The 50,599-nt window shown below is 43.1% G+C and overlaps 2 protein-coding genes and 1 long non-coding RNA gene across 4 annotated transcripts in view; all 3 read right to left on the reverse strand.

Annotated features, from left to right (window-relative positions):
• mid1ip1b (MID1 interacting protein 1b) overlaps positions 1–1,121 on the reverse strand; it is a 7,299-nt gene extending 6,178 nt beyond the window's left edge. Inside the window, exons 1-2 of the transcript XR_014119633.1 lie at positions 966–1,121; positions 1–187 (exon numbers count right to left, since the gene is read on the reverse strand). The exon at positions 1–187 is cut by the window's left edge and continues 4,253 nt beyond it. The gene's annotated coding sequence lies outside the window, so the exon portion shown is untranslated. The remainder of the gene's footprint in view (positions 188–965) is intronic.
• A 7,928-nt stretch (positions 1,122–9,049) lies between these two features.
• On the reverse strand, positions 9,050–38,676 carry tspan7 (tetraspanin 7). 2 transcript variants are annotated; one of them, XM_027023385.3, is made up of 8 exons: positions 38,521–38,676; positions 15,947–16,135; positions 15,433–15,507; positions 15,141–15,236; positions 14,678–14,833; positions 13,870–13,953; positions 11,771–11,851; positions 9,050–10,790 (listed from the first exon to the last, which is right to left on the reverse strand). In XM_027023385.3, exons 1-7 carry the CDS (start codon positions 38,599–38,601, stop codon positions 11,783–11,785), a joined length of 750 nt encoding a protein of 249 aa, XP_026879186.1. In that variant the 5' UTR covers positions 38,602–38,676; the 3' UTR covers positions 9,050–10,790; positions 11,771–11,782. The 2 variants fall into 2 exon arrangements, with proteins under 2 accessions (XP_026879186.1, XP_026879185.1); XM_027023384.3 differs by having other exon boundaries at positions 9,050–10,793.
• On the reverse strand, positions 26,371–34,972 carry LOC145653251 (uncharacterized). Its single transcript, XR_014119641.1, has 2 exons — positions 33,089–34,972; positions 26,371–32,949 (listed from the first exon to the last, which is right to left on the reverse strand). It is a non-coding gene; the product is annotated as an uncharacterized LOC145653251 (long non-coding RNA).
• Positions 38,677–50,599: the final 11,923 nt, after the last annotated feature.

The raw sequence follows: 50,599 nt of genomic DNA on the forward strand, positions 1-50,599 counted from the left end.
GCATATGCGTCCAGTGAGAAAGGAAGAGAGGCGCTCTGGAAAGATTATGCAAAGGTCACCTGAGCGAGATGCTCTGATTATTTATGCGGATCACGCCCTCACTGTACGTCAACATATAACCAGGGCGTTCACTCCATCTGCCAGTCTGTTCCTCAAATGCCTCGGCCTGCAGTCAATCAATTCTGACCTGGAAAAAGACAAAATCAGGTTTAGGCCTGATGTTACACCAAGCAGATTAGCTATTTGCTTTGATGTCTTGCTTTCAAAGCTGAAATCAGTAGACTGTAAACCCTAAAGCAAGTGGTTTAGACAAATATTATAAAGTGATTATTATTATTATTTAGTGATGTTGTTGCAAGTACTGATTAACGTTTTCATTTCAAATGAAGTCAGGGGTCACATATTATACTTTTAGGACAGAAGTACATTTCTATGCATTTTGACCTACCAACTGTAAAATCAAAAGCCAGTTGGGCAGTAAAGACTGGGGATATAACTGATCAAACTGGCTGTACAGCCATATATCCTGCAGCTTCTTTTATGTGCACAACCAGAGAAGATTTGCTGCACTAACGGTATCGCCTGTACTGGGCTAGATGTCTATATAATATCTGTTTCAGTGGTTCTCAAATCTGGTGCTAAAACTCCACAACATTGCACAGTTTAGACCTGACTGAGCAGTTGTGATTCCTATGGTTGTAGCATAAGTGTTAGAGAACGGGTGTATAGAGGTATATCGCGTAATAGTCCATAAACAGAGCAACCTCTCCCAAAAACTAGAAAAGCAGTGGAAATGTAAATACCAAATCTAAAGAATTCAAAGTGGGTTAAATGAGTGTTTGGTTGAACATTCAAACACAGAAAATCTGCTCATCAGGAAGTATTTCCACAGTTACAAAATGCTAACCCAGTTGGCTAGCTATCGCCCTACAAACCCTTCTCTTTTAACGTTCTGGGTCCAGTACCTCATACTTCGCTGCTACGTTACAAAGATCCTACCTTTAGCATTTTATCTTCTCCTCAGGAAAATTAAACTATAGTTAAGTCCACGGAAAGGTTATCTGGTAGCTTGTACCAGAATAATAAACCATCTCCATCTCCTGAGGGTCCCTGGGAATCAAGGATGCGCTCGGGGAACGCAGATTTCACACAGTTGCTCGAGGGTCCAAACGGTGTGTGTGTGTGTGTGTGTGTATGTATATATATATATATATATATATATATATATATATATATATATGTATATATATATATATATATATATATATATATATATATATATATATATATATATATATATATATTGCGCTACTCACCTTAACAGGGGCTTTATACATTTTGCAAGCGACTGCGTTACACGAACGCAACTTCTCGTTACGAGAGGAAGAAACGTGGTTGGCATGTAGTGGCGCTATATTGTGTTGGCTCGAAAGTTGTGTCTGATGCTCAGTAGTAGGCATATTTGAATTACATCGCTGTGATAAATAAGACTTTCGATGTAAACCTAATCATCTCATAATAAAACACGCATATTAGCGACAAGAGAATCAAGGAAAAGAAAATATTACACAAATATCATCACAGGGTAATACCAAGTCATTTCAATTTCATGAATATCAGTCTGTCCAGTAAGAAAGCATAAGCGATTGTGATTTAGTTTTACCTGCTTTGGTGCACTGGAGAGGCAACAGCATGACAAACACCAAAAAGGGACTTGTTTTGCAGGTGGTGCCCACAGACAATTATTCTCTCTTTATCTTCCTGATTCTTTTCTACAGTACTGTAGTTTTGTGTTTTGTTAGTGTCCTTGTCAAAACTGGTATTGAGGTGGTAACTGCAGCCCATTCAGGCTGCACAGGTCCTCCAGGATGGCACATACATATGTGTCATTGCAAGGTTTGCTGCATCTCACATCACTGTCTCAAGAGCATGGAGGAGATACCATGGGCCATTATACCAGGAGACCTGGACATAGCCATAGAACGACATCATCTCAGCAGCAGGGCCAGAATCTGCTCCTTCGTGTGTGGAGGAACAGGAGGAACACTACCAGAGCCCCACAAAATGACCTCCAGTGGGCTACTGTGATTATTTCTGACTAAATTGTCACAAATAGACTCCAAGAAGGTGTTATTTTGAATCCGACCTTCAGTGGGTTGATGGCATTGGTTTCCACTGACCGTTACGTCATCTTGTTCTCAACAAAGTACACAGTTTATATCACTAAAGATTTACAACTTTCATTCATCAAGATCCAGTGTGTGATTTGGGTGTTTCCTTATTTTATTTTATTTTTGAGCAGTGTATTTAGGCTATAGTTTAAGTTGCTCTATCTAGACCTTTCATTAAAAAATACTATAAATTGTTTTCACATGAATAAAACAGAATTTTATGTAACTAGTTTAACTGTCCACTAATATGGATACCAAGCATTAAAAGAGTAAAACTTCATTTAAAAAATCTAAATGTCATCTATCAGTACGTCTGGAAACAGACTGGAGAATAACACAATGGATTCTTCACCCTGTGTATTCACCTCAGCATTCCATGAACAGGAGGTGGGAATCATTATTCTTGTATCTTCTCTTACTGCCACTGATATTCATTAATAGCAATTAAAAATAGTAATTTTTATAGATTTTTAAAAATATTTCATAATTAAAAAAAAAAAATGCAACTCTTAATTACAACAAATATCATTTTGTACAAATATACTATTATTCATTTACACAACTTAAGAAATCTATCATGTGCAGATGCTATGTTCTTCAATTTATACCTGTCATACCCTTCTCATCAACCAGGGTCGCAGTTCTAACAATCACATCTCACAATCACCCATCCGTTCACACTCATCGGTTTATTGAATGATTCCCTGCACCTGTTCCTCATCTCACAGTCCTATTTAAGTCCCACAGGTGCACATCTCCAGTGCTTCACATTTGAACCTCTATAGTCAATTGCGAAATCTGCCACACTAGTGTTTATGATGTTTGTTTGAACTGTTATTCTGCTGATGTTGCTTCAAGTGTCTAATTTCTCACTGTGTACACAGCAATGTCAAAAGTGTGAAAAAAGTGAAAACTACTTCTAATGATGCTAATCATGTTCATTAGAATTGGTTTGATACAATTTATTAACCTGATTAGGCCTTTTTCAGTAGCAACTTTGAATATACCTTAAAATGAACTATTATTAACTGTCCATAAGTATTGACAGCCTGTTTGGCCCATCGATCCAGCAGACTGGTGTTTATCAGAAGGCAGGGGGTTAACTCTGCACTGCAGAGTTTGATGTTTTTCAAACTCTAATACATGTCTTTCATCTTGTGTAACATGGAAAACCAGTTCCAGAGTGGATAATACAGGAGAACCAGGAAGATTGTTGGACATGTAGGATTCCTGTGGCAAAATCAGTAAACGCAATAATTCTGTAAAAACAGACGATTGTGTAGACTTTACAGTCTGCATAATGCGACTTCTGCTTCCAGCTGCACCCTCACTGTTATAGACACACGCTGTAGGACTATAAGAAACTTTGTTGGGTGTTGCACACCAAACTTTGTGCCAAAAAGGAAAAGACTGATGTAGGTCTTAACCACAGGAACAACAAGCAAACTTGCTGAACAATTTCACAGATGCATTGCTATAGGAATATGAGAAGATGAACAAAATCACAATCCACCAAAACCAGTGTATTTTAAAAGATCAGTGTTACATTTTACATTTCAGTGTTGCATATCATGGATGGGGTGTTTTCAAATAACTTTTCTTAAATACACAATGCTCTTGTGAGCAATCATTCTGCTGCTTTTTATAAACTCTGAACAGCTAGCAGGGTACTTTGTTGTAGATGGTAACAATAACGAGGTTACCATCTGTAGTGATGTTACTATCGGTAAGCAACAAGGCCATGACTCCAGGGACCACAAGAAGGAAAAAAAAACATATCAACATGTCAAATGACTCATTGAGAAGCAATTATAAAATTGATGAGCATGCCACATTCAGTGTAAGAGCAATAATAATAATGTAAGCTAATTATAATTCAAAGATATCATTATACTTTAAATAGGATAAGTAGGGTCATAAAAAATAAACACTGTCAAAAACTGTATTTCATTGCTGTTGCCCTGGGTACGGCCATCCATAGTCAGACGCATAACCTCTGGGTCTGAAAAAGCGTCCCACGTTAACATGATTAGTGCACAGGCAGTGCCTTACTGGAGTTATACGCTCCTGAAATGAGATGTCTGGTTAAACCCAACAGAGGAGTTCTCCAGTGCTAGCAGTAATACCAAATGTGGCGTTTGTTAATCTGAGGTTAATGTGAGCTAGATCAACTGTCAGCACACTTGAACCTGGTAATTGAGGTGCTCAGATTTTCTGATTAGATTCCTTAGAACATCTAGCAGTGCAGTGGAAGAGAAAGAAACAGCAAATAAAAAGCCTATAGACTGAGGGGTGGTGTTAGTAAGGGCCAGTGCAGATGTGATGTTAGGATGTGACTAGAGGTGTGTTTCTGTAACTGTTCTGTCATTTTTTAAAAACCGTTTCATTCAGTTGCACTCAGAAAGTCCATTACAGAGGCCATATCCTACATTTTTCTTTTATATAGTTCCTTGATGTCAAATTACATTTGTGTGGCTTTATGTTTCAAAAACAATCATAATTCATTTTTACCCAACCATTTTCCAACCTCTCTTTATCCCTTAGAATTAAACTGTCTGTTTCTGTTACTGCCTTTTGTGCTAACCATAAACTAGAAGTCTTTGAAAAGACTCTGAGTATAATTTTAAAAGACTAAAGTCTGACAACCTCTCATATCTAAAGTCATTGTGTCATTTACAGTTTTTAGTGACAGACTGACTCTGCAAAGACTGTGGATCTTCTAGGGTCATCATTTGCAAGACTGTAACTAGAGTACTTTTGAGATTACTTTCCATCCTGCTTCTTTTGGAAATTTACAATAAGAGAAACTTGAACAATGGAGAAGAAACTGAAGCAGCTTTTGGCCACAGCTGCCCTTGTGTGCAGTGGTTTGTTCTGGGAAAAAAAAACAAAAAAAAACAGCCAAAATCAAAAAGACAAGAACCAGGGCTTCTGAGGACTCGCAGGAGTCGTGTTTCATCTACCCACCGGAGAGAAGTATAGGTTTCTGCAGACCGTAGGTGTGAATGTGACGAAAGATGGGGCATGTCAAAAGGTTACTCCTATAGGCCAAAAAAGTGCCAAAAGGTTACTCCAATTGGCCGAAAAAGTGCCAAAAGGTTACTCCTATTGGCCGAAAAATGCTGTCTGTTACACAATGAGACAAAAAAGGTTACAGGTGTTGTGTTCAAGTCTAATTCCACAGCAGAATCTTTAGGTCAATCTAGGTCATTAAAAGATGCAAATATGTACCATCTGACTGGGAAAACAGTAGCATGCTAGCTAATACATTCGAGGAGCGATCAGCTGGCTGGCTAACTAGTAGGATGCTAACTAAAACAGTCCAGAGGGAATCGCAACTTGCAGCATTAAATATATCTTTGTAAGAACTTGCTTTGGGTAATCCACTCATTAGCTGCATAATAGCACAACACTTGGCAGAGAACTGGGTCGTCGATAGTCCCTGTAAGGATATGTCCAGAAATCACTAAGGAAGTTACATGTGTAATATTAAACAAATGATTTTATCAGAACATCTACATGAGAAAATGAGAGACTTAAAATAGCTATCTTGATCACCTTACACCAAATGTTCAAGATGATGGTACAGTGTCATAACTATGGCAAAACCCTCATGATTTCATTTTGACACTGGAAATTTATCTGTGACAGTGAAATCACTTGAAAAGTCGTTTGGTGTAAGGCCAACGTAAGGCGAATATAAGATAAATGAGCTCTGTTCTGACTGGCTGCCCTGTATTATGCCTCATTCACAAAGCCCTCAGATGAAAAACACCTAACCATACATTCACGCTAGCAGGTGACCAGTCACTGATGTTGTCCCAGGTTTGTCTGTGTGCTCAAGTCTTTTTGTGTTTTGAAATGTACACTGTTCAGGTCACAACAAATGTACAGTAAATACATCTTAAAATAGCTAGCTAGCTAGTTTGAACACACAAATCAATATGATTTGACTCATAGCTAGACAAGTTAGCTACCCTATTGAGCTATTGAACTAAATTCAGAGAGTCTAGGCTGTGGTTGGTCTGTGTAATTTGCTGTAACCAATCATTTAGAACTGTGCCATTGCATCATAATTAAATAATCGCCCCTCTCTCTTAGGAAATGATTGGTCGACTGTCACTCTGTCAACCGCTAGCGTAAACAAAAAAGTGTAAGGGGGTGGGGCTAAACTACTGCGAGAGCAGACGGTGATTGTTCTTGTGACATCAGAGAAACCGTTATTTCGAAACAAGCTGTTTTTGCATCTTAGATTCCACACACAGAATCTGTACGGCCTGGTGGAGTGAATGGTGTGTTTGAAGCTTTAACAGTATTTGCATATTACTTCAAAATTCTTTATTTCAGTAAAGCAAGGGACATTCAGTTTCCTGTGATTGGTGCCCTTTGATATTCCGTGTACGTTTCTCTCTCAGCTCGTTTGATCTGCATGTAGAAAAGCACAAAGGTTAGAATTAGGTCCTGAACACAAGTCGCTGATTAATAAACAGTCTTGGGGAGCCCCGTTTGTAGCCTCGGTTCGCTTCAGACTTTGTGGGGTGAGGCTTCACGCGGAGCAGAGCACTCATAAATATTTATGTGACAACACATCAATCCGCAATCATTCATCGCTCAACAATCAGAACGGAGCTTATTGATTCAACAGCGAGGAGGGCAGCAGTCGGCGCCAGGAAAGGGGGCTGGCTCGGGGCCAGCACGTTTATACCAGCGGCTTCACGCTGCGTTTGGATTATGCTCATTTGGTTCTTTGACTAAAGGTTCCACCGTAGTGACCTATAACGCAGTGTTTATATGCTACACCTATTGATAACATGCAGTTTCTTGTCATAGTATAAATTCATGAATCTGTGCAATTCTGTACAACGCCGCACTGCGTAAAGTATGTTAAAGGGTAGAGTAATGACCCATCACTTAGCGCGACTTCGTAGATCGATGACTTAAAACAGAACACAAACTTTATCCAGTTGGACAGTTCTGATAACTCGGATCTTATTGTTCGCTTTTCCTTCCTGTTGTTATTTTCCCTATAAAATTTGACCTGTTTGAAATAGCCTAATAGATACTGAAGCAGATGGATTTGATGAATATGACATTAAACTGAACTGGTTTCTTAAGTTTTTTAACATACAGGCTATAGGGGTAGATCATTTCGGTTGGTTTGTTCAGGAGATAGGACCATTTCGCGACGAAGGATTTCATAGCCAGCTGGCTAACAGCCAAAGGACGCTAAATGTTCCCATTACCTTTCCTCGTTTTAAGCAGGTCAGTAACATTAATCTCCGGGCCATTTATTTCCACACTCCCATTCGGACTTTCGCTCAACACCCTCGTATTTCGGTTCATTTGCTTTCTGTGGGGTCCGACGCTCGGAGGCATCTGAAGGATATCTAGATCAGGCATTCATCAGACAATTCTTGAAGCAAAAAAAAAAAAGCCTTGTAAATGACGCATAAACATTATTGCAAGCATCAAGCCTTATCTTGTCCACCTTAGCAGCATACGCTTGCCTGCACCGGGAGAAGATTATTGCAGTGCACTAAGTTTATATTGTTGGATTTTATGAACGTGAATGCAAAAGTTTTTTAGCTTTTTAGTTTTGTTTTTTTAAACAGCCTTTACTTTCTTTAAATACAAAGGCAAATTTTGACGGTACTGCGTATGCCAAGCTCCGTGGGCTACAAAGAGTTATGTTGATCCTAGGCATTATGCAAATGAGTCTTATTAAAATTGCAAATATTTGCAAATAATAAGGGAGGTGGAATGATGAATGCGTGCTCGCTGAAGAGACAAAAATGTTCTTCCTACTAACACGTCGCTAAAAGGCTCTCCGATTTCTTCGTCACGAATGATGGGAGATGTAATTTGTCCCCCGTATTTAACAGCGTGAGCGTCGGGTGTCTCGAATCCGTCTCGAGCGAGCGGGTCCTCCGGCGGTCTGCTGATCTGCGGTAATTTGCTTTAACAGGATTAGTGTCCATGGAGCGAGCGCTGTCTCGCGCGCAGCCGCGGACGCCTTGTCTCGCGCGGGGCCAGGCCAGGCTCTTGGGGGGGGTGAACGTCAATTTGACAGCCAAAACAACACGGGATGGAGAAGACAAGGCCAGGATTAAATCAGGCTTGTCTGGCGAAGTCCTTCCGTTTGGACGATGGGACAAACGATATAGGCCTACGGGCCTAACGAATGGGCTGCAAGTAGGCAATGTCCACGGGAAGCTAAGGGTTTCCTGATTGCAAATCTATCTCTCTCTCTCTCTAATATATATATATATATATATATATATATATATATATATATATATATATATACACACACACACACACACACACACTATACGTGTAATGGAAACAACTGTGGCCGAGGAAACGTACGAACGTTAACGTTTGCCGGTCTGTCCGTGGTCACCTACATCGGCTGCGCGGCTTTGCGAGAGACCTCGCCGTGAGTTCCGTTTTTCGACAGGATCGTGTGGCCATCTAGCGGTCAGAAGCAGAACGACAACACAAGTTTACGCAGGAGTCCTCGCGAAATTTTATGATCGTCCTTAAAGACGACGACATTCAAAATCGAGTTATATTTTGCATGTATAGTTAATAGTTATATACTATATGTATAGTTAATTCTTTTCTGTAATAAAGAGTTAATAACCTCTCCCAAGGACTTATAATTTGCTATTTAAATGAAGTTAGAAAAGAACACTGAAAAAAAGACTGAAGGACAGGGCCTACTTTATACATACAAATATATGTAATAGACCGGTAACACAGCCAAAACCTAATGTATTAGCTGTAGTTGCTAAAAGCTTGGGGCAATCATGGATCGCAACTACATTACTCATTTACTGCTATGATACAGAAAAGACCAACATTGAGGCATCATGAACGATGAAATGACCATTTTATTAACAGAGATCACAGTTGTTTACAATATCAACATACATTTTGTTGGCATGCCAGCTGGTGATGCGTTTTAAAAAGTTTAGGTTTTATTATACAAAGTAGTATTATTGATTCGCTTGTCTTCAGATTGTGTGGTTGATCTAGCATATTCACAGACTATGGTTTTATTGACTAAGTAATACTGAATAATCCATCAACACTAGGAAAATCTGTAAGACTTAAAACAGTTAAAACATAAACAAGTATTCATATTATGGCAATAATATCCTTTAAAAGAAAAGAAAAGAAAAAAAAACCACACAAATTTAAACATGGCGCCAGCAGCCTGGATTAGCTTTAACTCACGTCACGGTTCAGTCCAAGCGGAAAGTGAGTCATAGATGCAGTGATTTCCACCATATGCCTTAAAACCCTCCCAGAGCCGCACTCCCACGGCCTACGCAAACTGCCACCTCTATACCTGCCCGAGCTCCAGCACTGGAGTCGGGGGTGTCCGGATTTCATCCATCCGGACCGTGGCGAGGGGAAAACGTTTGAGCCAGTGCCTCGCACTGCAGCCTGGGAAATGGAGACGACTTAAGTAGCAAAAGCCGCTACAATATGTAGGGGGTTTATTCCATTACTGGTTTTCTTGAATTTATCTGGGGTTTTCTCTATATAATCGTTTTCGGGCTAGCTAGGTTTTTATATATATTGATGGAGGATAGGTTTTTGGCCTGTTTTCAGGCAAAAGTGACAATGTTTGATTTGTTTTTACCACCTAGATTGTCTCAGTGGCAATGACTTTTCACAAAATGCGTTTGTGTCACGGGCTTGGGGACATTTTTAAAAGGTAACGTAGCTTGTTTTTTTTTTTTAAAAAGTCACACCTAGGTGCATGTAAAAATTATGTCGTCACCAACCATAAAATCACAAGAATTATCTTATTGTCGCGGAATTCAAGAGTAAAAATCCGCCCAGCTCCAACCATATGCGTTCACGCCCTAAAAACGGAGTGTTTTTAAATAACTCGGTCAGCTACAGCGCTGCAGTCGGCTGTGGCGCGAGCTGTGGCAGGACCCGGGAGTGGTGGAAACCAGCGATCTCGGACCACGAGCGCCCGAGGCCACGCGGCGCGGAGCTTTAATGGTGGCACGCGGTACGCCCCTCCACCAGAGACTTCACTACAGCGAACGTACGGCAACAGCGACGACAACAACAACGAAAAAGTCATTATTATTGGTTTGTTTTTCTTTTGGGGAAGAAAAATAAAAACGTATCAGACAATGAACTATACCTACAACGCAATTAAGTCAGTTGAGTTTTGGTTAATTGATAAAAATGCAGGTTGAATTTTTTTTTTTAATGATGTAGTGTAACTGGATCAGCATGCATGTTTTTACACAGAGCTGAGAGAAAGAGGAAAAGTGTGTGTGTGTGTGTGTGTGTGTGTGTGTGTGTGTGTGTGTGTATAGAATAAAGTTAAGGGTTTTAAAAGAAGATCCACAAAATGCACAATTAGGAATGATACACTATAAAATAGTGGAGAGAGAGAGAGAGAGAGAGACAGAGAGAGCGCAAGCAAAGAAAGGTGAAAAAAGGCAGTCATGAGAGAGAGGGAAAGAGAGAGAGAGAGAGAGAACAGGGGAGAGAAAGATGGAAAGAAAAGAAGAATGGAGTGTGCTAATTTCTAGGGAGTTCTCCCCAGGTCTCTGAACTGACGTATGCCCACTTCAAGCCTCCCTGCTGGAAAACAATAAAAAGGTTTAGATTAGAAAGTGTGTGTGCGTCTCGCTGACATTGTGCATGTGTCTTCCCAGTGATGCTTGTAGGTCACACACAATCTCATATTTCACTATGACAGTAAGGAATTTCTCTCTCTCTCCCTCCCTCCCTCTACCTCTCCCTCTCTCAACAGCTGTCCTTTCCAGGGTCTAACACTAACAGAGACTAACACTGATTCTAAACATACAAGTGTGTGTGTGTGCGCGCACGCTTGAGATTACAGAGACAACCAGCCATAATGAAGAAGGCTTAATTGAGAAGCAGCTTCGTTTAGAATCCCTAGCGGCACCGTCACATGCTGCAGTTATACCTGCCACTGGGAATGTGTGTGTCTGTGAGGATCAGAGTATCAGGGTGTGTGAGTGTGTTGGTTTGTTTGATTGCAAAAGTGCATGTCTATGACACAGGCTCCCCTACGTAACACTGCAGTCTATGCCAAGGACTCATACAAATGCAGAGAAGCCAACCTGGGAATACCCTCCTCCACACACACACACACACACACACACACACACACAGAACCTTGTCCACTCTTTAATAATTAATCAGCAACCTCTGTGCATGTGTGCATTAGTGTGTGTGTATGCGTGTGCGTGTTCTTGCATGTATGCATGTATATATGGTGCATTGTTTTTGCCCATGTCTTTTTCTTTTTATCTCCCTTCAGTGCTCTCTCTCTCCCTCCCTCCCTCCCTCTCTCTCTCTCTCTCCCTCTCCCCTCTCATGCCCTCTTGCCCACACATAGAATATTATTTCAATGCATTGCAGCATACTGCCCTCACCTTTCAGAATACATTTAGAGTGAGTGTGAGTGTGTGTGTGTGTGTGTGTGTGTGTGTGTAGAAAGAGTCTGCATGTCAGGGTGTGTACATCTAGGCATGCATGTTTTTGTGCTTTCGTGAATGTACAGTACAAGTCCATGCATGTGTGCTACTGACCTGCACCCACTGTTAGACCATCTCATACTGGTTAGCAGTGATAAACCGTGAAAGACAACATGCCAACAGCATCCCGATGAGCTGTGAAGGAAACACACACACACACACACACACACACACGCCACCGTCAGCCATGGTGATCACTATAACTCCTTCGTAGCTTATTTCAGTAACATCCTTTATCAGGTTCATCAGGTCATAACCCCTCCCCCGAGCTCCTCAGTACTGCAGAGGCTTATTGCTTCCAGCTCTGACACACCCACTTTCAGTCATCCAATAGGCTGCGAGCCTGCTGTGATGAATGCGGGTCGCTCGAGTAGGGACAGCGGTAACCTGCACAGGGCCGTGTGAGGCACTGCTATCGATGCAGACCAGACACGCTAGTGTGTGATTAATCGTGCAGAGAGGGGGGGGGGGAGGTTGAAGGCCTGGACAGCATGCGGTAAGCTCCCATTTCCCCCCTCCCACACGTGTGAGTACACACACACACACACACACACACACACACACACACACACACACACACACACACACACACACACACTCTTGAGGTTTAGATGCATTAGAGTGGCCACTTATCTAAGAGGTGTCATTGATCATGGTCATCCCTCTGATACCAGATAGCATTTACAGTTCAATTAACACTTGGGGGGGGGTGGCATGGGGGTGGGGTGATATATGTGTGTGTGTGTGTGTGTGTGTCAGGGGTGGGGAGGGTGGGGGGGGGCACGACTGTGGTCAGGGGTTACTGGCATACTCTCCAGACCCATTAGTACTGACGTGGGGGGTCAGTGTGTCATGAGGCCAGTGTGGGGGCTTGTGGGGTGGTTAATGAGGCATATCAACCACATGGAGAACAGAGGTAAAGAAGAGCGAAAGAGAGAGAGAAAGAGAGAGCGCACACAAAAACGAGGGATGAATTCTGGTCTGCTAATCTGTGATCTGCATAAGAGTCCTATAGCACAGCAGTGTGTGTGTGTAGCAGCACTGTGACAGTGAAGCTGATCGTGTGTGAAGTGGAGGCGTTTCCAGCAAACCCCAGCTGTGCCACACAGCATGCAAAACATGCACGCTCCTGCGCTGTTTTGGGTGTGTGTTGTATGCATGTGGTATGTGTGTGTGTTTACTAAATGAAGGCTGGGAGAAACAGACAGCGCTGGTGATAAACACAGACAGTCCAAATAGTAGTGGTAATAATAAAAATAAAAATAATAATAATAATAATATTAAGAAGAAGAAGAAGAAGGAGGAGGAGGAGGAGGAGACTGGCTTCAAACAAAAGCTTCAAATGATCAGCCTGACTGAGCATGCTCAATGGCTACTGCCAGCAATGTCCCACCAATAGATGTCACCTCTATGAGGCCCAACAATGCTGATAGGCTCCTTTTGGGACCTGATTTGCATAGTGTGAGGGGAAAAGTGAGTGCCATTCTCTGATTGGTCAGTATGGGCGCGTTTATCGCCATGCAAGAGTGGTTCTCCTGAAGTGGGCTCTTCATCGCTGAAAATCTGAATTACCATATGCACGTATTAATGGCAGGCCAGGTATGGCAGCTGTATGACTGAAGCAGTGCAGGGCTGTGCTGCACTTAACAGGGCATAATTACAGTCATGAATTAGCATGGGGGAAGTCTGGTCTTAATCTAATTCGATTCAGTGTTCAGGTCAAATCCATCAGTTCAGGATCAGTTCGGAAGATTAATTCAGTTCACAGGTCAAGTTAAGTAAATGAGTAAAAACAATGCAAAAAATGCATCATCATCTTATGCTGTGTGAGTTGAAATGACATTCATGGAGGAGCTGTTCTGAGGGCAGCAGACTAGCTCTGAGTCTGGGGCCTGGGGTCAACTCAGTTGGTAGGAGCTGAACTGAGAGCAGTAGGATAGCTCTGAGTCTGGGGCCTGGGGTCAACTGAGTTGGGAGGTGCTGATCTGAAAGCGGTAGGCTAGCACTGAGTCTGGGGTTTAAGACCTGCATGTGAGGTAAAATCCACCAATCTGAAATAAAACTGACCAGTCTGCCCAGTGGATCCTATAGAATCATATAATGGAACACACACACACACACACACACACACACACACACACACACAGTCATACCTGTGAGAAGGCAATTCCAAATGTCACCCCGGCGATGATGCCCATGTTAGTCTCAATAAAGGAAGTCACCAGCTCATAACATCCCTATAAAAAAAGGAATAAGTGAGGCAGGATGTGTGTGTGATTCTATATGTGGGTGTGTGCGCACATGTGTATTTGTTTGTGTGCATACATTCATGTATGCATGTGTTTGTGTGTTGGTACACTTTGCTAGGGGCTATGGTAACGTTGTATGGTGTGTGTGTGTGCGCGTGTGCATGTGTGTTACCTGCTGGTCCACTTTGCTAGGGGCTATGTTAGCGTTGCACAAGTGTGAGTGTGTGTGTGTGTGTGTTATCTGTTGGTACACTTTTCTAGATGCTATGTTTACATTGTGTGTGTGTGTGTGTGTGTGTGTGTGTGTGTGTGTGTGTGTGTGTGCGTGTTACCTGCTGGTACATTTTGCTAGGGGTTATGGTAGCATCGCGCTGATGTGTGCGAGTGTGTTACTGCCGTCAACAAATATTCAAATTTTAATTATATAATCAAATTGTGTTTTTGATTTCTGTTTTTTTAACCAGACATTCAACTCCCTGGCTGTCGGCCTCGCAGTTTAGGGCAACACTGCGCATGTGTGTGTGTGTGTGTGTGTGTGTGTGTGTGTGCCTGTGTTTGTTACCTGCTGGTAAACTTTGCTAGGGGCCATGGTACAGTCGCACGCATGTGTGTGTGTGTGTGTGAGAGAGATACTTGATGGTATACTTTGCTAGGGGCTATGGTAGCATTGTGCAAGTGTGTGTGTGTGTGTGGGTGTGTATGTGTGTATTACCTGCTGGTACACTTTGCTAGGGGCTATGGTAGCGTTGCGCAGGTCTGAGGAATGGCAGTCAGAGATGTTGGCACAGCAGCTGGGTGGAATTCCACTAGCTGGGAAATACACACTGGAGAACCAGCTAGTGTAGTTAAGCACACCACAGCAACGAAGCTATAGGCAAGGAAATAGCAGATTAGACAGAGAGGCTGACAAAAAGAGAGTGTGAAAGAAACAGAGGAAGATTAACTCTTCCTCTAAGAGAGAGGGAGAATGACAGCCCTAGAGAGAGACCTACAAGTTGGGAACAAAGTACTCTAACATGATATTAAAGTGAAAAAACATTGATTTATATAGAAAGTATGAAAAAATAACACCAAGAGTGGTTTATAAATAATGAGTCCAGGACAGAGTGTGGAGCTGGAGGGTATGGCTGGTGTGGTTATAGGGCACCGTGTTCTAGAAAAGCACGTTTACTTACACTCCTTTGGACATTATCCACCGCCAGGCTCCTCTCATCCTGGGCATTGTAATTCTGCACAGCCTCTTTGTAGGTCCTCAGAAAGGTGCCCTTAATCTGGAGGAACACACACACACACACACACACACACACACACACACACACGATTCAGCATCATATATGTCACCCCTACCAGGTTGAAAACAATGGGGTCCCAACTGAGGCATGGAAGTTACCAGTATGTTCGTGTGTGTGTGTGTGTGTGTGTGTGTGTGTGTGTGTGTTTGGGTGCATGCGTGTGTGCATTTTTCACCTCGTGACGGAAAACAAAGCCAGAGATGCCAGCAACCAGCTCTGCCAGGAACACCAGTGAGAGGAACATTGCATACTGGGAAAGGGGAGATATGGAGGGGGAGAAGAGAAGGGAAGAGGGGGAAAGAGAGAGAGAGAGAGAGAGAGAGAGCAAATAAGAAATTATTTAATGAGAGATAGTATAGGGAGAACAACTGGCAGCGAGTGGACAGGATACGGAGAGGATATTTTAGAGACACGGGTCTCTAGTTACAGGCATGCAAGTCCAGTTCTGCAGACCTACCAACCTAGAGAGCGTAGTTCCAGCACTGATGAAATGTAATCAGGGCCTGCAGTGTCATCCAAAAATATGAGATCCAGCAACGTTGGCGCTAATCTACGAAGGCAGAAGATCTCTAGGACCAGAGTACGGAATACCTGTTCTAGTGTCGGTCTGTTTCAAACAGGCCTGCGATAACATTCCCCATTTCCTGTCTCCTTACGCTCAACTCACTCACTCACACTCTCTCTCTCACCAGTTTGAGCATCCATGGACTCCCTCTGCAGGTGGCGAAACATCCGAACAGGCCGAACACGATGATGGTGGTGCCCGTGCCGATGAGCACGTACGGCGCGTTGGTGGAGTTCTCAGCAATCAGGGAGATATACGGACCCAGCATAAACTTCCCCCATAGTCCCACTGCCAGGAGGATCGCCCCCGTAATCTACCCGGGGGCAGAGAGAGAGAGAGAGAGAGAGAGAAAGAAGAAAAAGCACAATACATTTTCATTTATATTTGTTAATTCTGAAGCCACTTTTATCTAAAGCAACTTACAACAGAAGCAAAATACCATAAAAGTAAAAATACAATACAGGAAGAAATGAAAGAAAAAAAAAGAATATTGCGATTTGTATAGTCTTGCTGCCACCTAGTGGCCAATACTGACAAGCGCTCACCTTGCGCTTACAGAAGTCTGATGGAGGAAAAAATAAACATCAAATAAAATAAAGTCCATACATTTTAACATTGCTGAATACATTTTAAAACTGTTGACGTTACATTTCCTTCAACAGTTTTAACTCAATATTTAAATTGCACTCGGACCTTAAATAAAGTTTGATGATTCAACTTAGGCCTTTTTTTATTTTTAGACTTTTAGACTAAAAATAATGATGAACAGTAATGATGAACAACTCGCTCATTCATCTTTTTAAAACGTGCCGTGACAGCATTGTATCTTTCTTGTTGACAAATCACACACTGCACCTTTAAATCATTTCTCAACTGTTAAAACACATTTCACGAAACCTAAACATCGTCACCTTTTTAGCACAGCATAAGTATGTTAGCACATTCTCACTGCGTTCCTTCTCACACACCTTTTCAAAACAGCTGACAGATCTCACAGAAAACATGGTTTAAAAAAACACCTAAAAGAACTCAGGTGGTGACACCTGGAAAAAAAAAAACCCGGATCTAATTAATAAAAATCTCTTCCGTTCCGAGGTGAAGCTACGTTACTTGCAAGTCTGCACCAAGGAGACTGCAAACGTGTATTTATCAGGAAAGGGGGAGCAGGTCTCTTGGGAAGTTTGTCGTGATGAGGAGCCGTCTGAAGTCTCCCTCACTGGACTGGATTTGCAAAGGGCTTTTCAAACTGGATCTTGCAAAAGGCCCCAGTGCGATGGGGTTGGTTTTGTCCAGTAGAATAGGCGGACCGAATGGAGGGATGGGGCAGTCAATGGGGCAGTCAATCACGGAGCAGACGCACACTGCAAATGCGTAGCTCAGATCTGTGCATTCGGTTTGCTTTTTTTTCTGGTTGCTGTTTAGTGATTTGCAGGATTTATTAACTTGATTATTGTGTATTGTTTGATGTAATTGTGATTACTTTATTTTTAGACGTGCTTCGCCAGTGTTGACTTTGAATTTAGAGCAGCGTGCAAACCGAACGTCATTTTGCAGACTAGTAGAGGGTATGGTAACTGTTATGGAACTATGCAAATTAAAATCAGCTCTACAAGGAAAGACAGAGAGAAAGTGAGAGTAGGAGAGCGAGCGAGAGGAGGAGATAAAAGGTGTGTGTACGTGGGGGCAGCGGCTAGCCGAGCTACTTCAGAGCAGCACTGCTCACCATTATTCATTACATTACTGTGTGTGTGTGTGTGTGTGTGTGTGTGTGTGTGTGTGTGTGTGTGTGTGTGTGTGTGTGTACTTACACCGCAGGGCATGGCAAGTCATTGCAAAGTCCCTCTATAGGAAATACTTCTTGCAGGCCCAGGGTGATTCCATCCCACCGCATCCATTTCAATTTTAGTTTTTCTAACATGAAGCGCATAAACCTTCAGCAGTTACGCAGACCACCCGATGCTATATGTAGGCAACAGAAACCTTGCAAAGCAGAAAATGACCAGCAGATGGCGATATAATCGTACACATGCACTAAGACTTTACGCAGAGGACGAGGGAAAACAGCACAAAGCCTGCAACATTCATCACTCTTTTAGAGCACAGGGAGGTTGGGCAGGCGGTTCACCCTCCCCTTTTCTGATTCAGTTTTCCAGTTTAATTACTTCTATTTGTGTGGAAAATTAAAAACAAGATTTGTGAGTCGCTGCTGTCAAAAACACACACGCGTCTGTGTAACATTTGTAACTGCTGACTGAAAATGTTGGCGGAGGAGAGCACTTGAACTGGAAGTCCCTGCAGAGATCATTTAAACGTCTGAGGGAGAGCAGCAAATCTGGGCTAAATGGATTCGGGGCACTGTCACACATGGTGGAAATTGCCCTGTTGCAGCTGATCTGAGACCTGTTCTGCCATTTTATGCTCTAATTGGCACATGGTGAAGGTTCGGCATGCATGAGCTGGTCCCAGAGCGGGTTGAATGTATTTATTTTTTAGTGCTTCGTTATTTGAATATCTAGATCTAAGGCTTGCTCTCTGAGTGGCAGGAGAATAATTCTGGAATGAATCAGAAACAAAAAAGAAAACGAACAAGTATTGCATGCAGCTTCTGTTTCAGTACCACAGTGGTCTATTTAGGATGAGGAACTGTTCTGATAAAGCAACCATTCAGATCCGACGGAAGTGTAGTGCAATCCAGATAGCTCAGCGAAAACCAGTACGATTCCACGAACACCCAGCGTACATGTCACTCGGTGATCTGACGTACTGTGTAGGTCATACCGCAACGAAGCGGTATATGAACCATCATTCCAGGAGGTGGTAAGCCTAGCCGAAGTTCGTGCCATGTATTCCCCCTGCGGAGGGATTATGCGTGGGCATGGCGCCCCTGGCTCGTGTCCAGTGAGCTAAATCTGGGTTAAGCTGAAGGTGGCCCCTGACTTAACTTGCTGACACACACATCCGGCAGGCTGATGCACTGTCACTGCCAAAACGACACGCATAGATGCGAAGTTTGTCATCGGCAGATTCTAAAGCGCTGATAGGATAGTTTGTGTGTGCGTGCGGGCGTGTACGTGCACGCACCTCACATAGCAGGAACAACTTGAGCTCTATATGGCCGACACAAATTATTCAGCACCTCTGGACAACCTCTTACACACACACATGCACCCACACACTCATTTTTTCTCTTCATTTTTTTGTCTAACACACTCATCCATCTTCTTTTTCATGCTCACCCACCCTTCTCACTCTCTCTGCTTCCTTGTCTATTTCCATTTTGTTACACACACACACAGACACACACACACCTATACTCCTATTTTCCTCTCTGCTGGGGAGAATAAACACCTGGTAGGTGGCTCCTTCTGGAGCTATTTATTTGTTTGGTGGTCATTGTTGTTTACTGTACAAAGTATAATGATTTTTGATTCTGGTACACAGATGTACAATTGACCCGTTACCCTGCGTGGCCCAGACGAGAAGTGCTGGTCTCTCTGGTTCTGTCCCTTACACGTGCACGCACGCACGCACACACACTCTCACACACTCCCCTTCTCTCTCCCCTTCTCTCCCTTTTCATGTTGTGGCTTCTATTACAGGGACTCAGTCTGCCACCCCTTAGCGACCTGTCTTTCTCAGGGATGTGCTAATTAATGTGCGAAAAAAGAAGCGTGCGCGCGCATGTATCCGTGAACGTGAGCGAGAGAGAGAGAGAGAGAGAGAGATAGATAGATAGATGGAAAGACAGCAAGGAATGAGTCAGACGTTCAGAAAGCAAAAACTGCCAACACTTCAGAAGAAGAGGGGCATGATGAGAGCAGGAGACTGAAAACAGAGCAGAAGCATCTGAAAAATGCAAGAATGTCTAAACAAATGTGCATGAAACAGCTACATTAGTAGAAGTACCGCCTCCAGAAAGAGGAAGCCAAATGACATAACAAGAGTTATATCAAAAGTGCCCACAGGGACACAGAAAAAGAAAAATGACAGAAATAGTAAAAGAGGATGAGTGGATAAAAGAACTGAACTGCATGGTACACAGGTGTGTGAGTGTGTTTCCTACAACAAAGCATATCTACTAATGACAGGAAAAGCATGAATGATTCAGTGTTGCGTCTGGTGTACACATCCTTCTTTCCATCTGCTCTCTTTATGAGATTCTCAGCAGGGCTCCATCCAAAATGAAGCCCCAGTAAAAGAGGAAACAGAGGAAGCACCGACAAAATCTGTCACTGGTGAATCTCGTCCTGCGCCTGTTGTTCTAGAAAGTCCTCATGGCAGGAGCAAGTGTTGTGCTTTGAATTCCTCTGCACTTACCTGTCTCCTAGATACACAGAGCCACTGTATCTGAAAGGAGTTTAAATATCCACTGTCATTAAGATAATTATCAGCATAAAATACCTTTGGTCAACTGTGACCGCTAACCACATAGCCAGCGGCGTCTTGCTAAGAGTCTTTTGAAGGAAAGACGACGTGTGTGGTGCACACATGCTATCAGGTATGGGAACCATTGCAATCAGACACAGTAGTCAATTTCAAAGCAAAATCTTCGGGTAAACAGAACTTGAGGCGCTGAATACCAAGACGAAGGCTAGGGACACGCTGACCTGACTATTGACTGCCGTGCGGAATCGGGGCCATCGGAGGGCGTCAGTGACTGACTGCAGCCTGTCTTCAGTGCAGTGTGTTGTGCACTGTTGGCTCTAGCTGGTTCTCCGCAGCTCAATTTCGAGTTACTGTGACTGTTGAATTGGCATCAGCGGCCATGAGAGAGTTTTCTGATCGACTGCGCAGTCAGAAAGCGAGGTAATATAGACAAACCGTGTAAGAGGCTTTTGGGTGCATTGTGGTCTGATCACCCGGGGCAGCGTGCTAGGCCATTCTATTTTGCTACACGGAAAGTAGTTTTGTTGTGTTAACTATCTAGAGAACCGGTGGAACATTTGCTATTGCCTTGAAGTTACTGTATGCAATTTTATGAAAGGAACTGCAGCTTGGAAACAGAGGTTTCCTTTTGAGAAGAGGAAATAAACACTAGAGCCTTGCACATGCAGAAGTGCATGTCCTTCATCAGCTGTGGTCAGTTTGGCTTACTTGAGTGTAAATACACACAGGCGACGCTGGGCGACGGTGAGCTGATGGAAAGCGATCACCGTCCACTTGCAGCTGCCATCAGTTTTTCAGTGTCAGTTCAGTGTGTCGACAGCCAATTAAGTTAAAGGGCCATTTGAATGCAGTTGACATTTAGATAGAAAAGAAACTCTTGCATCTTGCAGTATGAGTTCTCCCATCTTGAAAGCATGATTTGTTTCTACTCGAGGTTAAAAAAAATCAAATCACAAATGAAAAATAATTCCAGTGTGCTGGAGCAGGAAAATGGAGAATCCATTCAACTGGATTTCAAGAACCCTTCTAGAATTCTGATTCCAGAATGTGGGATTTGAGGTGGAAATGGGCTCAGATTTCTAGAGCCCCCAGGTCAGGCTGTAAAGCACTGATTTCTTTTCCCACCAGGTCTCTTCAAAGGGGAGGATTTTCCCGGTGCTCAGAGTTCAGATCTCCCGTCGGTGTAACGGTGTTTGATGGGAGATGAAAGATAAAGCAAAAAGGTTGAACAGAGCCCACCACAGTCGACACCCCTGCCTGCCAGATGAAAGTAGCCCAGGGCCTGATTTGGAGCTCAGACATTTGATTTCTGATGGGCGTCTGTCTGTCTACCTCTCTTACGCTCCATGTCTGTCTGTCTTTCTGTCTCCCTGTGTCTGCTCCTCTCTCTCTCTTTCTCTTGCCCTCATTTTCTCTCTTTCTTTTTCCCCCTCCATGAGAACCACAGTGGCATGCATGCATGAACGGTCTGCTGCTTACCGAGCCATTAAGCGAGATTGCGGTTTCGACGCACCCCCTTTGAAGGCCCTGCCGCATTTATCTTTGACGAGTCAGCTACGCCTACAGTGTTTTGAACAATTTGGAGCTTGGGTATTTAAAAAAAAATAAAAATCAATTATGCCTCTTGTCGGCAGGGACAACGTTACATGACAGCAGCAGGCACAGGCGTCATGGCAACTCAGGCATTAACGACATCTGAATTCCAGCATTTTTCTCTCGAAGGCATGAGGGAGGTTTACAGACTGCAGTGGGTTTCTTGGCCCTTGTTTTGCATGGCCCTTGATGCAGACTAGAGCAGAGAAAGAATACCTCAATCTCCAACTGTGTTACCAGTCAACAGGACAATGGACACCAGTCACAGGACAATATTCACTAAACCTCAGACAAGTGCTCTTCAACGGCAGACCAAAAACTGATTGTCATTCATTTATGTATTTAAAATTCCAGCTGTCAACATTCAGCCCCTTCAGATTTTCCACCCACCCTTTATCCAGGAGTCATGGATCCAGGATGACAATGTAATGTAGTTTTACAAAAGTCCATATTAAAAAAAGTCTTGAGGATACCAGGCATGGCACATTGGTACATCTTCAAGTACATGACAGAGCTCATGGAAAACCCCAACTAGCCATGATAGAGCAAAGAAAACCAGGATGAACAGACCATGGGAGGCCAGACTGTATTGGCTCCAGTCCTGTGGAAAAGCTGCTCTGTGGTTTAGCATCCCAACACTCCAGCTCTAGGCCTGTCGCCATTCTGGTGTTTGTTTCACTGTGTTTGTCTTGCCATTATGCCATTATCGTTCCCATTCCATTTTGTATGCCTGATTCTTTGCTGTTGTGCATCATCGTCTTTGTTCCCTCGTGTATTATTTCTGCTTTTTTTCCTAGTCAGTAGGGCCTTGCGTGTACGGTGCATACTGCGTAAAGCAGAACTTGGGGAAGTGCTCACTGACCTCACCCGGCGCGGTGACTGTCTACGCCCAGACCAGTTCATCTCTTCGGCTATTCGGCGGTGCAAGAGAAAGTCACATCCTTCAGGGAATGCAGCAAACTCATTCCCAACCGGCTCCCTTGAGCCCACGGAATTAGGACACACGGGTCTCACTCCTGAAGAAGACGGTCCAGGGTGTGTTTTTACTGTGGAGGTTTCTTCAATGTAGAAAAGAAGGATGGACCACTGCAACCTTGCTTACATCACCGAGGACTCGGTGAAGTTGCAGAGAAGATGCCCTACCCCCCTGCGTCTAGTGCCGGCCAGACCGGCAGGGGATGTGTGCAGGTTTCTCCGCTGGACCGAGCATGCTCTTGTTCACTAGCTCTCCTGGCTCACTCTGTTCCAGCACCGTGGACAGCCTCTGGTTTATTTGGCCATTCAAGATTGTGAAACCTGTCAATCGGGTGACCGACCATCTGCAACTTCACCCTTAGTTTAAGGTCCCGCCTTCCTTTCGCACCTCCCTCCTCAGGCTTGTAGTGAACGCTAGCTGCCATCATGGAGAGTACACTGCAGACTGTATCGTTAAAAGGCTCAAAAGGCTCAGGTTTGAATTTCCTAGGAATAAACACCAGTGACAAAATCAAGAGGGTGGCTCGCTGCTTTCACCATAAATATTATGTGAAGCATATGGACCCATGTTGGTCCTCATCTGTTCTTAATCTTCATTTTGTCATGGAGGGGGGCAGGCTCCACATCATGAAAATGCCATGCGAAATCCAATCGGACATATCCAGAGACCCGATTTTAAACCGAAGCCGAAGCTGCGTGCAAATGTGGAAAAGTCACATTTTGTGTGGCTTTTTGCCATTCAGGCTCCACAAAATCTTGTCTGCTCAAAATGGACATGCCAAAAACGTTTAAACAAAGCTGGCAGAGCTAACAGAGCAGCCCAGCACTGAACCCTGTGGGCTGTGGGTCACCAGGACCCAGCACAGTTCCCATACAATCCACTCTCCACTACAATCACAACTGCTTTCAAGTTCCAGTGTGGTGGTATCAGGAGAACACGCGTGTCCCTAATACTATTACAAAGAAGTTGTTTATACCAAGTTTAGCTAAACTCTTCAGACCTTAGTCTGGGAAGACAGGCAGTATGGCACAACAGTTCTTTTCATGTACTTCCTGAAATGCTGCCTGTTGTTTTCCTAGTTCACTGTGCTATGACTGACAAAGTATTCATTAGAAAATTATATTGCTTTGTTCAGTTTGCATAGAATGACTTTATGTTTAGATATTTTTAGTGTTTTAAAAGGTTTAGCACATTTTGGGCCTGACATGAACTCTCTGTGCCAAGCTTTATGGTTTTAAGAGAGTTTAAAATGACATCCCTACAAAAATGTCAGTACCGAAGAACAATGAGGGTCTCTATAAACATAATTTTGAAAGCAATGACTTGGAACTCCATAACAAGATACCCCAACAAGCAGCAAGCACGGTATTAACGGATAAAAAGAACTTGTAAATGCACGTGCATGATGTTTGGTCCGATCCACGACTGCAGAACCGGCAGAAAGGAATGAGCACAGTTTTCTTGCCTAGAACAGCTCCATTCTTGACACCCCGGATCAGCATGTGAGCATTCCAGATCAGTATACACAGCTGTGTGTGTGTGTGTGTGTGTGTGTGTGTGTGTGTGTGTTTGACACAGAAGGAGTCCATCCATTCCATCAACATTCGAAAGCCATTGGTTGGATCTGTACAGTAAAGATCCTTCTCCCCACTTTAGAGTTCATCCTGCAGTCACATCATCAACAAGGATGACAGAACCAGTTGCCCTTGGCAACCAAACATGGTCCATGCTGTTTTTCAAAACGGTGGTAGTAATCTTAGGATTACGTGGCTTTGTTTTGTAGCAGGCCTGGGTGCTGTTCTTGAGGTTCCCGGTGATTCGGACCTGGTGAGGAATCTCCGTGGTCTGGCTGGTGTGTTCTTCATTATGCCTTTGAGAAGCTTTAGCTGCATTTGGGGCAACACTCTTGACCTTTTCAACAGCTGTTTGTGATTAACAGTCACTATCCACTACCAATGACTTCCATGGGCTATCAGGTTCCTGCTTCCTATAGAACTGACTAAGTATCTGATTTTGGCGCACTGCAATGTTGGGTTAAGTCGGACTTCTTGTGATTTTCCAGCATTATGATGCTTTTCTTGCTTCAGTGGCAGTGACACTACTATGGTCCCTAAGTGGAGATAACGTTAACTGATTTGGTAAACACCACATCTGGAATTATTGCCTGAGCTCCAAAGGGTAGTGCGTTCAGCAGAGCGCATCACTCACATGGAACTTCCTGACCTGCAGACCATCTACTACAAGCGGTGCCAGACCAAGGCCAGGAAAATTGTGAAGGACCCCACCCATCCCAACAATAGACTCTTCTCTCTGTTGAGGTCAGGGAGGCGCTTTCGCTCCCTGAAGACCAAGACAGAGAGGCTGAAGAGGAGCTTCTTCCCACAGGCCATTCGGGCCCTGAATCAGGGAAACTGATAAACTGTGGGGACCACCACCACCATGTAACATAACTGTATATCTGTACATCTGTATATATAGATTTATACTCAATTACCTTGTTACACAACAACTGTAGATATGTTATTATACAAAATGGATCTGTACATTCTGTAGATTGTGTACATATATACCCAACCATATACATTGTACATTGTGTATATAATCATAATATACATATATTGTACATACATTGTTAATATATTTTGTACAAACATAGAATATATATATTTATCTTGCATATATATTTCACATATAGAGAATATCTATATTTTTCTCTATGCACCCCTGTTTTCTTTTCCTCAGTTTGGACAGAGCACTCTCCACCATTTCACTGCGAGTTATACTGTGTATGACTATGTATGTGACGAATAAACCGAACTTGAAACTTGAAACTTGAGCTTAACTCTCTTGTGCATGAACGATGCAGCAAAACACACAGCTGACCGAGAAACAAAGGAGCACTCGACAATCTGGGGAAAATTACATACTGTAGTGCTATGTGCGTGTGTGTGTGTGTGTGTGTGTGTGTGTGTGTGTGTGACATCGCTCACTGCTGCTGTGTCATATCTGGCCCAACATGAGCCCAGCATCTAGACAACATGGCAAGAACAAACTTATCCTGCACAGCAGTCAAGTAATTGGCAGACTCATTATATCCCACCCCCATATCACACACTAACCGGACCGGCCTATACATGTACACACACACACACACACACACACACACACACACACACACACACACATAATGAGCATAAGCTCGTTGCCTCCAATTAACATGTTTCACTGATGAAACTATTCTGCTAAAAGTAAAGCCAGACTCATTAGAACTTAGGCAGGAGAAGTGAAAAAAGGAAAGAATCTAAAAAAAACAAGATACATCACAAACTGGCGAGGGACACCTGCTTGTGAGGGGAGGGTGTCTCCAGGACCAGCAGCTTGTCGTTGAGGAGTGGATGCGGAGAGGGGCGTGAAAGAAGAGAAAGAGGGAGGAGCCGAAAGAGACAGAGGGAGTGAGAGAGCAAGAGGGAACAGCAAGAGAAAAAAGACAAAGCGAGGACAGAAGGAGACAGAAGGACAGAAAATCCTTCCCATTTCAAACGCTCTGCCCTGATCAAAGCCATAGTTCCTTTGGAGTACTGTGTGTGTGTGTGTGTGTGTGTGTGTGTGTGTGTGTGTGTGTGTGTGTGTGTGTGTGTGTGTGTGTGTGTGTGTGTGTGTGTGTCAAACTAAAGCTCTGATGAGGTGGACCGCACTCATCATAAATTCTACACCTAACAAGATTGGATCAAACCAGATAGGTACAGTATGTTACTGCAGACCAAATAAATTGCCTGTTATTCCTGCTGATGCTTCTTCTGGCCACTGTGGATTTGCATTGTGGGTGGGTTCCAGAAAAAGTGCTGATATCTCCTGGCTCATCCATGTCTCCTTCAGATCCTCTCAGCGATTAAACTTCACTCACACTGTATTTATTAGGCCACTAAATCCTGGCCGTGTCTTTGTTTAAGCCCAAAGAGGGAGAACCTGGCACGGTCCCCGGAAGCTTTGAACGTGAGCGGCATTACCAGAGCACTGTGCGCGGCAGGATGGGGGGGAGGGGCGGTTTCCAACAGGCGGGAGCAAAACCGCTGATGAAAGAGCGGAGCTCGAACAAACCCACCAGCTGCGTCTGTTCCCCTTAAACCATCAGTGCTGCGTCTCGCAGCCCTCTGATCCACGGCGAATGCACGGCCCGACCACGGAAAAAGCCAGTATCCATGGCAACAGTAATCCACCGAACCTCTGGTGTAACCTCGATCCAGCGGCGGGCATGACAGTGTGCAGGCGTGTCTGAACGTGTTCTAAATCTTCCCACGTTATTGGGTAGCTCGAATCGTGACGGTTTGTGGTATGTGTTCTGATAAACAGACCAACAACAATCTGGGTGGGTGCCGAATTCTAGAGTTGGAGATGATTCTCGATTCTCTGGCTTGCGTCTTCAGACTTGTCAAGTCATAGTGAGTCATTATGACACTGCCGGTCCACATCTCTCTCTGCGACTGCTGGATCAACCCTCCTGAGGTTTATGACTACCTGGTGACAGACTGCCTGCCCAAATTGATGTTTTAGGGTCTTGTTCATAGGGGACACCCACCCCCACGACCCCAGACACATAGGAACCGATATCACACTTACAAGAAAGCGCAAACCACCACACGTACACACATACAGACATATACCACCACAGGTACACACATACAGACATATACCACCACACATACACACATGAAACCACAACAAAGCAGCCCACTTCCTCTGCTTTCATGAGCCGTTTCTCTCTTTACGTTGTAGACCTCAGCGCCCCATCATGTGGCATGTGCCATGTGCCATGCTGCCTTCGCACTTCTATGACCAAGCTAATGTGAACACACACACACTCAACAAATGCACAGAGCAGTGTTCAGCCTCTAGGGGGCCCAGACCATAAACACACACACACACAGCCAGAGGCCCAAATCTAGCAGCATTCGACAGAGGCTTTGTGTGCTGATCAAACACCACTTCCTTTCCCAGGCTCCTGCTCCAGACCCCAATACGATTTCAGCAGAAACAAACGTTCAACTAAACCATCCTCTCTGCTTTTACAGAAGTGAACGGGCATGCTGACCAATAATCATACACTCATATAACCAATCCTCGTGCGCTTCAACGTGCTGTTGGGCAGATCGTGCTGACTCATGGTTTGGCGGCGAGGACAGAGCTGGCAGATTTCACCGTGAGTCAGTAGAACAGGTCTGTCCAAACATTTTCATCTTCTGCACGTACCAAGAGCCACTCAGAGCATTTCTAATCATTTTTTTTTTATAAAACCACTATAACTGCAAGACTCCGTGAACGCTGGTTTGATCTGGGGTTGCTGACAGGGAGGTATAACAAATCACATAAGCCCAGTGAGCCCAGCCAACCTGGAGATAATCTCCGGGACTACTCCTGCCTTTAGCATGCACTCCCTTCTTTCTCTCACTCTATTTATACACATCATGCTCCATATTTCTGTATTTTGGGGGGCTTTTTTTTACGGGCTTTGCTTGCTGTGACCTTCCAGCAGAGGAACTCAGATAGTGTAAGACGATCGTCTAGACGCGTCCAGCCCGCACAGCACGGCTGTCGTCCGGGCCCCGCGCAGGATGCAGAGGAGCACCCATCTGCCGTGACTACCACCGGCGAAGTTCGTCCGCCCTCGCGGTGGGAATTTAACGTAGATTTCGTCTCTGGTGGCAAGGATCGCACATTCGGGTGAGTGACTGAGCCCCAATCCTCGGCTCTCGGCCCGCCCGACTGTCGCGTCGCATGTTAAAGCTTTTAACATCTCCACTGAGCCCCGAGCGATGCACTTCACCCGCCTGCGAGCAGCTCGCCTGCCTCGTGCATAATGGCTGTGTGCGACAGTCTTCCTCAGGCAGCAGGCAGCCACACATCCAGCAGGCATGATAAAGACATCCCGAGTCTGGGTGGAGGGAATGGTGGGAGAGGATGATGCGCTCCGACTGTGAGTGGTGCCACAGAAAGAGAGTATGGAATATGGGAAGGAGAGAGAGAGAAAGAGAGATCGAGAGAGAGAGAGAGAGATGATGGCGGTAAAAGGATGTGTGGTATATGAGAACCAGTGTCTTGTTTTCCACGGCTGGTCCTGTTCTCCGAGCTAAGACACTGGAGGGGAACTGTCGATCCTGATCGCGGTGGAAACGGCCTGTCTCACTGCACAGCGAGCCAACTGGCTGGGAAATAGGACCTGTACCTCGCAAATAAGACGCGCGAGGCAACACGAACCGCAAAGTCACCTCAAGGTATCTGGTCTGATCCAGAAATAAAAGCAGGGAGAAATTACATCTGCTTCGACTAGACAGGCTGGCTGCCATGACGACCACAGACAGACAGACAGACAGACAGACAGACAGACAGACAGGCAGATAGATGAACAGAGAGATAAACAGAGAGCTGCTATCATGAGTGTTGACGCAAGAGCTGTGGGAAAATAACAGACACAAAAGATGTAAGAACTCCTTTTTGGTGGGGGGGGGGGTGACTCTTTTTTTTCTCAGCAAAGACGTGTTAAGAGAAACAGATGTAGCCCACACAATAATGACACTGTCATCTGGGATACTGCATAAGGGCACATAAAGGAAAGAAGGCTCTGGCTCTACTATGGTGCCAATCAGCCAAAGACGAAGAAATGACAGGCGACCCATCCATCCAGGACTTTTCCCACAGTAAAACACTGCTTAACTGGGCTAAGAACCATAATGTCGGTGATAACGGTGTTGGAAGGCTCCTCCATTACTTTTAGTGTTCCATTAGTCAACGCTCCAGGCAGCAGCTTGCAGTGATAAGCTCCAGACCCACAGACGGCAGCTCACGACGGCAACCGTGGGTGCTTCCACAGGGTCACTGTATAGCACGCTAAAGTTCCTTTTCCCCCTTCTCGCAAACACCTGACTCAGTTCATTTGGTGCTGGTTTGTGGGAACATTAATTGTGCAGTGCTATTATTATCCAACACTATAAGCATAACCACCCAATACTGGAACTGCCTGTCCCTGCTTTATTGAATTCTGCATCCTTATCACTCCCAATATTGAATAATTTTACTCTCATCCTCTCGAAAACAGAAATGAGACTCCGGCTCTCCTTTGCACATTACCGAACGATGCTTGAAGATGGAATGAGCTGGAAAAAGGCTGATTCTGTACTGAACAGCCCAAGATGCCCCAACGAGCCATGTCTCTTTGATGGACTGGCTCTGTTACAATGAAAGAAAGCTACAACGGCTACCATCATGGATATTATTTGACGAAGAAAAAACTTGTCGGAGGGTGTCTACAAAACATTACTGTTTACTACACAACTAAATTTACTACAAAACAGGAGGTTAAGGCAGATGGCCACTGTTACACTTAAAATACACTTTAAAAACCGCACCTGCTTCTCTGTAAAAAACAAACAAACAAATGAACAAAAAAAACCCAAACCGGTAGAAAAACCGAACGCACCGGCATCTGCAACACGTTCGCATTTACTCATGAATCATATCACGATAGCTAAATAGTTTTGTTGTTGTTATTGTTTTTACTCGTTGTAGAGCCACTGTCATGAGTGTTGATGTATGAGCTGTGAAAAAAAAATAACACAGGCCATCGGAACCCTAACGCTGTGTACTACTCTCGACGCATTTCATTTATGCTCAAAGCTGTTGTCCACCGACACAAGGTGAACGCAAACATTTAGCGCTTCGCCGCCATCTCACAGCTAATAATAACCTGGTTTTAATTATCGTCCCCGCGTAAGCTGCTCGAGGCGTGGGCCGAGGACAGTGTTAGCGCCGGAGATGTGACGGGACTCATGGAGTACGGGGACACTGTCTCTGGTCTTCTCTGACCTTTTCACTCCCAAGAGGTAAAATGGGAATATGCTAATAAGACACAGTATTTTCCACTGTGTCCATGGCAGCCATTTTGAAATGTGGTCAAGCATGTTATATATGATATATATATATAGGTTATAGCACGAACTACAGTGTAAATGTCTTTCCGTCTTCTACCATACAAACACAAGGTTAGCCATTAGTCATTTTTTAAACATATGTGGCTGCTTTAAAACCTAAATGTAAAATGCTAAATTTACAGCAGTTTACAAAAACTGTGTTTTTCATTCATTTCTTTGTTTTTCTTGTGGACCTCAACAGCTGTTCCACATGATTTCAGCTGGTTTTCACAGACTGGGTCCCGGCCACAGGTCAGGCCAGAAGCCTGTAGTGCTGGGTGGGTGATTTTTAGAGAGGTTTGGCAACAGAGCATGAGGCGATGAACCAGACAAGTTCACTGCCTAAAGCCCCGCTATCATCAGTCCACACCTCACATAACTGACCCTAGTGACTCAACACTTCCAGATATACATTCGCTCAACAAAGCTTTCAGCCAACCATACGAACTCACCTTTCACACACACACACACACACACACACACACACACACACATACACACAAAAAAACAAAAAAAACCCAATATGACACATTAACATCTAAGAAGCCAGAAAAAGACCTTCCGCTGCTAAATCTTAAAAATGAGCAGTTCAGAGACACATCGAGGGAAGAAAGCATTTTAGAAAGTACATTTAACCTGCTTGGTACCATCTGCCATTTGTTTTGAAGCTTCACCTAAAGTAATGCTTAGTTTCACATGAGTAATGGTAAATGATTTGGAAATATTCAGTTTTGGCAGGTTATGCGCTTACTATATTTCACAGGATCTATAATACTAAGAAGTACCTGCCTTTTTGGTAGTCAGGTGTGAATAGTAACTTACATTAGTTGGAGATTTTGAGACAGATGTGGATAATATAAGTCTGAATAAATCCAGAGTGTTGGGCGAACCATCTGTATAACTGTCCAGCAGCAAAGATCACTCATTCTCCTGTGACAGGATTATAGGGTTCTGAACTAACACATAGACACAATACTGAAGGTCCAAAAGGCTGAAAGTGGAAGGCAGCAAGCTGAGGAGACGTTCTGTCTCGGGTTCCTGAGAGAACTCTGCAGGGCAGAACCGCGTTACCGGACGGAACAACAGGCTCACAGGTGCCCTGCCACCAGCAACAGTAGCACCACCACAACAACTGCTTTGTAAAAGTGACGCCACCTGAGCTACCACTGCCCAAATATAACAAAACACACATATTTAGGTTTAATGTGATTTTTTTAGTTCTGAGGTCAAGGATGGACTCCAATTTTGATATTTTTATGTTTAAAAAAAACCCATTGATTCTGCTGAGCTCCTCAGGTTTAGAACATGAAAATACCTATTTTATTTAGAAACAAAAAATAGCATGTGCATAACAACAGCTTTTAAAAATAGTAATTACTTTCTAAACAATACAAAACCCAGGAGTGCTTCATATAAATCCTTATATAGCATGAGTCTCCAAAACAGTTTACAGTTGAAAAAAAAACTGTACAGTTGTACAGTTTTACATTTCTTCTCAAAAGTTAATATCTTCGATTATTTGTACTGCATCAACAAACGTAAATGCATGTGGCATATGTCTGTACAGAACTATTTCTGTCTTCTCCGGTTTCTGTTTTTATTTGATGACTGCAGCCCACAAATGCACGAGAATGCAGAGAAAACGGGAATAACGAGAAGCTACAAAATGCCACCACACACACACACACACACACACACACACACACACACACACACACACAGATATATTAAAAACCACTGCCTCACTCCTCTCATGGCCTTCATAATTGCTCCACCAGTGCGTGCGGGGCTTTGATCATCTGCGTCTAATGAACAATCCGCCTGCCTGGAGTGTTTCTTGTCACGGCACTGAGGAAAACCGCGCTGGCTTGGGAACAGGCCTGTGGCACCATCGCTTTCCTAATGCTCCTACGGAACGCCATGCACCACACTTGGTTTTCCCACACCTGTGGTACCAGGGTGGTTCTTAAGTCTTCCTCTGTGTAAAGGTAGACGAGTAGATGAGTCACCCCAGCGCACAAGCAGGACGACATGCCCTCAGCCAAGAACAGGGAGCAAAGCCGAAACCTGTCACGTCACGCTCGCTTCATGTCTCTGTTTCTGTTTCACAGGCCGTGTTTTGCAAGGCAAAACCACGCTGGAGTCTACCGCATGCCAGGTGGTCAGACAGAGGAGGAGAAAGAGAAACACTTGTACTGCTGACAACCAGACCTAGAAAAAAAAAACCCATCATAACATTGTCACTAGATCTCATGTAAATCTTACGAGTCCCATGCAAACCCTAATTTGGGAAGTGTGATTATAAACCCAAACAGATCATGTGGTGCCATACTTTAGGGGAGTCCCATACCGACGATGAAGTTTGCCAAGTCTCTTCTTGAGCAACGCGTCGGACGCGGGGATGGTCTACCCCTTGTGGAATTCCGGGTTCAAACGAGGGTGGCCTGCCAAGGGCCACTGCTTTCATCCACGGTTTCAATAACATGGTTAGATCTGAAATCCGAGCCGATGTTCTAACATTAACTTAGAGACATTCTGCCCGCGTAGCTGAGGCTAACATATAGGCAGCTGTCTATACTAACCTAATGGCTACACACTCTCCCATGAAGAGCTCCCATGGTGTAATACAACGTGTTTTTATTCATTTAATTTTAGGTTCCATATCTGTGTATTCGCCTGGTCACCTGTATGCCTGCAATCAAATGTGGGGTTTTTTGCACTTAAAAAAAAAAGGAGGTTTGGTCCTAAAAACTGAATAAAAATGTGTGAAATAGAAACAAAAATAAATAAACCATTTCCAAAATCACTTAGCAACTCGTTGCTTTTGTCCTTCGTTTGTTTTTTGGGGGGTTTATGGGAAATAAATATCTCTAGCGTGCATTAACAGATGGCAGCTAGCATGACCCTGTTAATCTGGATTATGCGGATCATCCAGACACTTCTCTTTACCAGCTGGATCAGTACAGATGGGTACAATATGACCTGTTAGTTTCGGGTTATTTAAGTATATGTGTAGTTTTCGTTCCTGGACTTAACTAAATGAGCATGCGGAGTAATGGATCCATATCAGAATACTTCTCTCTCTAGTCCACATTCCTAGATGTATGGGCTGAGCTTGCTCTCTCTCTCTCTCTCTCTCTCTCTCTCTCTCTCTCTCTCTCTCTCTCTCTCTCTCTCTCTCTCTCTCTCTCTCTCTCTCTCTCTCTCTCTCAATTCACCCATTGTCTACTGTGGGACATTCAAAGTGAGAGAGCGTGCTCTGTGAGGGTAGCGGAATCGCATGTGCCCCACAGATACACACGCTCAGTTGTGTGGCTTTCTCACAGGCCCCGGGGCGGGAACAGGAGAGGTATGGCGACAGAGCAGTGCTGAGCCTTTCTCTTCTCTCCCACCCAGTCTGTTAGTCTCATCCTCCACACTCCTCTCTCTGTGTCTCCTTCACTCTCTCCCGTTTTTCCATCGCCCCTTCCCCCTTCATCCCTCCAATCTCTCTCTCCTCCTCTCCCTCGCTCCCTGCACCAAGCTTTCTTGGCGCTTTGTATTATGATAATTGCGTTCGCGTTGCCGCTCATGGTAACCCCCCCGCCCCCCACCCCAGCAGGTGCCGGGACGTCGTGAGGTGGTGGTGGTGGTGGGATGAGTGGAGCGACAGACACTGGACAGCATTATGTGAGCCGGCCTGCCCTCTCCCTCTCTGACCACGGCCCGCTTATTTACGCCCCGCTGAGGGAGCGGCGGAGGAGACGCAGGGCAAGAGAGAAAGAGTGGGATGGAAAAGGGAGAACGAAGACGAGACGGAGCGTGAGCGTGCAAGAGAGAGAGAGAGAATCAGGGAGGGGCTGTACAAGAGGGAGGGAGGGAAAGAGCTCCATTTAGGCACGTCTAATGGCATAAACCCAGCCATACACAACCCCTGACAGGAAGTTCATGTTTAAGCCATTACAAAGCTGAGTGCATTCGAATTATTTATTTCCTGTGCAGAAATATGGCCAGGAGACATTTGTCAAGAGAGCCTATTTGCTATTACTTTCAGGCTGGTAAACGAGACGTTCCATGTGGCGTACGGCCAGGCTTAAACAAACCTTGCTGTACTGCAGGGGTTAATTTGCTCTGAGTCATTAGCAGATAGTGGCCCTCTCTCTGAACGCTATCCACTGGGTAAACACCATTGCATACACACATGCAGGGGGAGTACTGACATTTAATGCCTGATTAAATACACATCCAGCCATGCAACCCATCTTCATCAGTTGCATCCATCCATCCATCCATCCATCCATCCATCCATCCATCCATCCATCCATCCATCCATCCATCCATCCATCCATCGACTTTGCGAAATGTTGAATCATTGCCCTGAATCTAACTGTTGTGTGAGATTTGTGCCCCTAGCCATAAGCAAATCACTTGTGCATTATTGAAAGGCATCAAGGCCCAGGTTTGTTGCAGGAGCAGGGACATATCACTACACCACACAGGGGAACATGGGGCTGGCACCAGAGAGAGGAGACACAGAATCTGGTCAGGATTAGAGACAGAGAGAGGGGAATGAATGAATGAAAGATAGAGAGAGAGAACTGGGTAAGGAGTGAGATGCTGACTTTAAACAGACTAGGCTATACCTCCACCTGGGCAGTCCAGTTCCAAGACACCGGGCTGTGATATTCATATGCGACCGAAGGCTTTGGTTAACATGATTAGGTGTCATGGCTAAGGTGATTAGGTGGGATAAATTAATGTTGGGCTGTGGCAGAGCAGAAGCTCTCCAGGGACCAGAGATGGACACCCAGCACTGAACTAATACAGAAAGAAAAAATAGTACAGGTGTAGAGGAAGGATCAACTGATTTTACTTGGTAATTACAACACTGGCATCATTAGTGACTGCAAAAAAAAGCAACCTAGTTGTCACTGTTTCGTGATGACTACGTTTAGTCATTAGTTAATATAAGCGCCAGCTGATTTAGTAGTTTGGCAATGAAAAACTGAAAGAACAGCCTAACGGAGATGGCATTCTCGCCGTATGGCAGACTCAGTTCCTGAGCGTCGCTCATTGTGCGGTAGAGAGAACCCTGTGGTGTGAAAGGTAGGGGACATCTGGTCTTACTGAGAATCAAGATATCAGTGCCAGTTCTCTATGGAGAATGTAACTGAGCTCTATGCACACTAAGTCAAGATAGATAGATAGATAGATAGATAGATAGATAGATAGATAGATAGATAGATAGATAGATAGATAGATAGATAGACAGACAGACAGACAGACAGACAGACAGACAGACAGACAGACAGACAGACAGACAGACAGATAGATAGATAGATAGATAGATAGATAGATAGATAGATAGATAGATAGATAGATAGATAGATAGATAAAGCATTGTCATCGCGTCTTTTGCACAGCCCACACAGCAAACATTCCTCTGCCAGTCAATGTAACTAGCACCCACAACACTTACAGTCCACAGTTAGAATAAAGCACTCAAAGTGAGGTACCTTATGGCATTCCTGTTACTCAAGCCTGCAGAGTCTGCTAATTCTGTCAGAAGCCTGCTCGGATTGCTGAAATCTTCAGCAAGATTTCAAAAATCTGTTTATGACCCTTTCCAGTGTAATGAGCATCTGTGACACTGTGAAACAGCTTTAGATCACACCATACTGTACTTGAAGAGAGTGCTACGGGGAAAGTCTGGTCAACCAAAGTTGTCTGTTTTGTAATATAGCAGGTTATGCCCAAATGCCAGTTATTTTCGCCTGACTCTGATTATTCTATTCTTTTTGAACATTATCCTAGATGTTCAACTGTTTTTTCATCAATAACCTGGACTGCATAAACCATTTGCTTTACTCCAGATAAGTCAGTGTGTAATTCTGCATTTGTTGTTCATTAAATACAGCTAAGAACAAGCCAAAGGCTTTCCGCCAGGATTTCCAATCCCCAGATGAGATTAAGGATTTCAAGGAAATTTCTCATCTAGAGAGACTAAGAATATCAAATTGTTATTTTAAGCCATTAGTAGTGAATTGGATCCAGCTGTGAAGCAATGCATCTTTCTACATGGAACCATCCAAACAGCCAATGAGGTCTCAGCACCACTGATTAACAATCTTGGCGGCGAAGATTTTTTAGTCTCAGATCCTGGACAGGAAAGTGCGCCTCCCATCTTTATTTTTAGTAAAGTTGCTGTCATCGGCTTTGATGTGAATGTTCAAGTGGCTAATGACGCACACCCTTCTGTTGCCACGCCAATGTAGACACATGCTACTTGGGGCTGGACATAACAAGTCCTGGGGAAAGAACTGCGTTTCTGATGACAATGCTTGATCTTATGCCATTTACTTGACCATAGTGGATCTTATAGTGTGAACGCTACAGTGGAAAAGAAATTGGTAAATGTGCAGTGATGCTGTGTGTTGTAAGGATACTGAAACTCATTTGGTGTATAAATGCTTGCATTAATTCTGCCAATATTTGCTATTATGAAAATCAGATCACTTTTTAGGAGTTTTTGCAGAAATTCAGATCATTTCAAAGGATTTGCAAGTTTCTCACAGCTGTAAATATAATTAGATTTCATTAAGAATTTTGTTAAGATCTTTAACTTTTGAAAAACATTACACTGAATAAAGTGCATTCTCTTAATGGAAATCCAATTTGTCTGCTGTACATTTATTTTGAAAACCCAAATTAAATTAATATAAATTTATATAAACTTAGGTGTGTTGCTTAAATGCATAAATAGTAGCCACAGATTTAGAAATGGTGTGTGTGATGTGCCTACAAGTGTCTCAAACAACTGTGTGTGTAGAAGCATGTGACTTGTCACCATATTGACTTGGTGTCTCCCACCATGGCACCTGGCCCGACACATTTTCCACTCCTGGTGAGTTCTTATGTCATGTAACATAACACATATGTGATCATTGCCCCCTAACTGCCCGTAGTGTGTCATTTACGCCCTCAGGGTCAAAGTCTAATTGATTGATCGTTTCATGGTAACATTCCCCCTCCAAATATTATCCTTCCAAGGATAAAGTGAAATACGAGCATTAGAATGATGAGCAATGTATTTCTTTGAAATCTTCAACGTGTCTGGCGTACATTAAGTGGGGTTTTTTTTGTCTTTAGATGAACGTACCCCCACCCCCGTAAATCAACCAGTTCAGATAAAAATGTGGCTGCCACCTTCGAATGAGTTTTCTGTTCCCGTTACTTTTGCCCAGATACCAAAGCGAATCAGGGGCGGGGCCGTGAAGAGTTTGCGGTTGTCAGTACCAGCCACTGTTCTCTGAATTAGGCTACCTGCGCAGAGTACTCTACTGCCTCCCGGGCAGACGCGAGGATGCTGTGGGGTGACACGCTTGCTCAGAACGCGAAGGTCATTGCAGTAACGTGTCGACCATCCGTCTGTACGACTTTAACGTACCAGTTATGCAGACCGTTTGTCATGAGAGATGGCGACAATGGGGTAAAATACAAATCGGCGGAAAAGGCTTTTTTGTGTGGAAGAAAACAACAACTGAAACGTACAAGAGCTTTCGATTGTTTCTTCTTAGGTTTTTTTTTTTTAACGAGAAAGCGTTTCCGATGTCCAGTGAAGGTTCTGCTAGTACGAGCACGTCCGTCTCTGCCATTAGGGACATGCACTTGTTTTCCAGCGGCGCAATCTTGAAACATAACGGTTATTTATTCTAATCCGATAAAAATCTGGCCAAAAATCACATCGCCCCGTTTCAAAAACATTTATCTTTGCGTTGTCTGTTAAATCAACTTTGTACTCACCCAAAACACGAAGGAATAGACAATCAGCAGGGTCTTGAGACAGGTTATTACGGGTTTGGTCTCCATTCTCCTTGATGCCATACTACGGTAAAGCGAAGCGCAGGGTTTTGGTTGGAGTTGCGTGGCTGCGATTCTCCACTGGGCTCCGTGCGCCAGCACTAACGCGGCATCTCCCGGCGCTGTCGCTCCAGCTGTGACAGCCAATCAGAGAGCGCGATGCAGTGCTAAGGCCCGCCTTTCCCCGTGACGCCGCCCTCCTGAGAATCACGTGACGATGACGGCGGCTGCTGCGCCAAGGGCGAGTGCAGGTACATTGACGGAAGTGAGCTAATTTCTCCAACGAGAAGGCGGACATAATGTTTAATAATTCTTTTTCGTTTTATTTTCTCAACCCAGTGTGATATGTGCCATAAGGAAGCCAGACTAGGTCGATAGCTGGTGGTAAACATATTGTATCTAGGTGACTTTCTATTAAAGAAGGTCTCGTTCTTAAAGAAGCAGGTGTCAGAAACTGCTAAAAAGCCGCAAAGCTCACAGACAAAAACTATGGACCCGTCTTTAGGCAGTTGAACAGAAACAAAAATATCGCAATATAATAAAAAATATATATTTGTGAAACCAAAGTGTATTTTTATCTTTCTCTCTCTCTCTCTCTCTCTAATTGAGAAACATCATCTTAAATATTAATGACGTTTTAAAAACATAAGGTAAACTAAACAAAAAAAGGCATATACTATTTCAGTCACTTTAAGATGATAGCGTTGTAAGGGACGGACTAACTTAAACCGTGTTTCTCTTTCGCTTCATCTCCTTGGCTCTCTCTGACTTAACCCAATGATGTCACAGCGCGGTGCAAAATAAATTCACAGTTCTGCGCCAAAATTAGCGCGCTTGTGTGCTATATTTGACGCCACAAATTTACAATCTATCGCGACCACAGCTGAGTAAGAGCGCTGCTCACGACATGCGCGGGGGCCTGTAATAAAGAAGCTAACGCTTCACCAGCCTTAGCGAATATGCCCAGGGCCAGTGCGTAAATGAACAGCACCAGCGCCCTGCGGGACTCGGCCTTGCTCCTCACCTCGGACAAAAGCCCCGGGCATATGAGCGCAAAGCCGCACAAAACTGAGGCACTTTGACCAAGTAGAGACGGAAAAACCGCACTGATACAGTGATGTCAGTCATGTCTTTCTGAAACTGAGCGCTGTATGTTTATAGTTTAAGTCCACCGGGTGTTTGACGAAATATTAAGGGAAACACTACAATGCCAATAGAGGTATTTGTCTTGTTGCGCTGTATACAGGTACGCTTTTAAAAGCAAGGTTAAAGTCGACACAAAATCCAAATGACTTGAATGTATTTTAGAATACAATACAGACACCTAATCGGAACAGTTCTGGATGCAGGTTTTAGGTATTAATGTCAAAGTTCATGCAGCCCAGCATTAGATTGGTACATATGGTTAATGTCCATTATTAACAACTTTAAAATGCTATACACTTGCATTCCGTAAACAGTTGGAAAGGCAATAACCAGTTGCTTTAGACATAAGTGTAGCTCACTCTACTTAAGTGCAGTGGTTAACAAAGGCTTTAGTTTTTTCTTGGTCTTTTTCTTGTTCATTTCACTTTGTGCAAATAATTAGTTTTCATTACTTTAACACGTCATAGAAGATGAAAGTCATAAAATTTCAATGGATTCAAAGAGCGCTATTACAATAAATGTGTTTTAATCTTATTTAATTAGAAGCATAATCCATGTTGTGCTGCATTGCACAAGTTTCAACATAACAAAAGAAGCTGTTTCTTTGACCGATAACTAATAAAGGCCTGTAAAATATACAAAACTGGAAAAAAAATAATTAAATTAAATAGCCTCCGCTTTATCTGTTAGAAATCTGTTAGAAATATCTGTTCTTATTGCGCCCTCTAGAGGCTGCAAAATATAATAACATTATGCTGCAAGGTTTCGTGTCTGCTGCATGCTTCGGATTCTGTCTGTTGCAACAGCTGCTCCAAATGTTTGCGAAGGAACTCATTGTTTATTTCTGTTTCTGATTCTGAAATCTGTTGATTTTCCTTTTTCTCACTTCTTTCAACTCTGTGTCGAAGACAGTGTGTGTGTGTGTGTGTGTGTGTGTGTGTGTGTGTGTGTGTGTGTGTGCTCGATGAGGATAGAGATTGACTCATCTCTTCTGTGGCAGAAAATTGTTACATGGCATCCGAGCACTTAACTTTTGCCAGAAATAGTAATGTCAGAAGTACTGTATGAACAGAAATGCATAAACAGAGGAAATAATGCAAACTGTATTCGAGGACATGAAAGGTAACAAATATATACATAACTGTGCATTTAGTCATATGACTTACAAAGGAATTTAACAAGGTATGGAGTTAACCTCTCATGGTGTATTTAATTTACAAAATGGCTGCTACAGCTGGGAGTGTTACACCAAAACCCCTTAAGTCAGCATCTTTGTCAGTCTACAGGAGCCTGAGCTGATAACGAAGGCCAGAGCTGCAAGACTGCAGCCTGAGAGAAATGACTTTTTGTTTTATGTCTATGCAAAAACAAACCTTACACATGCACTGGTACAATGCAAAATATGAATTACTTAAGTATGTCTGGTTTAGAATCTGTTTTAGAATTTTTATTCCCGGATCAAGCAGATGATATTACTCCAGTCCAACTCTCTCAGTCTTGAGTGGCTTAAGAAAAAACGTATAACGGTGAGATTACCGTTGCTCAGCCTGCAAAACAAATCAATACAGATTTCTATTATTACATATGTAGTTTGATATGTGATATGTATAGTTAGGAAGAGAAAAATAATAAAATCATTCAACCATTGAGAGAAACAGCTAATACAATGTCATCTCAAACACCCAAATCCAAACCAAGCAACATAATCCATAGAATCACTGTCTATATTATATGATGTGGAAAATGAATTATTTTAGTGTCTCTAGTTTACAGCGTGAGTGCTCCAGTTTGCAACCTCTTTTATTTAGATACTTTTGGACTTATTTGAACAAGAGAATTGGTTCATTCAGACAGCTGATTGATGGAGGCCTCAGGTGAAGGGTTCTTCCTCGTCATGTTGTTGATATACTTGATCTTTGATCTTTGCTGTGAACAAGGAACCTAAAAAACTGACTGGGCTCCATTGAGAGGCGCAGAAGGAACCGGATGAAAAGGTCTAGAGGTCCAGGTGTCTGTTTTTTACATTGTGAGGGTGTATCACCCTCAGTCTCTGGGGGGTTAGTTGTATGCTTCTCTAGAACACAGATGTTGCTGGATATATATTCCAAACTCCTCCCATATGATTTGCGTGCCCACTCCTGAATACACTCCCACCTCTCTCACATCCATGCCACACTGTCTCTGAAACGCCATCTTACCCAGGACCAGAATACTACACTCTCTAGCCATTTCAGCTTTTTAATGGTGGCTCATGTGTTTGGTCAGAAAGATCAGGAATGAATATTTGTGGGAACATTTGAGTGAGGGACTTGGGGATCTCTTCGCTCTCTGCATCAGCTAATTCCTTTTAGAGCAGTGGGTAAAACACACCAGATGACTAACTAACTTAACATTCTTCTAGAGCAGTGGCTAAAACACACCAGATGACTAAATAACTTCAGTTAACATTTCTTCTAGAACAATGGCTAAAATCTTATTGTTCCAAAAATCCAAAGGAAGGCAACTAATACAAACCATAAAAAAACAAACAAAGCTTTGTTTGCCTGTGAATCTTCTAGCCTTAACTCTTTTGGAGTTTTAGACATCAAACTTGTTTACATTTACCAGACACTTTTATCCAAAGCAACTTACAATTATGACTGAGTACAACTTGAGGGTTAAGAATCTTGCTCAGGGGCCCAACACTGGCAGGGCTGGAACCAGCAACCTTCCAAATGCAAATCAAGTACCTTAACCACTGAGCTACCGCTCTTGCTCACTAACTCTGGTCTGCTTGTAAAGCACAGCGTATAAAAAGAGAAAAGACTAGCAGAGCTTTATTTTTAGAGCGCTTTTGTATATGCCAATAGAATCTGTATGTAGGAGAAAACACATTTTTACAGTTTTTAGTGTAGATAGACATAAACCATGAATTCAGGCTAGTATGCCAGTTTCACATACAAAAAGGCCTGCTTTTTTGGCCAGACCGTCCCCTGAACCATGATAAGAGGGGTTCAGTATATCTGCTCTTGTAAAACTCTGTTTTTCTTCCATTCCATCTCTTTATTAATTTTTATCTTTTGTTGCCAAATATCCCTGTTTTTCTGACTCTTTCTCTAGTTCTGTCACACATATACACATTTTTTCAAATGAACAAATAGTGAAACTAAAATACTGCATCAGCATATCTAAGCTGAATGTAAAATAATTAAAAATATCATCAATCAACCTAATGTAAAATAAACACAGTGGGCCAAATACATAAAACCTACTGCCAGATTTACCATGACGTTAACAGCAGACAGTGCTGCGGTAACACGTGTCCTCATTCATAGATGCTGGTGTCATTTACGTGATTGATAGTATGATCATTCTACCATTTTTTGTCCTCATTTGCATTCGCAATTCATAAAAGAATACATCTACTGGCTAATCGGACTGGATCATAACTAATAATAAACTAAAGCCTAATTGGTCTTTTCTCTTGGTTTCAAAAAATACCACTGCTGATCTCACTAGAGACAGGGTGTTGATCAGTCGATTGATCAGTCGATTGATAAATAATGGCTCCTTACTTGATCTGAAAGTCAGGAAATGCTTGAATGCTTGGGCATTTGTAATGATTGCATTTATAATAAAATATTGCATTCCTTTGTTTGTTTGTTTGTTTGTGTGTATGTGTGTGTGTGTACACGCACAAGACACTGAATATTTCTTAATTTCTAGATGAAAAAGTCGGTGTACCTTACTGGGAGAAGAACACTAAAGTGGAATTATTTCATCCTGAGCCAGTTTTCTAAAACTGTCAGAGTTAAGGCCATAATTGACATAGCATTTTATGCCAGCTATTTGCACAAGTGTCAGAGGAAGCTGAGAATATGATGATGAATTATAACAATAATATAGAACAAATAATTCCAATCAAGTAATTTGATTAGAAAGGAGACATTCCATAAGTGCTGATAGAGCACAATAGTGAATTTAACTAACAGTTAATTGAACACATATTTGAAGCAGAGAGGCACGTGTTCAGTTAAAATTCCTGGTGCTATTATAATCTATCTTAGACTGTAACAAACTTTATTTTTCATTTGAAGGACTGTCGACAAACAACAAATTGTCAAGCAAACTTGTTTCACTGGCTGCACAATAAATGAAGACAGATAAATGTACATGATACAACATTTCTGGTCTGCAGTAACAGACATACACAAAGTAGTAAGCTAGTGTATAAGAAAATCTTAATGTGTTGTTGTAATTCTCTACGATGGAATCATGGTCATGCTGATATTTATCATAACAGCACACTCTCGTGTGATACTGCTTAATTAAAATGTCATTTACAGTATTACAGTTTAACAAACACATGGGCTAACTAAAATGACACTGTGAAATGAGCATGTTTGTTTCTCACAGCGGGATTTCTCTGCAGGCTTTTTGATTATTATATTACAGAGAAAGCAGTTGGTGCTCTGACTTAAGGTTAACGAACGAGGAGAATCAGTCACGTTTCTCTGTGTCCCCCTGGAGGAGCTTCCCTGTAAACTGGAGGCAGTTACATTCATCATATCAAGAGACTTCTATCATTTCTTACAGTAATAAGATGTTAGAGAATGTCACCAGTACATCCACTTGCTCTATAAAAAGTGTCTCGCATACGGGCAGGGATCTAGGACCCCGAGGGAATCTAGGTTTTAAGTTTGATTTTTGAGTGATTCCATTTGTGCTGGCAGACAGTAAAAGCTCCCAAAAGGTTTTGTCTTCTTGTAGGCAGAAATCCGTTGATCTGAGGTGTTAGGAGTGACACCTTTTAGATTATAGAGTGTGATTACTGTTGGAGAGCGTTTGGATGCATGTTGGAGGTTGATAAGAAGTTTAACTCCTCAGCACTGTAATGTTTGTGTCCACTTTAGCAGCCAGCCATATTCCATCAGTGTTACACAGACTGATTCCTTTTTGGCTGTAAAACATTCACATACATAAAAGGAAATGAGAAATGGGTTGTTTGTATAGAGCTTACTGACAGCATCATACATTGCCTTATTCCAGATCACTGAGTTATGTACAGTCATAGCCAAATGTTGAGACTGACACAAATTTTGGTTTTCACAAAGTTTCCTGCCTCAGTATTTTTTAGATCCTTTTGTCAGATGTTTATATGGTATAGTGAAGTACAATTATAAGCATTTCATAAATTATTTATGGCGTGCTGGATATCGGCTTCTGGGCAATTTCAACTGATGGCAACCCATTCGTGCCTAATCAGTGCTTGGAGCTGACCACAGTTTGAGTTTTTGTTTGTCCACCCTCTTTTTGAGAATTGACCACAGGTGTTTAATGGCCAGGGACCCAAAATTTTCAATGTTCAATGAATTGTTTCAGGATGCCTCACTGTTGGCATGACACAGGACTCACGGTAGCGATCACCTTTTCTTCTCCAGACAATCATTTGTCCGGGTGTCCCAAACAGTCTGAAGGGGGCTTCATCGGAGAAAATAACTTAACTGCAGTCCTCTGCAGCCCAGTCCCTATACTTCCTGCAGAACGTCAGTCTGTCCTTGATGTTTTCTTGGAGAGAAGTGGCTTCTTTGCTGCCCTTCTTAACACCAAGCCATCCTCCAAAAGCCTTCGCCTTCGCCTTGAAGTTCTTGATTTAGGTGGTATCTTACAAGCAGCAACATCTTTGCCCGTGAAGCCCTTTTGATGCAATGCAGTGATGACTGTGCATGTTTCTTTGGAGGTAACCATGGTTAACAGAAGAAAACTTCAAGCACCATAACACTTTTAAAGCAACCACTCTGCTCTTCTAATCAGCATGGCAAAGTGATATCAGCTGCCTTGTCCTCATTAAAACCTTCTCCTGAGCTAACGAGAAGATCACTGAAATTATGTTAGCAGGCCATTTCGTGGCAGGGCTGAAATGCAGTGGCTGGAATGTAGTAATTTTTGTCAAGTTCATTTTCATGGCAAAGAATGACTTTGCAATTAATTACAACTCATCTGATCACTCTTCACAATCTAGAGTTAATGCAAATTGTCACCATAATAACTGAAGCAGCAAACTTTGTGAAAACCAAAATTTGTGCTAGTCTCAAAACTTTTAGCCACGACTATAAGACTAAAAAAAATCCCCCCAAAACTATTAAAAATAAAATGTATATTTAATTGAATATACAATTCAGTATCTATTAGAGATCTGTAATAAGGATTAAATTTGTGATGAGCAGAAAACAAACCATTTGAAAAAAAAGCAGAGGGAGTAACTTAAACTGAGTTTTAGAGCAATGAGAAGAGAAGAGAGTTTCTGTTTTTGGTAACATTGTAACACTTGTTGTGCAAAGATGAGTTTAATAAGTTGGTGAATGTTTCGTTAAATTGCCTACAATAAGAAGTGTAATAGCCTCTAAGAAAGAAATCCCTAGGTTTTGTTCTAGTACGATAGCACAAACACAGCTGGATATTAAAATGCTACGTTTTGTTTGCGATTATTAGAAATAGCACTGGAGAGTCCTAAAAAGCTTCAAACCAAAAGGAGAAAGGCACTTCACATAATATGGAGGACTCTCAAAACATGGAGGCTCAGAATTGAATGCAAACTACACAGGGAGGCTGCACATCACAGAGGGAGGGAGCAGAAAGGTCAATCATGAACTCAAGGTGAGACAGATTGAGGCAGATTGAGACAGCAGCACAGGACTTGCTAGTCACAAGCAATGACATCTTTGAGCCCTTAATGGGACAAAACAAGTATGGACTAAGAGGTAGTTGGTACTGGAAAAACAGTCTGGATTGGGCTGTAGAAGAAGCAGATCAGGACGTCTGCTTGGTTTTCCGCTTCCATTAAGAGAGATGAATTTAATGAAGGACCAAAAGCTCGGTTTGATGGATCTTCTTAATTTTTTTGTTCACAGAAAAAACAGAGTTTATAGATACTGTTGGCTACACAGGCATGTTTACCTTTGATGGTAGAGATGAGTGTAAACTTCCTTTACATTTTAAAAACAGTAAGACTTTATATGATGTAACCGGGACAGCCTCTGTGGGTGTGTTGTTGACAAACCACATCAAAGGGGAATGTGTTCCCCTTTGCTTTTTTCTGAATAGTCTCTTCAACAGCAGAAGCCAATCAGATTCCTTTTGAGTGTGTTGACCAGGTAACAGGGTTACGAGGCTTCAGTGATTCTCAAAATTAAGAGAACTTCAGAAAAACAGTTACCAGAACTTGGCCAAAAGGATTGTCACACTCATTAAGTCATCAAGAAGCCTCTCTATCATTTGGCACATTCCAGTCTCCTGTTGGATTTGAGCTTCTTTTCTAGAGAGAATGGTAGCCGAAACAGAGAGTAGAGAGATCCCCAAGACTCTCAGCCTACACATCCTAATCTTGAATTATGAAAAATTTAAAACGTACCCTTATAATACAAGAGCTCATATTCTGGCACTAGATAAGATGGCTTTCAGCAGCTGGAGGAAGACAACCGAGTCATCTGTGAGCATGATCTGAGTAAGTGCGCAACGGAGGACAGGGAAGTGTCCGAGTTCTCAGGTGTGTACAGCCAAATCGTCAAACAGGACTTGCACTGGAAGAAAGTGTACCCTTTTTGGCATGTCGGTGGTCAGTCAGTGGTTTCTTGCTGTTTTATATATCTTTTTCTCCTTTGTGTCCAAGGAAACAAAAATGTTAGGACACAAACAGAAAACCACTAAGCAGTTGTGGTTTTACAGAGCAATCAAAGATAATAAGTCAGTAATTGACAGCAGTGGACAAATCCTGTTGGGGTAAAAATGGACCCCTGGACTCCTCCACTTCCTTCTGGGTCTCTCACATGAGTCCAGCCAGGTTCTGTTACAAAGATTACTCAGACAGAAAATTAGTGTTTCTCACAGGAGCCAAGCAACAGTGGAGTACCTTAAAGTGAAGATCAAGCAGAACCCCTAACCAAAGACATCAGTCTGTTCCACTGTCTAAGGGAACTCAGTAATGGTTCTTTAATGCAGGAAGTTCAGATCAGACGTACCTGGAAGGACTTGAGGGAGATAAGAGGCTCACAGAGGTCAGCTTCTCAACTGTCTAGTGGTCTGCTCTGGTTTTTGTGCTTCTAAAATCAGCAGAGGAGCTAAAGGAGTTTCACCTCAGGGAATATGTCCAGTCGTTAAAGCGCCCAGAAAAGCAGAGGGAGTAACATTTAAAATTATATATGTGATTTCCCCTTTCAATTGATGTGGCAATTGCTCTTGACTGTTGTTTAGTGTGCTGTCAGGTGATTTCCTCATCCTTATTACAAAGTGTTCTTGAGTCTCTGAAAAAAGGCATGCAAATAAAATGTAATAATAATAATTCATAATGAATTGTTTCTCTCCAGGTTTGTGGGAGTGTACCCTCACAGAGGAGAGCTTTGCTGCTTTGGCCTCTGCACTCCCCTCAGCTCCGAGTCTTCAAGCTTTCGAGAGCTGGTTTTAGATAACAAAACTGTTCTCTGCTGGACTGCAGAATCCGTACTGTAAACTGAGGTGAGATCTGCAATTTCTCAACAATACAAACACAAACACACAAACACACACGCACGCAAACGCACATGCACACATACACACATACACACATACACACACACTTTTAAATTAGCTTTAAAGGTACATTGTTTACCTTACATTTATTCATTTTCATTCATAGTAGTTTATGTAATTCATGTAAATTTCCTGTTTGTATTTTGTTGTGTGACTTGAGAGAAACGGGTCTTTTGTCAGCCTGTCATTTTGCAGCATCACAGAGGAAGTCTGTGCTGCTCTGGCTTCAGCTCTGAAGTGAAACCCCGCATACCTCAGAGGGTTGGACTTGGGTGGTAATAAGCCAGGGGACTCAGGACTGAAGCAGCTCTGTGCTCTCCTGGAGGACGCACGCTGTAGATTCCAGAAGCTCTAATAAGGTCAGCCAACACAGTGGCGATTATATTATGCTGTACAACAGACCTTATCGTTGCATTAATATAGTATCATTATTTTATTTTCTATGTAAATATAAATTATTTATTGTTGTAACTAACTGAACTGAGTGATCCACCTGTAGGGGGCAGTGCAGTCCTCAATTTTCAGTCATTAACAGTAAAGTCACGCTAGCCGGAAAGAAATGAACTTCCTGTAATTCACTGTGCTGTGGGATCAGTGGGAGGAGATTTATTGTTGTACCTCTTTAGGTTGTGTGCCTCCAGAGGAAGACTCTGCCATTCTGGCTTCTACTCTGAGGTTAAACCCTTCATATGAGAGAGAACTGAGTGAGCAGAGACTGGGGAGTGAAGCTGCTCTCTGCTCTACTGGAGGATCCACACTACAAGCTGGAGACACTAGTGTAAGCATTAGCATACCTGCCGTGGTATAAATGATGAATGGCTGTAACATCAGACAACAGACAATTTTCCAACAGACATCCCCTCCCACATACACTCAGAGCAAACAGATCCTTTTCTCTTAAGTTGAGATGCTGAGATTTTCTTTGCAGAAAAGAAATGTGGTATCACAGAGGAAGGCTGTGCTGCTTTGGCTTCAGCTCAAGATCAAACCCCTCATATATTAGAGATCTAAATCTGAACTGCAGCAAACAGGAGACTCAGCTGATTTCTGCTCTACTGGAAGATCCACAATGTAAACTGGAGATATTAGAGTGAGTTATATCAACACACAGAATTTTGTGATTGACAGTTAGCTTTTTTACTGTAAAACTGGTATATGACATACATGTTAACAACATTAAATTACTCAACTACTCATTATTCAAGGAGAACAGAACAGGCTGTGGGCCTGCATGACCTTGTGAAAGATTATAGAGTTTTGAATCCTTGCCCTTGGTCATCCCCTGTTTGCAGGCTGTATAACTGCAGCGTATTAGGTAGGATGTGTCCCTCTGGCTTCAGATCTGAGGACAAATTCCATACCTCAGAAAACTCTTCATGGGCTACACCGAACCCGGAGACTTGCGAGTGAGCTACTTTCTGCTCTACTGGAGGATGTACAGTGTGTACTGGAGAACCTAGAGTGAGCTACTGAAAATATTAGCCGTGTCAGCTTCCTCAGTTCATTGAAACAGCATCGTTATTGTGGTTATTAATGAACAACTTTTGGTTTGTTTTGGAACTTTGGTTGTGAACATGCACACGAAGCAGCTCTCTTTTGGCCTCATCTAGGAATGGGTGTCTGCCAGGGCCGTGCACAGACATTTTGAGGGACTGTTGGAAAACATCCAACAGACTGCTGGAAAAAGGCATAATACAACACTTTCATTTAGTCTAACTTTATGAGTTATGGGCTACTCATACGTATGCAGCTACGACAGCAAAAATAAAACAATGTTTTCTGCCAGAGGGGCAGCTCAGCCAAGATGGTAGATGGTACTGGTAATGTTTCACTGAAGTCTTTTATCAGTGACATTAACATCCATGAAACAAGCAGCTTGGAAGCAGATGCAGAGTGAGAATGTGTGAGCGTGGACACCTGGACCTTCTCCTCTGTAAGGACCCAGTATAGAGCCTGCCATGTTTAGTTCTGTGTCAGACGGGCCTCTTTATTCACAATGCACTCATTATCAGGGGGATTTCGGATGTAACTAGCCAATCCCTGTTCAGCTGTGGTTTGTCATACAGCCTCGAGATGCCACAAAGCTGAAATGCCATTGGACGTAAACACAGAGTGGGAGGATCTTTGAGAAATCACCCAGCAGCACACGGACACACAGACTTCGTTCATTTAGCATCTGCCTGCCACCCAGCTGACCTGCACTCTAATATGAACCACATGGAGGAAATGAATCATCTGACACTTCAAGACCGCTGTGAATCCAGGACGGAGGAGTGTGTCTTCGGGATGATGCCAAGCCATTAAATCTCCACCTGGAAACGCTCAGGTTTAT

This window comes from Electrophorus electricus, chromosome 23, assembly GCF_041902795.1.
Source record: "Electrophorus electricus isolate QZ-2024a chromosome 23, ASM4190279v1, whole genome shotgun sequence".
Taxonomy (NCBI): Eukaryota; Metazoa; Chordata; class Actinopteri; order Gymnotiformes; family Gymnotidae; genus Electrophorus; species Electrophorus electricus.

Coding starts and splice junctions, on each gene's coding strand:
- tspan7 (XM_027023385.3), bottom strand. CDS start 38,601: ATGGCATCAAGGAGAATGGAGACCAAACCCGTAATAACCTGTCTCAAG. Junction 16,136..38,520: donor TCTATTCCTTCGTGTTTTGG/GTGAGTACAAAG, acceptor GCCCCCGGGTAG/ATTACGGGGGCGATCCTCCT. Junction 13,954..14,677: donor CTAGCAAAGTGTACCAGCAG/GTAATACACACA, acceptor CTTTTTTTATAG/GGATGTTATGAGCTGGTGAC.